This window comes from Hydra viridissima, unplaced genomic scaffold (genome assembly GCF_058129835.1).
Source record: "Hydra viridissima isolate aposymbiotic clone 2 unplaced genomic scaffold, HvirCarnegie_v1 scaffold_2, whole genome shotgun sequence".
Lineage (NCBI taxonomy): Eukaryota > Metazoa > Cnidaria > Hydrozoa > Anthoathecata > Hydridae > Hydra > Hydra viridissima.
Genome location: NW_028324301.1, coordinates 5,442,250 through 5,512,388, shown reverse-complemented (window position 1 = coordinate 5,512,388; position 70,139 = coordinate 5,442,250). Strand labels below are relative to the sequence as shown.

Genomic DNA, 70,139 nt, shown 5'->3' with positions numbered 1-70,139 from the left:
TTTTAAAGGACATTTATCATAGTATAATGAACATACATTTATTAAGTAGACCGTTTTACACTTTTTTAATAACTTTTTTTTCGATAATGATTTCAAAATATTATAAAATTTTGATGATTTGTATAGTATTGTAGCTTCTTAGCAATCTTTTCGTTGACAATTTTCGTTGGCAATTTTCGTTGGCAATTTTAAAACTTTATTCTTCCTTTTGCTCATATCTAAAGTTCAAACATTTTCAAAAGTCTTGGTATAGTGACCTCGGAGATTTAGCAGAGAACTAAATATAAGTTATGCTAAGTATGAGCTCCAAAGGGCACCCAGAAGGTGTTGCTATGTTTTAATAAAAAATTAGCTTATTTCATATCTATTTTATTTCAAAACTCTTCAATTTTAAAAATATTTTAGTAGCATCCACATCTCTTGAAAATGTGTAGATCACACTTAATAAGTACACACTTTCAAGATCTACACACTTTCAAGAGACGTGGATGCTACTAAAATATACAAAAAAAAATTTTTTACACGCAATATAATGCAATACTTAACGAGATTTTTATAAAACACTTATTTTTATCTCTCCATTGTTTTTATCTCTCGAATATTTTATGTTGAACGTTTTTTGCTGTTGATTATTTGATATTCAGTTGATTAATGAAATGTTATTGAACTTGTACAAACAAAATTATTTTACATGCATCCATTATTTTCCTATTATAGATAAATTACTGTTAACATCGCAACTTACATGTACATATTTAATGCAAATAGAATTGTCATTATCAAAACACTAATTTTTGAGTAAATTATAAATATAGTGCATATAAAAAAAAAAGAAACCGGTGTAGCGTTTTTAATTTACTGCCATTAAAATTTTACTGCGCAGCAAAATTCCAACGTAAAAATTTTACTGCGCAGTAAAATTTCAACGTTGGAATTTTACTGCTATCGTTATTTTTTTACTGACTTTTTTAATATACAGTTCCTGGCGTTTATTTTTTTGGTGTTTTCAAGATGTACAAAAATATTAACTTTCATGATATCAGGAAATACTTGAATGACAAAAAGTTTCCTGAAGGTGTAAATGAGAGAGGAAAAAAGGCAAACTTTAAAAGGCAATGTAAAACTTTGCAATTATAGACAACAAATTGTTGTGTTGCAAAAAAAATAAGGGAAAATGCATAGCTTTACATAAAAAAGTGAATCAAAATCTGGCCTGGAAAGTAAATCATCATTTAAGTATGCATTAAATAATAAAAGTTTCATTAAAAGAAAAATTGAAGTACCCTTAGTTTTATAAAACATGTATATTTTTACCCGCCCCTCCCAAAAACTTTAACATCTCTTCTTTTCTTGATGACAGTAAAAAAATAACGAGCGCAGTAAATTTTTAACATTAAAATTTTACTGCGCAGTAAATTTTTAACGTTAAAATTTTACTGCGCAGTAAAATTATAGCGTTAAAAATTTACTGCGCAGTAAAGTTTCAACGGAGTAAAATATTAACATGACACCGGCTTTGGTTAAAATTTGCACATCTAAATCTTAAAACAAATGTCAAATCGAGTTCGGTACTTTTTAACTAACAAAGTAACAAATGAAAACTGTATTCGTTTGTACTTTATTAGTTGAAAAACTTCATAAAACTTTGTGGGACAGTGTAATCAGTTCAGTTTAGTTGTGTCTTTGAATTTGAGATTTATATGAGCTATTCGAATCACGCTCAAATGCAAATTATGCAAATTATGCGAATTATATGAACTGATGTTTTTTTTTAGTAGAGTTATTAAATCAAAAAATCCTTTGATAAAGAAATTATTTTTTAATCGTTCTTAAAAACTGGTGTCTTTCCATCAGTTTGTATTCAACATCTATTTTGATCTTTTTACTCCTCCACATATTTGGCAGATATTTAAATCAAATTAGATCTAAAAACCAAAAAGAAAACAAAAAGAAAAAAAAAAAAGAATACTTTATTTTTACTATTTTAAAGTTTTAAAAAAATCATGTTTTAACCATCTCGCTTCCTTTACTACTTTCATAAAGAAAACGTTTTTTTATCAATAGATGTTTAGGCCATTTTTCTTTTTTTTTTGACAGATGCTTTGACTGAACGTTGCTTTAGACATTATTGTAGACAATATGATGATGTTATAGCCATTTTTGTTGTCGACAAATAGATGATGTTTTACCGTTTTTATAGATATATTGTTTTTAATGCTTTGTTGTTTTGGACATTTCTTTTTTGAAATCGACTGTTATAACCGCGAAGCTCAACTTTGGAAAAACACTTTTAGTGCAATTGAAGGGTCAAAAGGTCTTTCTTAAGAATTAATTGCATGGATCAAACAAATGTAAAAAATTATTTAGCCTGGTGGTTTAAGATATAGTTTCTCCTAATGGTATTTTTCATCAACTCTATGTCCTCGGACATCTTGTCAAAAACTTTAATAACACTAGTAAACGTTTTTTTTTTTTTTTTTTTTGTTTTTTTTCTAAAGCGTTTTTCTTAAGAAACTTTATCGAGAAACATGATATTAAAAGCATTTTAAAGAAAGTTTGTGACATATAATTTTTATATATATATTATTTTTAAATGTATAGTTTTTCTATTTATGGCTTTTTATGCATGATTATTATGGTTCTCTTTAAACTCTTTTTTATTTTGTTTTTGCATTTTTTATTAAAGATTAGTTTTTAAATGTGCTATAAACAAGAAGAGTTGAAAAGAGTGAAGAAGAGTGAAAAAGAGTGAAGAAGAGTGAAGAAGGCTGATTTAAAATTTCTTATAATGAATCTAAGGCAAAACGTTTTCCTTAAGATTGCTGAAACTATTTAAGTCAGGTAAAATTACAAAGCTAAAAAACTACCTATCGATGTTGTAACTACGCTTGCTAAAAATGAGAGTGTAGGGAAATTGTGTTAAAATATTGTACGAAAAGAACATCAGGTGCCTTTAAAACATGTTGAACGATCATAAAAAACATTGTTACGCCATTGGGTACAGATGAGTTCTTACAGGCAAATTTTATGATATTCAAAAGTTTAAGGATTTACTGCTTATTCCCTTTTATTATTGTAACACCAAAAAAAGCATAATGGTTCATCTTGTGGTTCACGCTAGATAATGGCAAAGCTCAAGCCTAATTTGTTTGACGTTTGAACAGCAGATATGAAGGATTCAGTTCTATTCTTACACCGCCTTTTTATAGACAAAAAATATTTTTTTAACTTAACTGGATTAATCATCGACATTGAACTTTAAATCTTTTGTCCTTACACATATTTAAGGAATTCTGGATGGATTTCCTACCTACACCCTCATTTAAAACATCTAACATAGTATACTAGTATAATAGCTATAATTCACTTGACAAAGCAGAACGCAATATCCTTGAGTGCATCTCTGTGAATGTCTGTGTAAGAGTGTGTGTTTATGGATCATTCATATTTTTTATATTGTTAAAGAAGAATTTACTGACTATCAACAATTAGAAAAAAATGATACTTTTGGACCGGTACACAAAACACGGTTCATTATCAAACTATTTCTATATCACAAAATTATGGTTTCTTATTATTTATATAAAAAAATCTTCATATATATATATATATATATATATATATATATATATATATATATATATATATATATATATATATATATATATATATATATATATATATATATAACAACTAAAATAACTTAATCGTTATAGAATCGAGAATCGCAACAAAGGGTTCTTCGTGACCATATAAGGTTGTTAAGATTATTACTATCAGAAAGATTGTAAGCGAGTAAATCCACATCAGAATCCATGTGAAACTCTTTCTGTCTATTTTTATAGTCTAAAAATGCTGAAGAATAATCTGAATTACTTTTTACATTGTCTAAGTTCTTTTTTTCACATTTATGTGAGCTATACCGATTATAAAGCTCCGAAAGTTCAATATTTTCATCATTTTCCATTGGATAGTTTATGTCACTGCAGCATTTATTGTTTAGTTCATAATCCCGAAGCATAAATCGAAAGTCTAAATGCAATTCCCCATATTTAGGATATTCTTGCCCTACTGGTAGTAATCTAGTGGGCGGATTTTGATTACACCAACAGTGGGTGCTTTTATTTAGGGAGTCTGTACTAGAAAGTGCACTAAAATTACATTGAGGTGTTATTTTCATTAAGTGATCATGATTGACCTGAAGATCGTAAGACTTAACATATCTCATGTCGTCGGAAGATATTTCAGAGTTTGAACGAGTATTTGAGTTGTTAAAGGATTGCTTAATAAACTCGTGTTGAGGGAGGTGGCAAAGCTCTCTTTGAGTATTTATTTGTTCTGAGTTTTTAATGTGATTTCCCTTGAACGAGTTGTACAAAGATCCGTTTGTTTTATTAAATACAAAATCTTTGTATTTCTTCTCTAAATGTTCTGCATTCAAGAACTTTTTTTCATTATTTGTACATTTCTCAATCGGTTTATTTTCCTCTCTAGCTTCACATTTTTTATTAGATTCTCGTTTTTTATTGTTTTTCGCTTTTCTATGAAAACATAAGAAAGTTATTAGAAATAACGGAAGCAAAGCAGTAATTGCGATTGGAGTAAAAATTGTATACAAGCTTTCAGAACTTAAAGTTGTTTCATTTTTTGTAAAAATCTTGTTACCGAGTTTTTCAGCTACTCTATTTTTAACATATTCTTTAGTATGAACTCTCCATATCAAGGAATATCCTTTAGGACTCTTGTCCTTGAGTTTAAGATTTATGTTTCCCAATACTACTTTGATCGTTAATCTTGTTTTATTTGAATACATAAATTTAAAATATAGATCATTGCCACATATTTTATCTCCGAAACTAGAGCGTTGTGTGCTATATTTTGAGTGTAGTCCATTAATTGTTATATGATCCGTGCATTCACCGAAAGACTTGTTGGGGAGGTTGAATTCTTCAAAAAATAACTCTATACGATGATCTTTCATTGTGTGAAAAATATAAGTACAAGAGAAATTTGATGGGTAACTTCTCGGAAAGTCGGGACTGGTTATGACCCCGTTACTGTCTTTACCGCGTGACGTAGCGAAAAAATACCTGCGACGTTCGCTACAATTTTCTTCGTCTGAGCCGTCTTCACAATCTTGTTCACAGTTGCACTTTTTGTGTTTTTCAATACAATTACGGCTTTTTCGACAACGAAAAAAGCCCTCTCGGCATTGTGTGATCTGCTCATCTTGGATGCATTTTCCCAAAATATCTATAGGGGGAAACCATTTACCATTTGATCCGCATGTTACATACATCACTGAAGATAATTCATAATGTGAAAAACCATCTTTACATTGAAAATATACTTTGTCATGTTCTTGGTAATCAAAAGAATCAAATATTGCGGAACTCGACGTAACAACTTCAGTTATAATAGCATTTTCTGGAGGCTTGGGTCTAGGACACGTTAAAAAATGTCCATCTTCGACTATTTCATTCATTGCGCAGCGGACTAGCATTACAACGTGCAACATGCTGATTTTCAGGTTGAACATTTTTCTTATATCTTCATTGATGATGGCGGTTATTTTTAACACTATTCGCTTGTTACAGCTGCTATTTTTTATTTTATTTTTTTTAATTTTCTACTCTTTCAATCCTAAACAAAGAAATCACATTTTATTTGGGTTAAACAATTAGAAGAAAAACGAAATATAACTGAAATCTTAACTCCAGGAAAATATAAATATTCATCTCTTCATGCGTCGAGTAAAAATATAGTAAAAAAATCATTCAAATTTAATCACAATCTATTTATATTTTATCAAAAATAAATAGAGAAAAATATATCAATAATGAAACAATAAAACATGCGAAGATGAAAAGCAGAGACACAAACAAATAATTTGTCATTTTTCAAATAGCTTTTCAACTAACAAGCAACAAATATGGTAGCTTATTTTTCGATTTTTATTTTAACCGACTTTAACTTTAGTTGTTGACGTTCAACTATCAAAAATAGTGGGAGGTTATTTTTTGAATTTGATAAACGGCAATTCTATAAAACTTTAGCTGAAAATAAAGGCTGGCACATATTGTTTTGCGCCATTAAAATTTAATCAAACCTCAACACCATAATCGAAATTAAAATCCAGAACAATAGAATATTATAGCGGAGTCGTAATGTTAAATAAACGATGTACACATTTGGGATCTTTAAAAGTCCTATTAAACCCCACCTGAAGAGACATCGAAAAAGGTCATCGAAAGTGGGATTGGCAGTTGATTTTTTTAATTCATTTTTATTAAATATTTTAGTATATTAAACAGCAAAAAAAAAAGAAAAAAAGAAAATTTCTTAATTGCAGTCAAATGAAATTATTTCAGTTCTTTAAAAATCTCCAAACAAATATGAATGTGAAAAATTTATTTTTTTACTAAAAATCAAACATTAAAAACAAATATATGTACGGAGTTAAGCTGAAATGATCCAATCGGCGATATTACGAAAATCACAAAAACTTTACAACATTAAAAAAAAAAAGTTTTTATGTATGTATGTATGTATGTATGTATGTATGTATGTATGTATGTATGTATGTATGTATGTATGTATGTATGTATGTATGTATGTATGTATGTATGTATGTATGTATGTATGTATGTATGTATGTATGTATGTATGTATGTATGTATGTATGTATGTATGTATGTATGTATGTATGTATGTATGTATGTATGTATGTATGTATGTATGTATGTATGTATGTATGCATGTATGTATGTATGTATGTATGTATGTATGTATGTATGTATGTATGTATGTATGTATGTATGTATGTATGTATGTATGTATGTATGTATGTATGTATGTATGTATGTATGTATGTATGTATGTATGTATGTATGTATGTATGTATGTATGTATGTATGTATGCATGAATGCATGTATGTATGCATGCATTCATGCATACATGAATGTGTACGGTTGCATCAAGAAAAACAACAAAAATTACCAACATCAGTTGCAGTGACAAAAGTAGTATTATTATCAATATTACCACCAGAGTTTTTGATTAAAAAGAAAAAATTTTAAAACGCACAATGTAAGATTGAGTTTTATGCTTAAAACAATTACAGCACGTCAATCAAAGTCAAGTGCAGCAAGAATCAGGCCGTGTTATGAAGGTACACAACACAACTAGCAATTAATGTTTTACACAACTTTGTTTCTTATTTTGCATTTGGAAAACTCTGGGGGTTTTTGGGTTTCTGTGACACAAGTGGAAATATAAGACAATGAAAATAGACCAAATTAAATTTTAGTTTTGGTTGGGTCTTTGTTTTAAAGTTCATTTTTTTAATCATCTTTGTATTTTTTTCCGAAAATTAAATTTTGATGTAAAAAAATGTTTTTATATATAAAACGGATTCTATGAAACTAAATATTAATAAATCTTAACATTATTAATAAATCTTAACATTATTAAAACATTTTTAAAAAATCTCGAGACAACGAAATAAACTTTGATTTTCAATAAAATTTGTTTCTGATTGTTTAAATATATTAGTTAAAAACTTCGATTTCGAATTAATTCATAATTTAACTTATTTCAGTTCATAGATAAAAACTCGCAGTCAAAATTATTAAAACGCGTTATAGATAGCGACTCTCACTTAAGCAATATCGAATACTCGTTTACTTATACTTAAAAAGTACTCCTCCATACATATTAAAAAAATTTAATAAATTGGACTTAACTTAAATTTCTCTATGTGTAAGTGTATTTGTGTGTGTTTATGTATGTATAATTGTGTGTGTGTGTGTGTGTGTGTATAAATATATATATATATATATATATATATATATATATATATATATATATATATATATATATATATATATATATATATATATATATATATATATATATATATATATATATATATGCGCATTGCAAATGTTATGCTTATTTCTTATGAAGCGATTATGTAATAGTTTAAAATCTAAAATTTTTTATTAAGATTACATAAAGAAGAAATTAATTATCAATTGCTATAAATCTATAGTTGGTAAACGTTAAAATCTTAAGTATAAAGGGAAAGACATCTGCAAAGGATAACTTAAGCTGAGTCGTTTGCGTATAAAGGGATTTAGCTGGCTAAGTTTATTTCAAAGATTAAAACCAGTGTATATAATATATTTTTTCTCCACCCCTAATTTTTAACAAAAGATTTTCTTACGATGTATGCATTTGTTAACAAAAGAACTAATTGAAAAGATTTTCATGATATGGTGTTGGCGTGAATGAAATAAACTGATGAGCATTTTATCAGGAATTTAAATCAAACATAATAACTGTTTTTTCCGAGCGTAAGAAAATGAGCGTCAGATGAAATATATTCCAGCTCATGAAAATCTTATTTTCGATTGAAGCAAAACTTTATTTGAATATATATATATATTTTACCGTTTTTATGCTAACTTATGTCAGTGATTTTAGAATGCTTGATAAAATATTGGAAGCGTCTTTTATTGTTAAATTAAAAAATATAGAATTTACAACGACAATACCTTTACACCTCGCCAGAAGACTTAATTATCAAATTTCACCTGATGATCTCATTCAAAAGAATTAATCGAAGACCCAGGGTTGTAAAGGGATTTACCAAAGCTTGGAATATCTTATTGAATAAACTTATATACATTCATAAAATACATAAAATTATCCCTTGAATAAATCATCAACACATACTGTCAATGTTAAACTGGCCTTCCTTCAATTTAAAACATGTTGCGATTTTATCAATTGGTCAATTTAATTCTCCAGCTACAAAATTAATAAATAATATCTTGTTGCATGCAGCACATTAAATTTAAAACCCTTTTTAAACATAGTTAAATTTTTGACAGCTAAATTTCACGATTTTAGAGAGCACTCGCTTAAAGTGAATTTGTTTGAATTTAGAACTTAAGTGCCTTCCGGATTAAACTCTGTCCGTTAATAAACCGCTTTCTCATGATAAATATAGTTGTACAACATGTTCAAGATTTGCATTTTAGTTTAACTAGTAGCTATTATCATCATTATTATTATTATTATTATTATTATTATTATTATTATTATTATTATTATTATTATTATTATTATTATTATTATTATTATTATTATTATTATTATTATTATTATTATTATTATTATTATTATTATTATTATTATTATTATTATTATTATTATTATTATTATTATTATTATTATTATTATTATTATTATTATTATTATTATTATTATTATTATTATTATTATTATTATTATTATTATTATTATTATTATTATTATTATTATTATTATTACTTTGTGGCTGGATCCACTTTACATTTTTTACAAATTTTCGACGTGTACCAAAGTATGTGTGGAATGCAGTTATATCCTAGTATATCCTTTAGACTATGAGAAATGTAATGAGAGCAAGGGTTATTCAAACTAGAGACGCAAAACTGTATCAACTGAATTGAGGATAGCTAAAAGTTTTATAATTAAGTAAACAAGAGCATGCATATGACACGAGACACGTTTTGAATAAACGAAAATAAAAGAAATGAACGTTAAAATAAATTTAAAATTGTTTCATATAGGTTAAAGTTCGATAGATTGCATTTTAAAACGATTAAACCTCATAAAAATAAAGTGCGAAAGTTTACCGCGCGTGATTTGATTGCGCTTTAAACAAAAATAACGACTTAAGTTTACAGCTTCGCCGATAATAATTAAAAACAACACACCAATTAAAAGCAAAAAAAAACATCATATATGCATCGAATTATACAGTAAGAACGCAACTTACGTTTTTGTTATAAAACTTGGATTGATTTAAACTCGATGAAACTAATTTGAAACTGACTGCTTGTTGATACACTAAAAGTTATCTGGTTTTAATCAATAGTTAGCGATTAGGTAACTTTTGACAGAGCTCATTGAGAAAGTAAATTGCAAGCGATTAGCAAAACCTTAATAAAATATTGGACCTAAAATAAGACAAAAATATATCGGATCTTAATATCTAATTAATATTGCAACTGATATTGGTATTTTCAACCAACACGCGTTTCTTTAAAGTAAAAATACGTAACGCATTCTGACCTGTTTTAAGAGATAAAATTGATAAAGTTGTTCAGAATTGAAGATGAACTGTTGAACAAAAAAAAAACTCATTGAATTATATTTTTAACATATTTCTGTTAAGTGGTTATATAAAAAAAAATAATTTAATAAAAAACGTAATTAAATTTGACTGGTTTGCATTACAAAAGTTAATCCAAACTTTTATGAACTTTTTAACCTTGATTAACTTGCAAATCTCAATTGATTTTTAAACGCGGGAAAATAGAAACACCAATGTTAATTTAAAGTTTTATATCATTTTAACAACGATTTTTGCGCTAAATAAAGTTCAACCAAAACTTATGGGTTGAGTTACGGAGAAGTCGTTGGTTTTGGATTACGCAACCTGAAACAAAGAAACCTTATTTTAATGTACACAAATATTTCTCTGAAGAAAATAGTTTTGTTCTTGAACGTTGCTTAAACTCTGAAGGATTGTAAACAAACCCTTATAATAATCATTCAATGGATATCTTAAAGGGAGGAGTAACAAATGTTAAAGCATACATGACTGTTTTTTTTGCAGTTTATTTTGTTTCCATAAACATGGATTTATAAAAAGATTATCTCAGCAACTTATGTAGATTTACAAATTTCCTTATTTTAAAAAAAACATCTTTTCTCCTGTAAACTCAAAGTTTATAGATTACACAAATTCGTTTGTGATTACCACTTCAGTTCTTCTAAAAAGATGCAGAAAATTTAAATGTAATGGCAAAAATGGCTTGGAAACGAAAGTGAAAAGATCGCAAAAATATCTTAGCTTTTAAATAATTATTCAATTTGTAATCATAAATTCGATTTTTGAAATCCTGTGACTTAAATAAGTAAGTTTTACAGTAAAATAAGAAATGGATTTTTTCATATCATGCCAAATTTTCATGTAATGCCAAATAAAAATAGAAAAAATTTTTTATCATGCATTATTAAAAGAGAAGGTATATCATAAAATAAAAAGAGAAGCCGTAGAGTAATAGAGAAATAATAGAATATTATACAAATTGAGATAGTAAAAGATATCGAGTAAATGATGATATTAGCAAGAGTGGGATAATCGAGCCCTCAGGCTCTGTTTATTGTAAAAAACCTGAATAATATTAATATTCTTGAATTTTAAATACTTGACTCAGTATTTACAATTAAAAGATGCCAATAACAATTTATAATATATATTGTGCACAAAAATGTTTGGCTAAATATCGTTTATTAATCTCTGATAAGTATTCATACCGAAATAATGCGCGCTTTGGGAGCCGCCTTTTGGAATTTCATCTTTTGAAAAATGCATTACGTATAACTTTAGATAAGACCTTCGTAAACCTAATAAGACCTAAGTTAATTGGTCCCGCTAAATAAACTTTCTTCTGTTCTTTTATATTAAATATTTTTTAATGACGAATTAAAAAAATATTTACTCAAAAAATAAATATAAACTTCAAATTAACCAAAAATAATAACTTAGGCGTTTACGAACTATAAAGCTAAAATTTGTTATAAAATATAAATTATACATCAACCACGACTATCTTTTTGTAATAAGTATATGGATTTATGCTAAACGGCTCTTGTTATTTACTGGATCGATTAACATTAATTCCAATTATGAAGTTTTTGGCACATAACTTGATTAATGTTCGACTTTTAAATTAATCTAAGAACATTAATTTTATTTCAGAGAAATTCTATTGCAAAATAAGTAATGTTTCAAGCTAAAATAAATAGAATGCAAATTCCGCATATATTTCGAATAAGAAACGTGCACCGTGAAAATGTGTTCAATAATGTTTTAATAATATCTGAAGTAATTAATTCATGGAACCAATATCCGAATTTTAAAAGAGTCATTTCAATCGCTTAATGAGTAATTACCCTCCTTTTAATCCAACGGCAGATATTTTAAAAGCCTTGTTTTCGTTGTAAAAATTTTTGTCGCAAAACAACTTTTATTGTTGTTGCTTGAAAATAATTTTCGTCATTATAAGCCACCATCTTTATCATCTAATTGTTTCTTTCACCTAAAATGTTCTTTTTATCGTTTGATTCAATAAAGTATTTTGCTCGACATCTAAATAAATTGCAATTTAAAAACCTGCTAGCAATAGTCTATATTTAACGGAGATCAATATTGTTAACACAGTTTAATTTTCCTGACGATGTTTGGCTCACCAAAGTTTTATTTAATTAACAAGTGCAAAGTATGCTCATTACTTTATCAGAGAAATAAAGTTATTCTAGTGCAAGAGTAAAAAAAAAAGAATATGTATAAATAACTCCTTTGTTTATTTATATCTTCATTTTATTCATCGATTTACCTGGAAAACTTTGATTAGAAAGAACTTTTCTAATTTAAATTGCTCATGCACCAATTATTTGAATTGCTCATGCAACAATTATTTGAATTGCTCATGCACCAATTATTTGAATTGCTCATGCACCAATTATCTAAATTGCTTATGCATCAATTATTTAAAATCAATTCAATTTTAACGTCTAAAGCAATCTTACTAATTGCAATGAAGCTGATAGCAGATGCGAGAGACTAACACATAACAGATCCAACAAATAAATGCTAATTTATTCTAGAGGTAACACTTGGTGTATTTAAATCATGGTAAGACGGATAATATCTTGAAGTTATATAAATATTTAGTAGAAATATATATATATATATTCTTTATACAAAGTAATTGAAGTTAATTGATTATAAATTTATTTTGATTTATTTTATCTAATTTAGGAGAAAAAGATTTCAATAAACAATTATTGTTAATCAAACAATTTGTTTCAAAAGATTACATTAATACAGGTTCGTAAATAGGCGTTATATTTCATTAACAGCCGTTAATACCACTTCTTAAGTCAACAAGGAAATTAATGAGAACAGAAAATGTCAAATAAAATATCCTTGAAATACCAAAATTTAACTAGATTTAAAACAAGTTTCTGTTTATAATAATTTGAAGTTTAGCTTTTTCCCAAGCCCTAAACTTAAAATTGCAAAGAAATCTGTTTTAGCCGCGTATCTGTTATGCTGTGTATCTGTTATGCTGCGTATCAGTTATGCTGCGTATCTGTCATGCAGCGTATCTGTTAGCTGCGTATCTGTTATGCTGCGTACTATTGAGGTGGTTTTACGCTATCAGGAAACATTGTATTGCAAATTAAGTTGTTCAAAAGTCTCTATTCTTGTAACTAATCTTTTAATCGAACCCGCTCCCATACGGACCACCCCCCGAAATTGTTTCCAATATTTGCTTTCTTACCATTTCTTCACCAACTGTTTTACAGTAAGATCAAGATTAAAATTATTTTAACTTGAAAATTGATTTCTCAAATTTCTTTGAAATCTAATAAAATTTCACTGTTCTGACTTCTTCCTTAAAAAACCAGCTGCTTTAATGCGCAAGTTAAGTTAATTCTAATAAGAAACGTCTAACAACTTTATAAGTTTAAGGTTGTTTTTAACATTTTTTAATTGATGTTAATTTTAAATTGATATACTAGTTTAAACAATCAAAAATGAGTTTAGATCATCATATACCGAAAAAAATTCAAACTATCATGCGACTACTACTTTCGTGATTTGCGTGTTGATTATCGATTTGCGTGTTGATTATCGATCTGTGAAAAACTTTGTTACAATAAAATTGTTAGTTAAGCATGAGATTTGAGGGTAAAAATATAAAAAGTTTAAACAAGTTAGTTTAAATTAAAATATTTATATAAAGTTAGAACTGCGAAATGGCTGCTTAAGAGAGATTACAGTCACGCAAGGTTAAAAAATTACAGACTGGTAAGTAAAAGATAAAGCCAAAGGTCACTACAGTTCTGCATTTATAAAATATTTTAGTTATTTGTTTAAAAAAATTTACCCAACTTTTACTTTATAATAGACAAACCATCATAAAGTTTCAATGACAGCAGATGGTAAAGCTCAGTTACAAATGTTGAACAAAAGCAACCTGAAATAATTAACACAATCGTTCGGATTTAACGAGAGAAATTCGAGAAAGGTAAAGTCTGTGTTAGAATCACAAACTTAGTTACATTAAGACTGATATAAAGATGTATTATAACTTATTTTAAAAAAAGAGTCAAAAATCTTAGCCAAATGACATAGCATCTTTATTATGCTTTTTCTTGAAATTTCAATTAAAAATTGCAAAACTAATGTAAATCTGCAGAAATGGAAACAAGTTAGTTCTATAAAAACAGCCAAAGATTTTCCCCATAAAACAAAAATATAACGGCATTGTAAAAAAACTGCTACCAATGGGCAGCTTGTTATCAGGAAATGACAAAAACATGTTCGAAAACCGAGGCAACCATCTGTTTTGATGATGAAATGTGTGATGAAATAAAGATGTTATAGCAGGTTAAATTGGTTAAAACTTCGTGAAAAACACGTGAAAAACACGTAAAAATGTATAAAATACTCATAAATTTCGTGAAAAACTTCAATACTTATCGTTTTAGGTTTTAAGGAAAATTTTAAGCGACTTTCTTCAACATTTTTTTTAAACTTGTTAAAATCGCTTTTTCAAATTTCGAGCTCCATTCACATGAAACTATTAGTCTTAATACCAAAATGCAAAGCTGGAAAAATTAGAGTGAAAAAAGAAAAAGAAACAAAATCTTGAACATCTCAACAACACTACCACAACAATAACACACTAAAAAATTATCTCAGACGAATTACCAGGACAAATCTGAATCAATTTTTCAATTACATACCAATTTGATGATTAACATTTTTCTTACTTTTTACTCTATTTGAAATATGCACCATTTCCCTTGACAATTGTAATTTGACCAGGAAAAAATTCACCTTCATAAGCAAATACAACAAACACCTTTTCCTCTCTTCGCACAGATATCCAGTTTTTTGAAGTTAATTTCTCTTTTTTTCTTTTTGGTGTCTATTTCATTTTTCTATGTTACTGCATGCTTTGGTGTCTATTTCATTTTTCTATGTTACTGCATGCTTTGGTGTCTATTTCATTTTTCTATGTTAAAGCATGCAGTAACATAGAAAAATGAAATAGACACCAAAAAGAAAAAAAGAGAAATTAACTTCAAAAAACTGGATATCTGTGCAAAGAGAGGAAAAGGTGTTTGTTGTATTTGCTTATGGAGGTGAATTTTTTCCTGGTCAAATAACAATTGTCAAGGAAAATAGTGCATATTTCAAATAGAGTAAAAAGTAAGAAAAATATAAATCATCAATCTGTTTCAGCTCAGCACTTCCACCTCAATGATGGAAGTGTAGAGCTAAAACAGATTTCTTTTGCAAAATATTTCAAATAGATTAAAGAGTAAGAAAAATGATATTTAAAAACGAGATAAACATAGTTGACTTTACATAATCGCTCTTACAACTTTAATTTGTAAATTATCATTGGTAAAGAATGCTCAAATAAATGTTGTGAAGTTTAGCTCAGATATTTTGCCATTCTGATAACTTTTCATAATTTTAGGTCATTTAAAACTTGTTGATTATATATATGGCTAAAATTTTCTATTTTGTCTTGTGGCCTCACTCAACCTATGGTAAGAGACTTTTTTACAAACCACTAAAATAAAGAAGGAAGAAGTCACCATCGAATTTCAAAGAGGACAAAAGGTTGACAACAAAAATGTCGGTTGAAGACTTCAAAATGGACCATTCAACCATTGTTCGTCGCCTCTAAAAGCTCAAAAAAGTTGGGAGATTGGCTGGATGGTTCCCCCAACTCTCTTGCATCAATAAAGCCAAACGTGTTGGGATTTTCACCAATTTACTGCAACAAGCTAACTCACTTGCATATGAATCTTGTTACTAGGGATGAATTTAAATTCTCGTGAAGAGAAAGAAGGTTTACATTTCACCAGGTTCCGCTTAAAAGAATACCGATTGCCGTCCACTGTAAGAAGGCAATGTGGTGTATTTGATGGGACAGAAGTGAAATCATCCACTGGGAAATCTCAAACAGGATTTTTTGTTAATGGCCCAGCCGGCACATCTAGTTTCCAACACGTGTTTGGAACTTTTGTTCGTAACGTTTGAGTACGATTGCCAGTTACCCGCCTTCACATGTTTAAGACGTGGTGTATTTTGTACGTATACGTACAGAAGATGTTTTACAGGTTCTTGCAGAAGCCAAAACTTTGGATAAATACAATGTATTTAACACGCGTTTAGAACTACCGATGTATTTTTAAAAGATTTTAATACGTGTTGAAAACGAGTGGTGTTATTTTACAAGTAATGTGCCGTCTAAGGGATTTACATACACGACAAACGACAATTAAATATCGAAAGCAACATCTTTTTGACTTGACCGCATTTACGTTGCAATCGACACAAAAAAAATTGCGCAAAAAGAACCATCTCATTTCCAACACAATAATGCGCGTCCCCATGATAAGTATCGTGTCGTCGAGTTTATTGTCAATATTGGCCGAGAACTGCTTGCTCAGCCGCCATATTCTCTTATTCGCCTATGGATCACATCAATTTATTGCTGAAAAAGTGGCTCGCGTATAAAGTTTCCGACGATTTGGATAACATGGTGGCCGGTTAGTAATTGAGGTAGATGTTGAATAAAATTCTAAAAAAACAATGATTGAAGTATATGATGAATATACTCTGGAATAATCATTAAATACTTTTATTGAATGCTGTTACCGTTTTTTTTTTTAACTAAACTTGATGAAAAAAAGCCTCAAAAATTTTTACTTTATTTTCATAAACAACTTTAAATCATTGACTCGATTTCTTCACCATATTCATACTTAGCATCATTATTGTGAAGCGAGTTTAATTACTTAGTTACGCATTTAAAACTAAAGTCAGTAATCTAAAATGAAATTAGTGATTTAAATGCATGATAGAGTGAATGATAGAATGCATGAAAGAGCGCATGATAGAATGCATGTTAGAGCGCATAATAGAACCACTCTTATGAACTATTGATAAAATTAACACTAAAATGGCTTCATTAGCACTTTAAGGTATTATGATAATTCTTTGAGTAAAAACAATTGAAATTTGATCTAAAGCCAAGTGTTTGTGCCACCAGTAAAAACTGTTTCAAATAAGACAAATCATTTCAAACCGTCTACTTAGAGATTCGTGTCTTGAATGAAAATTACTTTTAAAGTGACGGTTGTGCATTTCAACTTAGATTGAAATGCTTAATAATTTGATAATATTCATAATTATATTCAGGAAAAGTGAAGTACCTTGAAGAGATGCTGAAGAGATCAATATAATGGATGAATTCCACCAGAAATGCAAATAGATTAACACTTGAGTTTCGTCAAACTATTACTTTTTAAGTTTGGTCGGAACATTTTTAAGGAATAAAAAAATTGTATTTAATTTAAAAATATATTTATTCAAAAGTTGATAGAAACAGTTTCTATATATTTTATTAAGTATAATTAAATTTAATCATACCTTTTTATTCCTAAAAAATATTCTTTACTTGCTAACTTGTTAACGGCTATATAAGCATATTTGTTTATAACATTATAACCAGAAGTTATTTGAAAAAAATAAAAAAATTGATTTATTATTTTATAAGTTGTGATTATAACACGATCATTGTTTAGCCCCCTTGTAGTATTAATATCGGCCAGCTGTATTATCGCTTTAGATTTTGATGAATTAATAAAAAAAAGACTTAAGAAAATAAACATATTAGATTTAGATGAACTTGCTAATAAAAAACATCTTGTAACGCTAAAAGTTGTAATTTTATTTTAATTTTGAAAAAAAAAAAAAAAAAACATAATATTGAAGTAGTCAAAGAATTGCTTTAAACCCAATATTTGTTACGTTGTATCATTTTTATTTAGTATCCATAAATTCAATATTCGTAAATTTATAACAAAAAAAAAAAATTATAATAATGTTATTGTTAAGTTAGCAGAAGTTTCGCCATTTGATTATTTATGGATATTTTGCCGAATAATTTTTCTTTGTAAGATTAAGAAAATCTCTAAAATGATCTTTCTAGAAGCTCTAAGATGATCTTTCTAGATGAAAAGTTTAAAAAAATTGCTTTTCCAGAAGCATTTAGAAGAACCAATACAAAATGATTACTAATTTACGCACTGGAAAAAGGATCTTTACCAAAATATCCACAATTTATTGTACTAACTATAAAATTATTAAAATGTCCACGTAGTACATAGCACATTGTCCTTGTAAAACAAATTGTTGTCTGTATAGCTACTGATGGAAATTAAAAAATATCACGTGTTAGAGGAAGTACACTTAGGTCTGAATATTGGATAATAATTCTGAGAGCTGTTAGAATACTTTTGATAAACTCCTTAAGCAAAGTATTTTGAAATTGTATCATTTATATTTAGCCTTTAAACTACTATACGAAGCACAAACCTAAATGAATGATATGAATGAGTTTCGAATCAATTTCATATAACTTTTTTATCAAATGATATAAATCTTACGATCTAAAAGGTATCATTCAATGTTAATGAATGCTGTCATAACATCATAACATCTGTAATGAGCAAATAAGCAAAAACAGTTCAAGTAAAAACTAAAACTCATTTGGTTCAGTTTGATTTAAAAAATACTTCAAAAAATTTTTAACAACAAAAGGACAGTATCCTTTAAGAATCGAAATTTACTTTTTAATGTTTGAGGAAAGGGAAAGGGAAGGAGGGGGGGGGGGGGGGAAGAACTCCATTATAAGAAAAAATAAGAATATCAATATGAAATATTAAATTCTTATTTTGTTTAAACAAAAGCCTCCCAGTTCTCATTTATTTTTAATCAGAATATATATTCAATATATATAACGTAAAAAAAAAAATTAATTAGCTTTTGAAAAAAATTATAGATACCTTTACAGACGTGTATTTTGGATTATTTCATTTTTAACAATAAAAACACTAATAAAATTAAACGAGTTCTTAATATGTTAACACAAGCTTTTTTCTCACAACTTTTGTATACACGGGTAAGAAAAGGCTCAATAATGAACGTGGTGCACCAATAAAACGAAAAATCATGCAACCAAATATATTTTTTTTAACGGGCTTAAAATAAAAAGAAATGAATGCATCGAAGTAATTACGAGTGAGCTGAAACCCATCTAAGAAGGCTTTCCTTTCAAGTAAAGGTCTGAAGCACTTCTGCTTGATAAGAACTTTATACGTCGAAAGATAATGCATTAAAACTGGCCTAAGAAAGTTGCAAAATTCCTAAAGTAAACGATTTACAATAAATTTCATTGATTTCATTCCAAAGAATTGTTTTACTAATTGCATATAGTTATTACATATTACATTTTAAATAAAATACCACAAGTTTTTAACAGAGAAAAGTTAAATTGAGCCGTTTAAGCGAGTGGCGCAAATTTAGCGAGTGGCGCAAGATTTGGCACATAAATAGTAATCGTTGCTGCATGAACGGAAGAGTTTCATCACGTGTTGACAATGAATTTGTTTAGTTTCGCATTCGCTATAGCACCGATCATCAGCCAAATAAGAGTATTCGTCTTTCCCTTCACTCACTTCTCCGTTTTCTTTCGAACAAAAGTACCTGCATGCAAATTTTTTACGAAAACAGTCCCCAACATTCCCTGCACATGTGCTTATAGAAGAGCAATCTTTTTCGCAATCAAATACTGCATTGATGGTTGAAAATGAAAAAGCTATGAATAATATAAAGACAGTTGGTTTCATCTTTTCGTTTTTAAGAAGCTGGTGTTATCAGTAGAATGCGGATTCTGCAGATGATGGAGCTGATTGATCTCACTAACGACAATTTAAATTAAAAACGCAACATAGAAGACTTGTTGAGACACCAAAATCTTGTCACTGGCGTCACTCTTTATTCTAAAACAAAAGTTTTCACAATAAAATAAAACTAATTTTTTGAAATAAATATTAAATGAATGTCGATTTGTGAATTTTACGACAAGTGCAAATATCGTTCCAAATATTTGTGAATTATTTATGGAACGACATATGCGAAGGCGCATCTCGCAGGAGCATTACTATGGATGTATAAACTGTGTTTTTCGTTTACAAAAAGCCATGCCTTTTAAGGATTTCTTTTTTTTTTTCCATTAACGAATTATTTTTTATGGGCTGTGCCTGAAGTTTAATTTTTTTTAATGTAAAGCAGGAATAAGATAAAACTTTTTTGGAGTATAAAAATGTTTGTTAAAAAAAAATCGCGACCTTTTACCACCCATCGAAGATATTTATCTCGCATTTACAGTAGTTTTTTTCATCATCCTTCTGTAGAACTGACGTAAACAACGATTAACAGTCACGCGAAATATTAGAAAACATAAAATACGTAGAAATAATAAAATATGTCTGATTAAATCTGATTAGAAATTTCATCTACTACCATTTAGAAAGCTTAATTTCTTAGACAATCTAATGTGATTTCTAAGAAATTATTAAATATGATTTCTATGAAATTATTAAACGTAAACTTAACTAATAACAGAATAATTATTTACAGTAATTTACTATCACACTGTTCAATAATGAATAAAAAAAAATCGTGTTTAAATGGGTCAACATAAAGACACTGGCTTTATACAAACGCAAACATTAATCGTAGGTAACTTGCATAAATTATTTGAATTACTGCATAAATACAAAAGTTTTATAAAAAATAAAACCGATATTTCTATAGTCTACCAGCTAAAAAATTTATTATTTTCTTCGTCTTTGATAAAATCCTTTAATTTAATTTGCATTTTTTTTTTTAAACAAATGAAGTTTGCTTCTGCTGAAATTTTCTTAGATATCAAGTTTCATTTTCTGTTAGTAAAACTTTTACTTCCTCTCATCCAATGAAACCAATGAGTTACTCTTTTGTGTTTGCTCTTTACTAAATGTCCATCTAGAATAAAATCCTGCGACGTCACCTACAGTTGAGCGCAATCTTACAAGGATCCACATACAATCGAAAACAGCTCCCAACAACAACCATATGGACATTATGACAGACGCGGATTGGGAAATATTTTGCCCTTTTAGAGCGATCACAAGGTTTGGTACCGAGATTGGTAAACAAAAAAACGAAAAAGAAAACAGTAAACCGGAAAACATTGTATACGCCTTTCGAGGGCTTGATACAATACGCAAATTATCACTCTGAAATGAAGGTGAGCTTGACGTTGCCAATGAAATATCATCTCGAAATGTTTGTGTATCCTTAGTGCAAATAAAATTTGCTATAGTCAGCATTCCACTAACTAGCAAACCGATATGAAATACTGCGCGTGTTTGAACTGAACTTGATTTGTATGTAACTCCAGTTATTAACAATGCTACAACCCATTTGATTAAAATCATAATGCCAATATAAGTTTTTGATCGCGAAAGACTAAAAAATCTTTTCACGCTGATGATACAAACAGTTCTTTGAAAGGTAACTCCCATAGCGTGCAATAACATCGAGCAAGTTAGCCAAATTGATCCTAGATGATTCGTTTTAAGAAAGGCATGGTTACTTTTCCCTCCATTAACCATTAATGTTACACATCCTACAGCGTACAATATTCCGACTGTTGAATGTGCTGCTATCTTGCTAATCAGAGTCAGAGTAACAATTCCGAACCCACTCGCAAGGTAGTAGCGTCTAAACTTAAAAACGAGTAATGTGTTTAAAAAGAAAATGACGAATATCTGCAATCCGGAAAACCATGCAAACAACGTCAAATGGTTCATCGCGTTTGACTGTAGTAAAAAATCTTCGAACTGAAAGTCTCCACTCCGCACAAGATTTTAAATTTCTTTTTTTTTTTTTTTTTTTTTTTTTTTTGCGGTTTGGTTAACGAGTTTTGAAAGTAAACAGATTAAAACTTTTGTTATTGTGTATTTTAGAATAATAAAAGGAGAAAAAAAAAAAGATAAACATTTGTTTCTAAAAATATAAACCGAACAACAATGGTATGCAACTAGAAGGCGGTAATTGTAGAAGAAAAAATCATTAATATTATCGACACTCGGTGCGACATTCTTATAAATTTTAATAATAGATCACCACGTGACATTTCTTAAAGTGCTTTTTGAATACAGGGAAAACACCTGAAACTTCTCATAGTATACCTGCATGAAAGTGTACAATAAAGTATTTTTTTAAATAGCGGTAAAAAACTGGGCGTGGTTAACAACAAAAAGAAAATGTTTTTAAATGAAAAATTTAATACCGCAAAAAAAAATAAGAAAAAAGAAGTGAAAATTAATAATTATACATCAAAAATATACATACTCAAAATCCTCTCTTAATTTGCATTATAAATTATCACATTTAGCAGCAATGTTTACAATTTGGGTCATTTATGTTTTTAGCAAGGAACCACGACTTGAAACAACGCACGATCGATGTTGTAACAAATAAAAGCAGACTATTCAGTTAAACATTTTATCGAACTTCGATAAAACATTTTATCTGCCAAAAAAAATAGATCTTCGTGTCTCCAAAAAAAAAGTAAAAAAAAACAATATTTTTTTACTAGGTAAAAATTTAACAAACGCGAAATTCTGAAATTTCTTTTAGAGAACTTTGGGTTATGATCTGTATTACCACAACTTATCGAAAATCCCAGCCTCTCTACATTTTCTTTATTCAATTTATATAGCAACAAACTTCCGAACCGATGTTGGTCAACTTCTTAAAATGGTCATATTTCATAACATAAAGTTTTCAATAATCTTGTCGTACTTATATGTTTAAAACAACAAAAGCTGTTCTAACTTAAAAACCTTTGATTGACAAATAGACAACAATATCTCTACCAGCAGTTGGATTAAGATGGTTGTAGAACAATTGTACGAAAGCCTTTTCCCATCTGCAAGTTGGACAAAATATTATATACTTTTCTTTTTTGTTTTTAGTTGTAGGTTTTTTGGTAGGAAACTGTTGGAGTTAGAAGTGACAAAAAATCACATTCTGTTAAATACAATCACAAGATTGCTAACTAGTGTGACACTTCTTCTAGTATCTTGATTTTCTGGCTGCTTTTTTCAATGAATAAATATTTGCAACATCAGCACGTTTAAGTTAGTTGATCCACTAGCAGGTGGAGACAGTATTAAATTTAGGCATTTTAAGAAGCACATGAGACTAGGATGTATACTTGTCAACAGCTAACAACTTCACTCTGCAACCTTTTCAGTTTCCAGTTGGGACTTTATCAAGGAAGTCTTCACACAGTTTGAAAACTCATCTACTTTTTTTTAAATTATATCTTGTATATATTACTTTTTTTAGGAAACGTTAATCAAAACCTTTCCTGTAAATGTGATGTTGGTCACTTGTACTTGAAATATCAGCGTTGATTTAAGGCTGAATGCTACCAAGATGATTTAAGTTCCATAGTTTCAAAAAAAAAAATTCTATTTTTGCGTCTCATTTTAAAAATTTGAAAAAAGTATTGCATTTAATAATCGTGTATAAAAAAAGCAACTTTTCGAATAATAGCTTTGTCGTGACGTTTGTTTCACGTGGTTTTTATATTTGTTTGTACAACTGCCACTGATTAATTGAAGAAGAGGGTGGGGGAGGGGCTATGAGTAAGTTGTTGTCATGTTGGAAAAATATTAGTTTTTTAAATCATAAGTTCTTATTTCAAGTTTTCCAAGAAATTTGCTCGGTAATTAATTTCGTAGTCTAAGATTCAGTATGTACTTAAAGATTTTTGAGTGAATGATTCGGCATGTTTATAAAATTGTGTAAAAAATTTAGTTCAATGTGGTAACAATCTGTTTCAAAATCGCAACAACAATTTTATTGCTGAAAACAAAACTTTTTTGAATTTTGATATAGAAACTTAATTATAAGGAGATGCTTAGAAAACGCAATGCACAATCGGATAAAATCAATAAGTTTTTTTTTGTGCCCTCCTAGATGGGATGATTTATTTGTATATATTTACCAAAACGAGACATTAAGCTAAAAATTGGAATTCTTCCTCGAAAAAATTTGAACCAATAAAAAAAAAAAAAAAAAAAAATAACTCAAACTTTTTTGATAAAAATCACAAATATATCTCAGCTTTAGATAATTCTTTTATTATTATTATTACTATTACTATTATTATTACAACTATTATTACTATTATTATTACTATTATTATTATTATTATTATTATTATTATTATTATTATTATTATTATTATTATTATTATTATTATTATTATTATTATTATTATTATTATTATTATTATCATTATTATTATTATTATTGTTATTATTATTATTATTATTATTATTATTATTATTATTATTATTATTATTATTATTATTATTATTATTATTATTATTATTATTATTATTATTATTGTTATTATTATTGTTACATTATTATTATTATCATCATCATCATCATTATTATCATCATTATTATTTTTATTATTTTTTTAATTATTTTTGTTTTTATTATTATTTTTATTATTTTTATTTTTATTATTATTTTTATTATTTTTATTTTTATTATTATTTTTATTATTATTTTGACAATCAAGAGCTTTATTATTGTTTTGACATTCAAGAGCTTTATTACTATTATTGATCTTTTTAAATTAAACTAATAAAATATAGATGTTTTTTAATCATTTCAAAATGACTTTCTTTTAGAGAAAATTTTTAATAGATAAGAAATACGAAATTAATTTGTTAAGAATTTTTTCGGAATTCTGATCTCATTGTCTGGATTAGTAATTCTGAGCAAAATTTTAACGAAACATTTTTCGTAAACCTGATGTTTTAAGGCGTTTCGTAGCTGTGAAAAATCGTGAAACTCAGAGTTATGACGCGCCTTTATTATGTCCATGCAAATATTAACGTGTTATTTATCATAAACAGCAAAAAGTGGTTTTAAGTACTCTTTAAGTTCTCCGTGCGTATGCACGATATGAGTATTTAAAGCTCGAAAATTTATTTTTAAACTTCAAATTTGAATGTCTTGACTCCTTAAACCCCTTTATGTCACATACATGCGATTAAAAATTGCTTATCTAACAAGTTTTTCGGGGAAAGGGGTTTGAAATGTTTAATATATGTTTTTTATTAAACCAAATTATTTATTAAAAGAGAGCAACACCTGGTACTCATACAACTCTTTCACACATCACTAATTACAGGGTCTAAAGAGTTCAAGATTTTTATGGTTGGTGCCAAGAAGACTGGTACTCTCTTTAAAAAGATATTTGAATTACTTTTATTCATATAAAATTAGATACAATTATCAGTATAAAGTTTGTTGTCGATAAGCAGGACTCGTGAAGTTTGTCATCATTTTGACATCTCATCTACTCCTAAAGCATCTAAAATAACTTAATAGAATTGGAAAAATCTTCTTTTGGTGATCCCCTCATTGCTAGTTCCAGAACCTAACGACTTTGGTAAAGAAATCTAAATAAACTTAAATAAATTTGAGACCTTGAGGCAGCTAATTTTTCGTTACAGTTTGTTAAATAAATGCCAGACTTAGTTGCGCAATTGAATTCGACGCGCTTAGACACGTTCAGACGCCCTCAAGATTATTTCGGCAATTCTAATTTAAAAATAAGAAATAATCCTTGACTTAAAAATTAAAAAGTTTTTTATGGGACTTAAATTCGGCTCAAACAAAAAAGGTAAAACTCAAACTAAAAATTTGTAAAAATTCAAAATTTCAGAAGATAAATTCACGAAATAGCAGCATTACATCGACTTTCAAGTAGCACCATAAACATTAATCAAGGATTATAACTTCTGTGCATTCTTGGTTACTGGGATATCTATACTGATATAAACTGCATCGAACAGTTAAAAATCTGACATTCGATTTTCTTAGTGTCCCAACCCCTTGTCTCTATACGATTTTCAGCAATAAAAAGTATTTTCGTTAAAACCTCAATAAAACGAACAAAAAACTTACAAAGCTTCATTAACTATTTTTTTCAAAAATTTTCACTTTGTTTCTGTCGTTTAATGTCTTATTTATGACAATTACTTTTATCACTACAAAAAGTTCATTTATATTAGAATGATTACTTCTCAAATGAAATTTTCTTACTTTAAGGTGTGGTTTATAGTTTCAAGTGTTAAAGAAATTTCTTTCTTTCTTTAAAAATAAAAAATATTGCATTTTCCGCAAATTAAAATGCTGTTTATAAATAAAATGCAAACTGAGTTCAAGTGAATAACAACGGCTGGTTTAGAATTTCCAGCGCCTCTCTTCACCTAGCATAAACTTAGGCATGCTTTTATCTTCAAGCTTTCAAACTTCATTGAATTAAACGCGCACTGCTCATTAATAATGCAGCAACGATGTGCACGCTTGACTTGCTCGGAAAAAATAAGTCTTAGCTAGGGTCTCCACTGTTAACTTTTTTTAAAAAAACCTTAAAAAAATATATAGATCAAAAGATTAGTTTAATTGCAATACAGATAGAGAGGAATCTAGCTCTTGTAAGCTAGAAAGCAGGATCTAGGTCAGCTGATTGTGTGCAGAATGATGGAAGAATTTGAATTTGAGCGGTTTGAAAAATCTGAATCTTGTGTAAAAAACGAGAAAACTAAGAAAAAAGACTCTAGCAACTGCGGACTGTTGTCGGTAGTTGGATTGCTGACTTTACTTGCGTGTGCTGGGATTGTATTTATTTTCCACTCCGATCAGAAGGAGGAGAGCTTTGATGATTTAATTACAACCGGAGGAGCTGTAAGGAGGTCTTTAAACCAAACGTTCCCTAAATGCAACACCAATGAGTGCCAAAGAGTGAAAAAGTATGTTCAAGATTCACTATCGATCGAAAAAGTAGATCCTTGCAATAACTTTTACAAATACGCATGCGCTGGATGGATCAAGCGTAATCCCATTCCAGCTACAAGTTCAACATATTCTACATTTACAAAGCTAAACCAAAAAGTAGAAGGAATTCTGCATAAGATATTGACATCCAAAGTAAAAAACGAACGAGAAATGATGAAGAGAACAAAAAAATTCTTTCGGTCGTGCATGGACCAAAGGGGACCTCGTGGTATAAATATGAAAGGGAAAAAACCAATGATTGATTTGATAAAACAAGTTGGTGGTTGGGATATGGCAGGAGATGATACGTGGAACAGCACTTGGAATATAACAGCCACATTGTTGAAAATACACAGAGATTTAACATCGTCGGGTGGACCACTATTTTCTATTCATGTGAGCGATGATCCAAGACATGCAAATGATCACGTATTGGAGGTAACCACTATTATCTCAAAATGGTTATTTGTTTGGATGTTCTTCTGATCTTTAAATAAAGTTACCAAGAAAAAACTTCATGTGAAATGGTTCTCAAAAAGAGCACGCAAGAAAATCATTAAAATTTGCTATCTTCTAATTAAAAATCAAAGAAAGAGTTTTGTGTCAAAAAAAAAATCAACATTTCAAGAAATATTTTTTAAAAATGTTGACGAGATAGAATAGTTTTTAAAAAGATAATAATATTTTAGAATTTTTAAAAACATTCTTTAGATTGATCAAGCAGGGCCAAGCCTCCCAAGAGAGATATATCTGTCAGATGATGCCGAAAAATTAAAGGTAAATTATCAAAGCATTTTGTAATGAACCTGACAGGATCACACATACATAATACATATTTCATTACATTTTAAAACTAGTTGGTTTGAAAAAAGTTATTTAAAGTTTTCTATGCATTTTTGATATATCTTTTCTTAACCTTAGACTTTAAAAGCCTACAAAGAATATTTGATTGACGTGGCCACACTTCTCGGAGCTAAAGGGGACATAAAAAAGAAAGCAGAGGAGACAATAGCTTTTGAAAAAAAACTTGCTGAGGTATGATAGAAAAACTGAAGAACCATGTGATAACACAATCAAAGAGTTTTTTTTTGGAGTTTCTTAAAATTCCAAGAATTTACTTTAATAAAAATTATTAAATGACACTTTTGAACGAAAAATATTTTTAGATAAGCGTCCCTGACGACGTTAAACAAGAAACATGGTTCCATAGAATGACAATGCAAGAACTTGAAAATGAAGTTCCTGATGTAAGAAGAATGCCTTTTATAACCACCTGAAATAAACTTATTTTAATAAGAAAGAAAAAGTCCTATTTTCAAATTATCATCAGTTTTAATGTAAAATTATCAGTATAATTTCCTTACTAGTTTGAATGGCATACATACGTCAATGAAGTTTTCAAAGGACGAAGTTACATTTCGAAAAATGAAAGCATTATTGCGCCGTCGGTAGTTTACTTGAAAAAAATGATGTCAGTTGTAAAATCTGTCGGAGCAGAGTAAGTTTATCATAAAATCTACGATCCTTCTAAAAGTTATTTTCGCAATTTCCTTATAGTTAAAATTTTACAGATATTTTTTTTTTTTTTTTACTTTCAACTTTTAGCGTGCTTTCCAACTACGTTGTATGGAGTGTTATTCAAGACGAGGTTCCTTATCTATCAGAAAAATTTTTAAAAGCTAGGATGCATTATAAAGAAAAAGTTCTTGGCTCAAAAGGACTTAGAAAGCGTTGGAAGACTTGTGTGTCGTACACCAACGAGTATCTTGGTGAAATAATTGCCAGAACATACACAGAAAAACACTTCAAGGAAAGCACTAAAGTCATTGTAAGTTTCTAGTTAAAAACATATTTTAATTAATAAGTAATAAAATAAATAAATACTCCGGTTTTAGCAACTTATCAGAAAATTTATTTTAGGCTGCTAATATGATTACAAACATTCGAGAAGCCTTTAAAGACAACGTAAAAACGTTGCATTGGATGGATGACGTAACAAAACAGAGAGTTGCTGAAAAGGTGAAAAAAAAAGTCCTTTATCCAGTATTTTTTTTAAATAATTCTTTATCAATTCAGTTAATTTGTTTATTTTTTTACAAAAAGTTGCTTAAGAAAGTCAATTCTCACAAGTTTAGTCGCAACTTATGATTTTTATGAGAATTTGAAAAGAATTTAAAGTTGAGATATAAAGAAAGCTGTAGGTGAGACAATTAAGTTGGAGATAATAGGTATGAAAAATGCTAATAAAAAAATTTTAAACTATTGAGAAATGCATCAAAAGTGTTCTGAAAACTCAACGTCATTCTGGGCGCGGAAAGACCCCAAAAAACCACCGAACAGTCTATTGTCAAATTTAACCTAAATCCTAAAAAAGGTTATTGTGAGCGTAATAGAAGTTTTCAAAAAAAAAAAAAAAAAAAAAAAACATTTCTTTATATACAGCTACAAAATATTTTGTTTATGAAAAAGATTGATGTATACGTAGCTTTTAGAAAAACCGCGTTCAGTCTACAAATTTTTTCACGAGATTTTCAGCGACATCACTTTTTACCTTTTTTTATAACTCGTTGCTAAACGAGTACCTACTTTTTCATGGAAATAGTCTACGTACGTTTTTTTTAGGCTGACTCCATGAAAGACCAAGTTGGTTACCCTTCGTACATAAACAACGACACCAGATTCGAAATTAAGTACAAAGACGTAAGTTTCATTGTATATTTTAAAGAATCCAGTTTTCTTTACAAACTTCTTACTTTTTCTATTTTAAGTTTAAACTATTAATAAAAGCAGTAACAATATTATAATAGCTGAAGATAGTGGATGATGATCTTTTTCGTAATCGACTCTCTTTGATTAAATTTGCTCATAATCGGATGTTAAACAAACTACGTAAAAAAGTTGATAAAAGCGAGTAAGTAGAAAAATAAATTAAACAATTATGAAGTTTGCTTTTTTTTTTGAAAAAAAGAAATTCCATTTCGGACTTAATATATTAAAGCAAATTCTTCTGGCTTCAGATGGCCAATGGATCCTCAAACTATTAATGCAATGTACAGTTTCAACCAAAACGGAATGAGTAAGCATTTTATTTACTTAAAACATGTTTACTCCAGATTTTCTTTGCACCTATTTAGTATTAAAGATCTTAAATTCTAATTTACATAACTTGTATAGTTATTCCTGCTGGGATACTTCAGCCGCCATTTTTTCACGGGGTTAACCTATCCATGTAAGTTTAACTTTTGAACAGTACATTTAATTTTTTATTTGTTATGTTGTTATTTCTTTTATTCCAAGAAAAACTTTGAAATTCCAAAATTAATTTTGTTAAATGACTATATTTATTCCACTTGTTAAAATCGTTGTCATAAAAAACAGGGCGATGTTATATGGTGCTATTGGCTCTATATTGGGTCATGAACTTACACACGGTTTTGACAACACTGGTAGAAAATTCAACAAGAAAGGGGAATTGTCAAAACAATGGTGGACTAACCAATCACTTGTTCATTTTAAAAAAAGAGCGCAATGTATTGTTGATCAGTATTCGCAATATAAGATTCGAGGAAAGTATCCAGTATGTTAATAGTTTTTTACTACAAATTTTCAGTAAATTATTGACAATTTTAATTTTTATTCCATTCAATAATAAGATAAAATTTTCTTTACGACAGTGAAAAACTTTAAACCTGTTATATTCGTCGTTCTAGCTCAACGGAAAACTAACCCTGGGTGAAAATATTGCTGACAATGGCGGATTTAAAACAGCGCTCAAGGTAGCATTTACAAAAGGGATAATTTAAAGCACTGTTATCTTGTGCAATTGCAACTTTTACCTATTTGTTATCAACGTGAAATATGTCTCGAAGAAAGTTTGGTTCAAAAGTTCCAAAAATTTATTTTAGGCTTATTATAACTGGTTGAAGACATCTGGAGGAGATAATTTGATTGAAGGTTTAGATTTTACAAACGAACAGCTTTTCCATGTTGCATTTGCTCAGGTGTTTATCTTTGAATTATGAAAATTCAAGAGACTTTTTTTTTGTTATTATTTTCTCATTTAAAACTTTGTCCAATTTTTTAGCTGCAACGTACTGACCTTTAACCAATTGTTTAACATTCTTTTTAAAGGCATACTGCAGCAATAGTCGACCAAGTGAGCAATACTTAGCAACACTCAACGATAGACATTCAGAAGAGGAATTTAGGTAAGCAAGTCAATATACGTATATATTTAACATAACAACTCAATCTTTTTACACTTTCTTTTTTATATACTTTTTACTGTAGGGTTATTGGAACACTTTCCAATTCAAAAGAGTTTGCCAAAGCTTTTAATTGTCCTCTTGGAAGTCGTATGAATCCCAAAAAGAAATGTTCTGTTTGGACTGTAAGTGATTAGTAGTAACAACAATTTGTTATCACAATGTGCAACAATTCTATTTTGGTGAGTTAAATGGGCGTCTGTTGTTTGTGCTGGTTCTCCGATGTGATCCCAAATGTTAGAAGCAAGTCAGAATTTACTCACAGAATACGAGTTTGTTCTTGAAGAAAAATATAACGACGCTATTGCTTACTCTATTGTTGCAAAAGGCTGCAGCCGCATGCAGCATAGACACTGGATTATCCAGCGTAGCGAATATCGAATTAAAATATAAAAAAAAGAGCTGTTCCTTCAGTGGATGTAACATGTTTTAAACATAAAGTTGAAAAAACAAATTAGTCTGAAAATAAAATTATTAAAATTGTATAGCTAGAAAATGTTTTGTTATTTTAGTGCTGTTTACGTTAAAATAAACTTTTTATCGTTTTATTTGTTGGCTATAACTCATAAAACAAAATAGGTTTTTTATTTCTTTACGTCATAATTTTTTCCCTATGAGCTTTCAATCCAAAAAGTTTTTTTTGCTTACTTTGCTTCACTTACTAACCAGTTCTCTAAAACTTAAAGAATAATAAATTCAGGTCAATGTTAAAACTTGCAAAATTGTAAACTTCTTAAAAATAAATACCCTTTTGGGCAAGCAAGGCAATGAATTTTCGCATAACAAAAACCATAACAACAACATAATTAACAACAGATTTAAAATTCATTGAAACTAGAAACTGAACTCCAAGAAATAGACTCTGGTATGGCTGATAGGAATGGACTCTAGTATGGCTGATAAAGTAATAAAAATCTCTAAAATTTATTTAGAATTCCTGCCCACCTTGGGGGTGGTTTCACTTTGATACAAGAAAATATTCATTTTTTTCCAATTCTGCAACTATCTTGCTATTCCAATTCTGTAATTGCAATTGATTTCACACAAAAGTTGAGATCGGAAAATAAGTTCCCACATGCAAACAATGATGTCAAAATGAGATAGGAATTAAGCTCTCCTAATCTTTTGCAGTACTTAATTCTTCTCCCATTTCGACATTATTGAGCAGTTGGCGCTTGCAATTATGGAGAAAGACAAAAGTCTTCCTAAGAAAAAAATTAACCAATAAAGTCCTATTGAAGTACCTCATACACCCTCTTGTATACCTCATACAAGGAAAGCAGTAGCAAAACTGCAGATTTGCAATAAATCGAATCGAATTTCAAAATTCATTCAACATCTGTAGAGATTGTCGGAAAAGTTAATTGGGGAGCTTGAAAAATAATGATTTTCTGTATCAAGGAAAATGAATTAAGTAGTTTGTTTTTTACTGGTAATTTTATTCCTATTAATTAGTTATTTACCATTTTAGATAAATGCCCACACCTGCTATTACCAATAATTCCTAATTTAAATTATTTACTAGTTAAGAACAGGACTGTGGAGCCGGTAAGCCGCTGTTCCGACTCCGACTCCTTGGTTTTATCATGGACAGACTCCGACTCCGACTCTTTCATAAGTAACCAATTTACAACAAATTTACTGTAGTAAAATCGCGAGGTTAGAATTATTTTGTTCTATCTCCAATTTGAAACGTTGAGAGAAAGTTTTTGATTTTATTTTTAAAAGTAAAAATTACTTAAAATTTTAGCTTTAATTTTCGAAAAAATAATAACTTATGCTTTATATAATCAATGCTTAAACAAATTATTTAGAACAAAATTTAAAAAGTAAAGCGTATTTTAAAAGTAATCATTACTTACTAAAATTAATAACTCATTTTCTCCCAACTTTTAAAATGGGAGATAGAACAAAATAATTCTAACCTCGCGAAATGTTAACATTGTAACTTGTAGTTTTGTAACAACTGGAGGACTAGAGTTTGGCACTTGTGACAGAACATAAAATATTTTAATCAGTAACATCTATAAAATCTATATAAAAATTATGAAACTTTGAAAACTTTTTTTAAGCTGGAGTCAGAGTCGGTACAGTTTTTCCGAATCCGACTCCAACTCCAGGCAAAATGAGCTCCGACTCCACTACTCCGACTCCGACTCCGACTCCGACTCCGACTCCGACTCCGACTCCGACTCCGACTCCGACTCCACAGCCCTGGTTAAGAAAGTATTTCTCCGAAAGAAAGCACGATTCGTTCTCTATCATGAGAAGTACTATTTTCTGCTTTGCTCAAAGTAACTGTTTATAAAAAACTTTAAAATAGAAAGTAACGCTAAAACATATAAGGCGAGAATTCCACAATTTAACTAGGGATCGCCGGTTACAGTATACGGTATAGTAACTTTACGGTATACTTTACGGTATACTTGGTATACTAAAATTTAGTATACAGATTAGTATACCTGTTTACTTTTATTTGTGAAATATTTTTGGACTGGCTTTAAAATTATATTTTCTTAATGAATTAAATTACTGCATCATGTCTATTATTTGACTAAACATGATTAAAGTGTTTTTTTTTATTCAATTTTTGTTTCTTAGATTTATTTAATAAAAACTTTAATTTGTTTAGTTGTTATATTTTTATACCAGGCTGTTTGTGCTGCTCTTCACCCTTTTAAGATTTAAGATTGTTTATTCTACAGATTTCTCTAATCTGAAATAAATAGTAATAATAGTAATCGAAAAAAAAAAAAGTAAAAAGTTTTGTTTACGTTAAACTTTACAGTATACTTTACGGTATACTGTACGGTATACTTTACGGTAGACTGTACACTAAATCTTTAGTATACCGTATACTGGCGATCCCTAAATTTAACCTCGCAATCGACTTTTTATTAAAAGTTCAAGAGAAATAATTAATTGTAAAGGGGAGTGCTTATTTCTTAGAGAGTCTTCGATTTATTTTAATCCAACTGAATTCCCTGAGTTTTTATTTCCTTAGGAAGCAAAGTACTTAGTAAAGGCAGTTCTTTACCGAATTAATGGTATTTTAGAAGATATTTTCCCAAATATTAATATAAGCGCTTTAGATATATAAACTTTGAGTTTATTATTTCTGGGCTTCCAAGAAGTGAATGTAAAAGCTAACTTTAAGCATGTTTTTAAATAAGAGCTGTTTAAGGAATTTAACACCAGGTGTTCCTTAAACACTTGACTTGTGCAGCTAATTAAAACTTTACTTCTTAAAACATTGATAATGCTTTCTTAGTTTAAATAAAAGTTGATACTAAATGTTATGTATAGCATGCATTAAAGTTAAAGTTGCAGCTATCTTATGCTATCTAAAATTTTCGAACTTTGCAGGTATCAAAAATTACTAGTTGTTATAATAAATACTTAAAGATAAGTTTTAGTTTTAATCTATAACTCTTTCCTCATTTCAATAACAAATGCTCTTGGCTATATTTTGGCAAATTAAATTTTTTTTTGCAAACTCATGAAGAAAATTTCTCATAGAATATTGCTAACTTAGGACTAGTAAATTAATATAATTTTTTTTTATCATCATTATTATTAGTGTTACTATTATTAATATCATTTTTATTTTTGCTGTTATTATTATTTATAATTACAGTTTATTGTATCTGTAGTAGAAAATATTTATTCTAATGACAAAATGGCTGACAATGGTAACACAAGTAACACCAGTAGTACCAGAAATGGAAGCAATCAGCCACGACAAAGCATTCAAGTAATAAAACTTTCTTTTGTTGATGTTTCTCTTAAGTATCTTAACATATATTAGCAGTATTTTAGCATTGAACTATTTGCATAATTTTACATATTAAATCAGTATATATATATATATATATATATATATATATATATATATATATATATATATATATATATATATATATATATATATATATATATATATTGACACTTTTATAAAAATTTATTTAGGTTTTCTTATTTGCCAATCGAATCGATACTATCCTTTGGCTGATACGCTTATATATTATCTTTAGTTCATTTGCATTTTTTATTCCTTTGTTTGGGTAAGGATCTTTTTTAATGAAAAAATTTTATTTTTTATTTGAATATTTAATGTGATAGTTATAATTGGGTGATATTGAGTGTAAAATGCAATAAAATATCAATGTGTCATATACTATACATGTGTCATATACAATGTGTCTTATACTAATATTCTTGTTGACTATTAATGTATTAGTGTAAGTTAATAGTCACTCAAAGATAATTATAAGAAACCATTTAAAAGCGTTGCAAAAAAATTATTTAAAAAAACAAAAAAATTTATTCTCACAGTGTGAAGTTAATAACAACTTGTAGTTTAGCTCACTACAAACACTAATCACAAAATTGATTTAAAGTCTATAATTGTATAAATGCTATAAAACTTAATATAAATATTCTACAAAAGTATTTTTTTCTTTTAAAAAATTTTTTTTTTAGAGTTTTAGAGTTTTAAATAAGACAGTTGAAGAATATTTAACTCTTTTTGTATTAAAATTTTTAGAAATGACTTTAGTGCTTCTTCCTATAAAAGAGTTTTAATTGGTTCTGCTGCTATATCTGCTCTTCGTTTGCATCAAAGAATCCCAGTATGAGTTTTATTTCAAAAGGGGGCTTTTCTAATTAATAAAAATATTTTGTTAGTTATTTTGATATTGTGTTTAGTTTTACAGGTCAAATTTCAAATTTCATTCAAATTGCAATTTTAATTGTCAATTTATTTATCCAAAAATTAGGCTATTTAATGCTTGTTTAAATGAGCTGATTCTTAGTTAATTTTAAAGTTGGAAAACTTTTGAGCTGTTTAAGCATTAAAGCTGAAATTCTCCTTGAAGGATGCTGTATTTAAAACTTTATTAAAATCTTAAATATTGCTCATAGTCAATTTCAAAATCTTCATTAATTTGATATGGAATCTCTCATTCTTTTAATTACAAGTTGAATATTGTACTTCTTTAAAGTTACATTAAAATATTTCAGAAATATTTCAATGTTTTTTTTATAAGAAATACTTTTTATAGCAGTTATATAAAGAAGCACATTAAAAAATTACCAAGGTAAGAAAATCTAATATAGAGACTATTCCATACTTACTTTCGTATTGTTAAATTTAATAATTTCATTTAATAAGTGATTTTTGCCTGAAACATTAAATGCAGTGATCACTAACATCACATAACATCAAAGTGTGCTTTTACATTTAATTTGAAGTATGGAAATTTTATTGGAAATTTTTTTTAGTAAGTTGACAAAATATTGCAGCTTATGTAATTTTTTTCTGTATTTGCATGTAGAAGTCAAATTTATCTTTTTTTTTTCTAGAGGGTTCAGTTTACAATTCAGTTTGCGAAGGAGCTGCTGCTGCAGGACAGTTTTCACTACTTGATTTATAGTGTTTTATTTTTGATGAGTTATTCAACTTCAAGTAAGTTATTTGTTTATGTTTTCTCTCAAATGAATAGAATAACTGAAATTAGTTATCTGAATAATTGAAGTTAATTAGAAACTAGTTAGGGAGTCTTAAAGAAGTGCAACATAAGTTATCTAATTTAAAAAACTAATTATTAAATGACTATTTGCAAAATAAATGTTAAAATTTTTGTTTTTTCTATTTTTAAAATATATTAAGTTATAAAATGAAATATTGACTTTTTCTTTATTAAATTTATAGTGGTCTTGTTACCTATTGTGATGTTTGCTGTTATGCATGCTACTAATTATACACAAAAAATTCTTAATGTAAGTTTCCTTTTGTTAATAATAATAATTTTTTTTTTATTTTATTTTAATGTATTACCTAAGTTAAATTTCCATTTTACTACTTTTTATTTGACAAGACATTTGGCTAAGTTATTGTTACTTAAATTGTTGTAAATTTTTATTATTTATGTTAATGTTATTACAAATATTGTTATCATATCAACATTACTAGTATTACTGTTATATTATTACAAGAAATAGTATTGTTTTAAATATTATTGTTATTTTATTTATTATGATTACTTAGTTCTATAATGTCATAAATTTAGATCAGTGGTTCTAACAGCTTCTTTGCGGTGAAGTAAGTTTTTTTGTTTTTTGTTTCTTGAAAGTTTGAAAATTTTTAAAACTTAAGCCTTCTTACCTAGAATGCTAACTAGAATTAAATCTCAGTCTTGATACTGCATCTCCTAGATTTTCTTCTAGACTTCGTCAGTTGATAACTAAAATAGATCAACCAGAGAACCAGCAACAGTTACTGCAATTCATAGCTACAATAGAGATCATGATTTTCTTTACTTCTATATTAATGATTTTCAGGTAATTTTTTAAGCGTTTGGAAATGAAAATTTTATTTTATAGAGATTTTGTTGTGAAATTGTAGGCCTGCATTTTTTTTCTCATAGTGGACAAGGAACTTTAATTATCCCATTATTTTATTATCGTTTCTTGCAACTTCGATATGCTTCGAGAAGGAACCCTTACTCAAGGTTTGATTCTATAAACATTATTTGCTGTTTACTTTTTTTTTTTTTATTTACCATTAAAATTTTTACTGTCAATAACATTTTAAAATAAAGTTTCAATGCCAAAAGTTTTTTTTAGGCTTGTATTTGGTCAATTTAGAATGGGAATTGAGAGAATTGCCTGTCATCCAAAGTGTCCTTTTTTTTTACGTCGAATGTTATATTCAATGATTTCATTAGCAGCGAGTCTTTCGCCAACATACACATGAAGTTAATGCTTTAAACAGTGGTGAAGTGGAGTAAATTTTTTTTGCCAACATTTAGATTATTTTTAAATGTTGCTTCAAGCTATAATAACATTTATAGAAAGTATTTCTTGGATTACATTTTATTACTTAAAAAATAATTTTAATCAAATTATCTCTTTATTCATGTAAATGTTTTAGTTACTTACCTTAAAAAAATGGATGAATAGAATGTTAAAGACATTAAAAATGATCCTAATTATTTTAAAATGTTCAAAAAATGAATTAGAAAAAAGGATACCGGTAAATACCAGACAACATCTTTTAAGTTGCTTAAATTGTTAATGTTTTCAGTACGCATAAACATTGACAAGTTTGTATTTTATCAATACTTGATTTGTTTTAGAAAATATTTATTTAGTTAACATACTGAAACAGTTTATACTTGTAACAGTTATGCAGTTTTAAGATGTTTTCTCTACTGTTAAAATTTGAACAGGTTTGTAAAATAAACCCTGTTAAAATATTTAGCACCAGTGATGTATGGTAAATGCACTTTGAAATTATCAAAAAATCTATCAAAGAAAGCAATACTGTAGAGTGAGCAATAGAATTTATTTCATTTAATCGTATGATATCTAATCCCATGATTTTATATCTCAGTTTCCTTTCTATAAATCATTAGATGATAATACATATGATCAGGACTGCAGATTTTGGTATCAAGTTTACTAAGTTTAACTCCAACTTTTCTATCTTTAAATATCAAACTTTTTATATAATTTATATATATATTTTTATCACTTTAATTGCATGCTTCTAATTTTTACTCACAACTCCAAAGCCCTTATTTTATAACTTTAACTTCAATTTATATTGTTTTCCTTTCTCACTGATGTAGGAAGAGTTTTAAGTTGATAATTTTCTATTTATGAAATTTCTTTTATTCAATAAGTTTAATTGAAAACAACATTTTGTTTGATTTAAAAAGTTGAAGAAAATTTTGGAATAGTTTTTAAGGCTAATGGCAAGTCATTTTGTTTACTTGAAAATTTTTTTCTTTGGAATAAATTTGATTACAGATAGCCCAGCAATTTTGAATTGAAATTTTGAATTTCTATTTTTTATATTGAGTTATGTTTTAATAGCTAATCATAGGTACATTTAAAAAAACTATGACCATCTTGCTCCACATTGTGAACCTTATTATATTGACAGCATCCTATCTCAAATCTGCTTCCAGCAATCACTGTTTAAAGCATCCATTGTTTTCTACAAAAACTCCTTATAACTTGGTAGGAAATACTAATACTAATATTCCGATGCCTCAAGGATGCCATGCTATTCAGATCAATATGGTACATCGTCATGGCAACCGATATCCTAGCAAGTCAGACATAGGTTCAATGGTTGATTTATTTAATCTGCTCCAGTTTGTTGACAAGACTTTAGTGCAAAATATATCATTGCCTAAAAAAAATCCTTTTATCATTGAACATGAAAATTTACTAAATGAAGTGGGCGAGAAAGATTTTTATGATATTGGTCAAAGAATTCGCAAGCGCTTACCTCAATTGTTCAATAAAGGTTATTCACCTAGATTGTATAAATTTGTCAGTTCTTGTAAGACACGTTGCTTACAAAGTTCTAGTGCACTTGCATCTGGTTTGTTTGAAGGGACTGGAGCTCTTGGAACATGTCAATTTCAACCTGTTGCAATAGAGTCTCACTCATGTAATAAAGATATGGTTTTAAGATTTTTTGACTTATGTCAAAAATATATTCATAATGTTAAGAAAAGTGTAGCATCACTTGAAGAGATGAATTTATTTAGCAAGCATCCAGAGATTGAAAGGGTTATTAGCAAAGTGGAAAAAAAACTAGGACTTTTCCAAAAGATTAATGGGAAACACTTAGAAATAATGTATTTGTATTGTGCTTATGAAATTGGTGTTTTTAATGGAAAAATTGATACAGGGTTATGTTCACTGTTTGATAAAGAAGATTTGTATGTTTTAGAATATTACTTGGATCTTAAGCATTACTACCGTAGATCTGGAGGTTTTTCAATAAATTTCGAAAGCAGCTGTCCTCTGTTAGTAGATGTCTTAAGCAGTTTAAAGAAAGCTTCTTTAAATCAAACAGATTATCGTGGCATTTTTCGATCTTCTCATGCTGAAACAATTATTCCATTTAATGCTATTCTTGGTATCAACTTGGACAGTAGCAAACTAACTGCTAAAAACTTTGAGAAAATGAAAAACAGGAAGTTTCGTCCTAGCTGTATATCTCCATTTTCAGGAAATATTTATTTTGTATTGTATGACTGCGGTAGCAGGAAACATAAAATTCAACTTTACATCAATGAATGGTTAGTTAAAATACCTTGCTGTGAATCTGAGCATGACTGTGATTTTGATACTTTTCTAAAATGCTATGAAAAGATTGCTAATGAATGTCACTTTAATGATATCTGTAGTTTAGATAAAACAGAGCTCTAGTTGCAGAATACTTCATCTATAAAATGATTGTTTTAGAAATAAATGAAAAAAGTTAATACTGCATTGGTGATAATTTTGAAATGCTCTAATTTTAAAAGCTTTATTGTTAAATATTTAACAAAATTTTTCAAGCATTATTTATTCAATATGTTCAGTTTTAATATTTTTAATAGGCTTAAAAAAATAAATAAACTACTTGTCTTGTTATTTTGTTAAATTTTTTTTAAATGTTACATTTTTTTACTTTATCTGTAGTAACATTCCCATTTTCTTTGCAAATAATTTTAATTTATTTTCATAATTTAAAACTAAGTAGTTGTCCATTTTTAGATTTATAATTTGTCAGTAAATATATGTTAGTAAATATTTAAAAACATACCTATTAGACATTTAATTATAAGTAGATAATTTTAATCTGATTTCTTGATTAACGTTATAATTAACTAATGAAGTGTTATATAGAGTATATACCAGTGTATGAGTCGAGGCTTTAATCTGTTTAGAATGTTAGAAAAAAGTGACCTCATATACACTAAGTTTAAGGTTTACACATTGACATTTTTTAAAATGTTCTTTCAATACCTTTTAGTTCAAGTTTTAAAAATCAAACCAATTAAAGAAGTCTTTTAAATAAACTATTTAGTAAAAAATAGTTTAAGTACAATCACATTTTTCTTGTAAAATGCTTGAAGGTCATTTTGCTATATTCAAAAAAATTTTTAAATTTGCAGTTTAGTGTTGAAAAATATTTTCCACAAAGAAGTCTTTTCTTGATGCCAATTAAATTCTATTTCTGGGTCCATATATTACTCTCCAAATCTTATGTTAAAATCATCATTTCGGTAGCAAAAGTAGTTCCGATAAGATTTTTAATAGCTGGTTAGAAAAAGCAATACGTGAAAAACTTTTATAACTAAATTTCATATTATTAAGTTAAAAAAAAACTATTGTTTTCTTTTTTAAAATGTTTTTCAAATGCACAAGAAGACAAAGGTATATCTCAAATCATACATATTTTCAGTTAAAAATAGGTTGTCAACTTATACACCTGGTTGACATACACACTAGGTTGTCTTACACCAGTTGGGCTTTTACAGCAGTATATACAGTAAATTGTTCAACAGTGCCTCAAATTAAGCATATAAATAAATGCATATTTATGTATGTAAATCTTATTCTGTTAAATTTGTTTTTTAATTCTTCTAAATTGCATAGATTTTTAAAAAAAGGAGTAGACAATCTTCTTTGTTCCATTGTGCATATATATGTTATAAATTTAAAATTTATCATATTGGGATTATATATTTCATTAATAAATTAGTGCATTATGTAAAGAAAAAAAAAATATTATAAAAATAAAAAATCTTATGTTATTCAAAAAATGCTTCTGTTCGTTTTAGGAGATAATTATGATATTACCACTGTTACTGTTTGTTGATTTCATAAAAGCCTCATTTTGTAATGAGTGTTTTAACTACCCATTATTTTCTTCAAAAACCCCATATAAGTTAGTTGGAAATACAAACTCTGATGTTAAGTTTCCTAATGGTTGTAAACCTGTTCAAATAAATTTAGTTCACCGTCATGGTCACCGTTATCCTAGCAGCAAAAATATAATTGAGTTTGATGACATGTTTAATATTCTGAAATCGATTGGTAATATATCTTTGCCAGATAATATTCCTACTAAAAACCCTTTTACTATTGACCAAGATAAACTTTTAAGCAAAGTGGGAGAAGAAGAAATGTACAATATTGCACAGAGAATTCGTAAACGGTTTCCTGAGTTATTTACTGAGCGTTATTCACCAGCATCTTACAAATTTGAAAGCTCTTGTAAATTACGATGCTTGCATAGCTCAAGTGCATTTGCTTATGGCTTGTTTGAAGGTACTGGGGTTCTTGGAGCATGTTCTTTTCAACCTGTAGCTGTAGAGACCAGACCATGTGATATAGATCTGGTATTGCGATTTTTTGATCTGTGTCAAAAGTATATTGTAGAAGTGGAAGATAATAAATCAGTAGGTGATGAGATGAAAAAGTTCGGCAAAAGTGCTGAAGTCAAAGTTGTTATTAACAAGATGAAGAAAAAGCTAGGACTGCCTTCATTAAATCTAGATATAAAGTTATTGAAATCTATGTACTTGCTTTGTGCTTATGAAATTGGTCTCTTCAATGGAAGTATTAATTCAGGTTTGTGTTCATTGTTTGATAAAGAAGATTTGCATGTTATTGAATACTATTTGGATCTCAAACATTATTACCGTAGGTCATCTGCTTTTTCAATAACTTATGAAAGTAGTTGTCCTTTGTTAGCTGATATTGTAGCTAGTTTAAAGATGGCTTCTTTAAATGAAACTGGAATGTTTCGTGGTATTTTTCGATCTTCTCATGCTGAAACAATAATGCCTTTCTTTGCTTTGCTTGGTCTAAATATAGATTCTGTAAGATTAACAGCTAATAATTTTGAGGAGATGAAACACAGAAAGTTTCGTCCAAGCTGCATATCACCATTTTCAGGAAATGCCTATTTTGTATTATATGACTGTGGTAACAAAAAACATAAAATTCAACTTTACATAAATGAATGGTTGGTTAAAATACCTTGCTGTGAATCTGAATATGACTGTGATTTTGATACTTTTTTGAAATGTTATGAGAGCATTGTAGATAAATGTCACTTTAATGAAATTTGTAATTTAAAGAAAACAGAGCTTTAGTTGCAGAGTATTTAAAATTATTGTGTTTGTGTATTTTAAAAACAGTTCATTATTTTTTCAATCTTCTTGTGTTATGAAGATTTTATAATGGTTTTTCTTCAAAAGTTTTTCAGCTTTTTTTCTCAGAAAAATAGAGAAGTTGGGAACAGAGAACTAGAGTAGATTTATTTTATGAAGTTTACAATATTTTAAATTTTTGTATGAAATGTAGTTCAAAGTGCTTAGTTGTAGATAGGATGTTTTTTAGTATTTATTTCCTTTGTTTTAAGAAAATTTTACTCTTGTACTATGTTTAGTTGATTGAGTAAATTAATGCCCATGTTTTTGCTGTAAATATTTAATTGTAATCTGAGTGTTTGAATAATTATACTTAAAATAATTTTCATTGCTCTTATTTTTTAAGCTTACTAAAAATAAGAACTACAAAACTATTTGGTTAATAAATTCTTCATTGTTCTATGTTTTTATTTTTATTTTTTTTAACTTCATATGTTCTATATTTTTTATTAGTTACACATTTTTTTAAATAATTACAGATTTTATAAATGCAAAATAAAAGGAAAAAGAATCCTGGTATTATTGTAAAATAGTAAGTCTTTATCAAAGCTTTTTTAAAATATTGTTCTGTTTATTTTAAAATACTATGATTTAATAAGTATAATTTTTATCTAAGATATTTTTATAGAGCAGATGAAGAAGTTATTTAGTGAACGATGGACTTGAGAGAGGAAAATCTTGAACATGACTTAGATTATGTTATTCATAGTTGGTCTTCTTATTCATCCAATTATCATCCTCGGTATTTCTCTTATGATATGCTTTTCTTTGGGTCATTTGTTCTTTTTTTCAGTTTTATAAAAATTAATTTTAGATTAAAATTTTTTTCAATTTTATGATATTAAGAATTATTTCCAGAAATATTAAAAATGATTATCCTAATGATCAATCATCACGATGGTCTTCCGACAGCAACTATCCTCCCCAGGTAAGGTACATTGTTACTGTATATTTAACAAAGTGGTCATGATTTATAGACTTACAATAACTAAACTTATAATACAAATCCATGTGTACTTTGTGTTATGCTTATAGTATATTATATTGAGACTTCTGCATCCAGCTATTGTTACTACAATCACATTTGGGAAATATGAAAAAACACATGTTTGCAACTTACAAAAATTCACTATAACAGGTGGTGCAAGTCCTGATCATCAAGTACATCTTTTAACAAGGTATATTGCTTAATTTTTATGGTTTGTTACCCTAAAAATTAATGTATTTTTTCTTTTCCATTTAATGCGTACTTATAAATTACTTTATTATTATACAGTGGGTTGAAGAACGACAATAAGAAAGAAACTTTTTCTTTGAAGCACGAGCTCCAAGGAAAGAAATTTGTTTGTGGATACATCAAAGTTGGCAAGAGCTTTTATTTTTCTTTCTATTCACTTTTGCAGCAAATGTTTTAAAAGGTGTTCAGTTATAACAAGGAATTTTGCATGTCTTTCTAATATACTGTGGTTATTTAAACTACAATACTGTTTGAATTCATTAATAAATATTTGAAAAAAAACATTTGTATTTTTAGTACCCGTTGCCTCATGGGGTCCCAGTTTTAATTTTAGTATATGGCATATTAGGCTGTCTGGAATTGATGATCCTAAACTTGTTCAACCTTCTTTAAAGTGGTTTAACAATGTGTGTGACTTCTTTTCTTTTGCTTCATTTAGTTAATGATTTTTTTGATTTACTTTAACAAACTTTTATTGTTTACAGTAAAAGCATGCATATAAGTAAACTTTTACTCATCTATTTGTTGTTTGATTGTTGTGATTTTTGTTTAAAATTTATTAGTATCGGGAACAAGAAGCCATACGTCTTTGTTTAAAATATTTTCGTCAGAAGAACTACACAGAAGCATTTAATGCTTTGAAAAATGAAACAAAAGTATCTTTGGAAAGTCCTGTTCTCACAAACTTACATACCAGTCTGGTATGTATTACTAAACTTCAGTTTTAAAAAACTAACTAAATCTTAATCTGATTTAAAATTTTATTATTTATTTGAACTATTTATCAATTTTTTTTAGGTCAAGGATGGTAATTTTGAGGAAGCTGAAGGAATTATTAAAAAATCTGGTAATTAAAATTTGTTAAACTGAAACCAAAAATTCTTTCTTTTTTTTTCATTCTTGTTTTTTTTTTTTTTTAAAAAAGGGTTTTTTATAAAGTTGAAACAGAACTTAAAATTTTTTATTTTATTAAAATTTTAGCTTTTTTATTCAATGAGTATATTTGTATGCAATCTTATCAGCCAAGATGGACACCATTGAAATCTCTCAATAGAGGTTAGCTATTGTTTAAAAATTCTGAGAAGAAGTGTTGCTTTATATTAGTCTATACGCTATGCATGTTGTATTATGATATAAAGTGCAGTCTATGTTTTGCTGTTTAACATTTTGTTTCAAATATTTCATTGAAGAAAAAATCATTTACACAGCTTTTATAAAGTTTGCTTTAAATTTAAGCATAGTATTTTTAAACCAATACAATGTGTGCTATATATGTTATAACAGTTGTAAATAATTTTCAAAATTTGTAATATTTTTAATTTAAAAGATTTTATTTTGAACTTCTTGTGTTTTAGTAAAACTAACACAGTAAATTATTAATGAAAATGATGAAAATCAATCATTATTTTCAATCAATAATTGATTAGCAAAAGACAGAAGACTTGTTTTGCTGATCATTGTGTAATTTATATCCTAGATTTTTTCTCTTGAAAGGGGGAGGAAAAGCATCACTTTGATCAAAATTAGAGTTAACTTCTAAAACTTAAGTAAATACTGAAGTAAATAAACCACATTTGTTGAAAAACTTTTGCTTAACAGTTTTTCAGAGGATTTCCAGGCCCCATTAGTTCTAGTTATTTACTGTAACTGCACCCCTAGTTTCAAAGTTTATTTAGTTGTTGTGTTTTAAATTGTTCTTTATTTTTTAAAAATGTTTTTATTTTAACTTAAACTTAGATGGCATCGAAGTTTGTGAACAGCCTGGAATGAGAGGTGGACATCAAATGTGTATTGATGAAGAAAAACAGCTCATATTTTTAATAGGAGGCTGGGATGGAACAAAAGATCTTTCAGATTTTTGGGTTTATAATATCAGCAGTAGTCATTGGCATTGTATATCAGAAAATATTGAAGCAGATGTGAGAATTTTTTCCAAAAACAAAGCTTTGTTTATCATACACCATTTGTACATACTGTTTATAAGACTCTGCTACCTAGGTTGTTTGTTACGTAAATGTTATGCATATATATCTACATATATACATAAAATGTTACATATGACAATGTAATTTGGTTACAGATTGTTTGATTTAAAATGATAATTTTATTATGCTACACAAAATCATAAATAGGGAGGTCCTGCTGCCAGATCTTGTCATAAAATTTGTCTTGATACAAAGCGAAGACATCTTTACATACTTGGTCGTTATCTTGATACTCAAGAAAGATCAAAACTTGCTGTTAAGGTTAGGATATTGTATTTGTATACAATTTTGTATATTTTTTTATACTCTTTTGTATTTTTTTTTTATATTCTAAAGGTAAAATTATACATATTTTCCTTTTCAAAATAAATCTCTCAAAAATATTTTGGTAGAGTGATTTCTTCAGATATGGACTGGAAACAGGTATTTGGGAAAATGTTTCATCAGATACATCCTCTGAAGGAGGTCCAAGCCTTATTTTTGATCATCAGGTTTGTAAAAAATGATCATATTATTTGTTTAACTTCAAATGTTTTTTAGTTATGTTCATTTAAATTATTTCTTTTAAACTGATATTTAGATGCAATATGATGCTGTTACAGAAAAGATCTTTGTGTTTGGCGGGAGAATTCTAACAACGTATTCTTTTATTCTGATCTGTTAGTCTTCTTTTGCAGATTTTATTCTAATAAGTTAGTCTTTTAGAGCAGATTTTATTCTTGAGACTAAATTTAACTTTTAAAGCTCTCTCCTTTAAAGGATCTTAAATGATGATCAGTCAACAGAACCGTTATTCAGTGGTCTGTTCGCTTATTATACCCAAACTAATGTTTGGGTGAAGTTGAAGTAAGTAATTTCAGTATGAACTTTAATATATGAAAATTCATTCTTTAATTGAATACAATCTTTTGAAAATTTATTTTCTATTAGGGACGATTGTAATTGCGCTCCATCTAATGATCAAATACTTTCTAGAAGCGGTCATTCTATGCTCATTGATCAGGTTTGTTTTTATGATGAAGAAGGTTATAAAAGAACGTTTGTCTTCATATTGAAGAGGACTGTGAGAGCATTTTAGTTTTTGAAGGCTCGATTTTGATAATTACATTAATTAATGTTTAGGAACTTTTTATGTATATTTTGCACTAACAGGAACTCTGTTCTGTAATTATTTTTCAAATGTGATAATTATATTTAACTGTGATATAAGTCACAATTAATTAGTTATGTAAGAATTATTATACACAATTCACACAACAATTAGCACATTTCATCGTTGATATTGTGATAACATTTCAGAATTTTTTTTTTCACTTTCAAAGTTATGCAAGCAAAATGAAATCCTGTTTCTTTTTATTTTCATAATGGTTTCCAGATAGCAAATGATTAATTTTGTTTAGTAAAGCCTTACAGGCTAATGGATTATTTAACATTCTGGCCTTTCTATAGTTAAAATTTTTAAAATTAGCAAATGGCAAATATTTTTTATGTGTTTAACTTATAGTAATTTATTCTGAGTTTTATTCTAATTTATTCTTTCATGGCGTGGAACAATTTTGGTATTACCAAAAAACTAAATAGTATAGGAAGACTGTACAACTGCATGCATATTTAAACACTTATAAATATTTGTAAATGCATTTTTTGTTAATGTTTGATTGCTTAAAATTATTATATAGTGTTTTAATTTTCAATAGGAAAGGAGATTGTTATATGTATTTGCAGGCCAACGAGGGAGAAACAGGGAAAGTGTTAAGTGAGTAATTCAGGAGTAATAGGAGTAATATAATATAACAGGAAAATAGGAGTAATCAGGGGTAATTAAGTAAATCAAGAGTAATTTTTCAATTATGTTAAAAATTTAAATTTTATTTTTTCATTTAAAACTTACATTTAAAAACAATTTATAGTGAAATTCTATTGTTTAGAGCATTTGTATTTTTTTTTTTCTCAGCGATTTCTTCTCATACAACATTGATACTGGTGAAATTACAGTATTAGTTGCACTGGCAGACAATAAACTCTGTAAGTTTTTTAAATGTTTAAACCATACAGCCTTAATTTCCAAAGAAGAATCTTTGTAATTCTTAGTATGTATTGAAAAACATCAACATGTGCTCAATGCTTATGAGAATCCTTTCCTTTTCTGCTTTTTTTTTTTTTGCATTTTGATATTTGATTGAGCATACAACTTTCAGACATGGGTATCTTGAAAATAGCTTCAAAAAATTACAATAGTTTGATATAAAAGGATTTTTAAAGTCTTTTCAAAATAAGGTTTTTGAACTTTTTACAAGAGTGATTTAATTAAACTTTACATGGATTTTAATCTGAACAACTTTTTTTACACAAAAAAAGTGCTGCCTTTTCATGAAGTTTTTAGCAAGTATGGCTTTTTTCATGAAGTTTTTAGCAAGCATGGCTTTTCATGAAGTTTTTAGCAAGTATGGCTTTTTTTAAGTAGTAAAGTTCTACTAAAAAAATTTTTTTTTTTTTCATCTTTTTTTTAAAACTTCTATTCTTGCTACCTTTTTATTTCTGTGGTATTTAAATTTCTGCGATGTTTAAAATTAATAAAAGAATTCTCTTCAAATGTTCTTTTGTTAAAATTTCTTTTAAGTTTGAGTGTTTATTCATAAGTCATAGCTGCATAATATTATTACAACTATTGCTTTAATAATATTATTTTCATTTAATATTGTATATTATAATTACTATTATTATTCTTTTGTTAACATGGATATTTTTATTATTATATCGTACTCACTTTTGTTTTTTTCTAGTAATTTATATACAAATAGCAATTGACATGCTATTAATATTATAATTGTATAAAAAAAACAATGGTAATAATAGTAGCATATTAATTATTAGTTGTATCTCTAATACCTATCTGTAACTTTGTATCTCTAAATTTCTTTTTTTGCCATTTTGTGTTCAGTTAGAAAATGCAATTTTGTCAAATTCTTTACAAATAAAAATTTGACTTGCTGAAATAAAATCTCCAAATTAATTAATTTCATTTAGTACCATCAGTGGGTTTTACACAACGCTCAAACATTGATTCAAAGTTGGGTGAAATTTATGTTTTATCGGTAGGTGTGACCATAACCAAGTTATGAAGTATATCTTTTATGTGCAATATTTTTTATATAAGCATTTCAGAATTCTATTTCTATGTTAAGTTCATAAACTTTCGTAGTTTAAATTTCTAGGGATCAAATCGTGAGGGTGAAAACAAAGAGGATAGCATTCGGAATTCTTTTTGGGTTTACAATATTAGCCATAAGAAATGGTTTGTTTCAATAAAAATGAAGTTTTCAGAATCTGTTTTAAATTTCTTTAACTTATTCAAACTCTTTGGATTGTAGGACATGTGTATACAAAAATGAAAATATTGACAAGTTGTGCTGGAAAAAGATGACCAAAATCGAACCACGACCACGTTTTGCACATCAACTAGTTTATGATTCCATAAATAAGGCAAGTAATGTATATGCAGTAGCCATGAGATTTGAGCAACAATTAATGAGATTTACATAAAAGAGAAGTTATATTTGGAAAACATCTTTCAAATTTCAAACTCGATAAGAATCGATTATATTTTCCCATCAACTGTTAAATATTTTACAGTTAAAAAGCTAGATTTCATTCCATTAATTTTGTGCAGTTTTGAACTCTTACTGTCAAATATTTAAGAAAAACACCTTGCTTTCTGAAATGTTTTTTTTAATTTAAAAGTCGTGTTTTTTTTTATTACCTTAAGGTCCATTTCCTGTTTGGCGGAAACCCAGGTCACTCCGCATCATTGAAAATGAGATTAGATGATTTTTGGATGTTAAAGGTATGATTTGATTTATTTTTATATGCAAGCTCTATTTTTCATTCAATAACTGTAAATAGTTATTTTTTCTACACCACCAGCTAGAGCGTTCAACAATTGAGGATCTTCTTCGTTACTGCAGCTTCATCATTCGAAAGCTAAGGTATTTTACATTAGTTTCAATTTCAAGGATTTAAAATAATGCAATATAATCTTATATATTTTGAACCTACTTCTTGAATGTTATCGAATTATTTTTTTTTTTCTGAGTTGAAAATTTATCTTTTAGCAGTGTAATATAGGTTTAGTTTGGTCGCAATATATTTTTAAAATAATTTCCACTGTTTGGCCCACTGTTATCATGTAGAAAAATATTATTTAAAAGCTAATACTGCTTTTTGTACCGTATGTGACCGCAAATTTCATAAAAAATTCGGTGATTTGAAAATAAATGTTCCGTTATTGTTTTTGCGTATGTCGTCTGTTATTGTTGATGCAAAAATCTTTTAAAATAAAAGCAGATGAAAAAACAACCCAAAAATGAAGATGAGTAGTAAAAATAAGCCCATTTAATGAACTTGCTATGAATAGCACCACGCCCAAAGTCTCTGAGTGTTGTCTACACTGATTAAAGTTTTCAAATGACTGGTCGTGTTAACAAGAAGTCTGGCAGTGGTTTGAAGAGATCAGTTCGAACTGCTCAGTTGATCAAAGCAGTTGAATTTCTCGGAATCTAATACGTTTAATGAAGAAATGGCCAGAAATTGTTTACTGTTAATTCTGTCTCAAACAGCAGAACCAATCATTTTATTAGTCATCGACCAATCCAGGCAGTCCCAGAGCATGTAAAGTATATATTCAAAATCAAACATCCGGCCTCAGTTATGTTCAGCCTGATTTGTTCTAATGGTCTCAAAATGCCTCCAGTCTTCATCAAATCTGGTCAGAGAGTCAACACCAATGAGTACATTCAAATCCTGGAGAACCATGTCAAGCCCTGGATTGATGTCCACTACTCTCCAGATGACAATTTGTGTTCCAGCAGGATGGAGTACTTCCACATACACCCCAGAAGACACAGAGGTGGCTCTAGTAGAACCTGCCAAACACTGGTCAAAACACTGGTCTTGGATCTCCAGATTTGTTACCTCCTGATTATTCAATCTGGGCGTATGTAGAGTCGAGGGCTCGTCAACGTCCCCACAACAGTGTCAACTCCGTAAAGGCTCCTATCAAGAAGAAGTGGGATAAGGTATTGCAGGTTCAAAGATCGACTTGAAGATGTGATTGAAGGAGAGCATATTGAATAAAAAATATTGGAAGTTCTAAACAATTCTTATTAAATACATTTTTTTGTTTGATTTAAAGTTTTTATTCTACATTAATTTTTGTCAAAAAACGAATAAATATCTAAAGTTTAAAATGAATGAAACGATGGATATAAAAAATGTAGCTGTAGCGAGCTTTTTAAGCTTGCTACAGCTACATTTTTGAATTAGCTACTGCTGCTCTCATTGATACGAATATTATCACAAAAGGGGTTTTATCATTGATCAAAACAAAATTAAGAGAACACAAGAAAAAATTAGAAAAGAGTTGACATAAAAACATGAAAATGAAATTGAGTTGTATTCTTTTTCACGGTAGAAAAGATGAAATTAAAGTCTTTTTCTATGTCTAAGACATGTACCAGAAAAAATCTGCGCGTGTTCTGATGTGGTGTTTACGGAAACCGTGCATCATTTTAAATAGCTCATTGTTTTAAAATGTCATTGTATTAACGTTATTCAAAATTTAAACAACTCTGTTATTAAAACAATTAGTTTTCATTGAAACGTCATCAAATCAAGATAAGAAGCGAGAAAAAACTTAGCATTTTCTTGTTGAAAATCCTGGTGTATCAAACAAAACAATTTCTAAAGAGCTGCAGATTACTTTGAGAACAGTGCAGAGCGTTGTGAAATGATGTAAGGACACAATCAATTAAAAGAAAATCAAGAAGTGGAAGAAAAAAATGTTTTGTTAGACGAGATCTTGGTAAAAAAGTGAAAGATGCCTTAGACAGAAAACCGGAGATTTCTGCTAGAACTTTAGCGAATAAATTTAAGACAAGTGCTTTCACTATACAAAGAGAAAAGAGAAATTGTGGCTATAAATCTTATAAAAAGAAAAAAGTTCCTTGTCGTGAAGAAAACCAAGAAAATGTCACAATTCAATTTTCAAAGCTGTTCTATAAAAAATTATGTGCTAAAAAGTCATGTTTGATTATTGACGATGAAACCTATTGCGCTGCATATTTCCGATCTCTTCCAGGACACCAATATTATTCAGCAATTATTCGCAAGAAACTGAATTCCAATTATAAATGCATTGGATTGCAAAAATTCGCTAAAAAATTCTTAGTTTGGCAAGCAATTTGTGAATGTGGTGAAAGAAGCTCCTGTTTTGTGACTACGGGAAAAATTAACATAAAAATATACATAAAAGAATGCCTTAAGAAACGTCTTTTACCATTTTTAAGAACACACAGGGGTAACCCGTTATTTTGGCCTGATTTAGCATCATGTCACTACTCTGGGACAACTTTAAACTGGCTTAGGGAACATAAAGTAGATTTCGTTGAAAAACACTGCAAAACACCAAATTGCCCAGAACTACGTCCTATCGAAAGATATTGGGCTCTTGTCAAAGGAAAACTAAGGTTCAATGTAAAAGAAGCCAAAAACATTTAAGGCTTCAAAAATAAATGGATTAGAGCTACCAAGAAAGTCCAGCCGAGTGTAAAACGCAAAGTGTGTGTGTTCTCTCGTACAAAACTTCACAGACTTTCTTAAGTGAAATTTAATAATATTAATGTATGTACTTTGAAAATATATAAAACATTCAATATTAAAATACAATAGTTAAATAAATATCCTTTATAATGTCCGCGCAGGTTTTTTCTGGTACATGTCTTATTTGGGTGGAGGGACCTATCAACTTAATCAGATGCAATTAATAAAAAAATAAAACTCAAGAGTTTGTTAACATTACTTTAGCTATTTTTAGAATGGTATAGGGTTGAGCTTTTACTGAGTTTTAAATTTACCGGTAAAGTGGTAAAAAAGTTCATAATTTATCGGTAAACAGTGGTAAAACCGATAAAAAAAAGATAAAAAATGCTTAGAAACAAAAACCCATAAAATACAGTAATATGTAAATCAAACACAACATGTTTAGTTTAGAGATTTACTTTTTAATGAAAAAAATTGAAGAAATAAAGCGTAGTCACAATCTGAATCGAATTTTTGTCATAAATAATCCAGCAACAGAGAAGGCTCGCGCAGACTCTACACTTGTTGGAGGATAGTCTCTAAGCATGGCCTAACTATAGCGACAGGCCGAGTAAACGTACGGCTTTAAAGAAAACTATAGGCAAGTTTTTCTTTTAATAATTTGTAATATGGCGCAATCAAGGAAAAGGACGTGGTCTTTCAATTTGATATGCAATGAATTTCAATTATATTGTATGTGCATTAAATTTACTTTATTTTTAGATCTAAATAGTTAGATTTATAAAATATGGTTTTTAAGTGTTGTATCTCAGGATGCAGAGGTAACTACGATGTTACAAAGTCTGTGAAAGTTTTTCGCCTTCCAAATGAAAAAAATCTGGATGAACAAAAAAGATGGACGAAAAAGTGCTATACTTTGAGATAATATTCCAGATGGCCCATATACTTTTATTTGTGAAGACCATGGCCTAAAAAACTATGAAAAAAAGTTTTTAGTTTACGGAAAGTTAAGACCAAAACATCCACCATCTGTATTTTCTTGTGTTAATTCAAGTCAAATTCCAACTCCACAGGCACCACCAAGACCAACAAGTAAATCATTGCCATCTTTTAGAAGTATTGTGCCTGATGAAATTGAGGGTTTTGTAAAAGCTGACAAAATTTCATCCTTCGATGATTTGTGTAAAAAAATAATGTCTAAACCTATATTTTTTTCTTTTCCAACAGTACCAAATATCTATGAAAACTGTTTACATCTTCAATCTGCTGATACATTAGACAACTTGGGTGTTTCAAAGTTTATTTTAAAGATAAAAAATGATTTATCCTTTGATAGCTACCACTGTATTATTAAGTGCACCATAAAACCTCTTTCTTACAATCATATAAATACTATTGACTGTATTAGTTGTCTCCATGCTGCAATACACTATCTGAATTCTTTACCAATTGATCACAAAAAATGTATTATCATTGAACAGATGTTAAGTCTGAACTCCTTAGTGCTTATTGGTGAAAGAAATATTCTTCTGATATGGTTGCCAGGGCATTTGAGTATTTTTCATTGTCAAGAACTCTTTATTCTTGATTAAGTGATGACTATGAACTACCAAGTATATCACTAATGACAAAATTGACATAGAAAGTTAGAAATGTTGGAGAAGATGATTTTTTAAAGTTATATTCTGACAAATGTTCTATTTCTGATGAAATTTATGTTAAACCACATTTAACATATCAAGGAGGTAACATTTTTGTTAAATCTCTCAACTCCCAAAATGAATTGGCAAAAACAGTTTTGGGTTTAATGATTTGTTCTTTGTTTGATGGAAAACAGTTTTTGTATAAACCATTACCAGTAACAGGTTTAGATGCTAAGTTTCAGTATGATCAAACAATGCAATTAATTGAAACAATAAAAAATTGTGGTGGTTCTGTTGTTGCTATTCTTTGCGACAATAATAAAGTAAATAAAAATATTTTTGGAATGTTTAATCTCCGTAATACTCGGTGCACTAATGATAATATTTTTCTTCTTTATGATTTTATTCATTTAATAAAATCTATTCACAATAATTGGCTCACAGAGAAATGCCAAGAACTATTTTTTACTTATCAATGTGTTTCAAGAACTGCAAAATGATTAGATCTTAAAATTTTTTAATTTGAAAAAGATGCTATTGTAAAACTGTCTAAACTAAAAGAAACTGCAATTTTTCCTAAACCAATCGAACGTCAAAATGCGTCAACTTGTTTAAGAGTATTTTGTGATGAGACTGTAGCTGCTTTAAAAACTCATTCATCCATAAAAAATGTTGATGACACTACAGTTTTTTTATCTATTTTTATCAATTTTTTTAAAATTGTTAAGGTTAAAGGACTTTATGAAAACATTTGTACTAGAGATGGAAATCGTGCTGTTTTTTCATCAAACAATGATGAATGGTTGAACTTTCTTTTAAATGTGGCTGGTATGGTCGAAAAAAGGGCACCTGAAATACAAGATCAAAGAATAAAAAATTTAACCAAAGATACTTCTCGTGCTTTTTACCATATGTGTCATGGATTGCTTGAACTAATGAAACATTTACTAATTACAAGTCATAAGTATGTTTGTCTTGGACATTTTGCTAGTGACCCTATTGAGAAAGCATTTAGAAAACTTTGACAAGAATCAGGTGCCTATTTTATAAATGTTCAACAAATATTGCAAAAAGTTGACATAAAAAAAAAAAAACTTTGCTTAAATATTAGTATCATAGCTAATGATTTAGAAGTTTCATCAAGTCATTTGTGTGACAAATGTAATTACGTAATGCAAGATGATATTTTGTTGAATGTTTTTCATAATCTTCTTGTTATTGAAAGCGATTTGTTTAAAGAAATTAAAATGTCTTTGGTTTATATTGCTCGCTATGTCAGTAGAGAAGATCCTCTAGTTGAAGATACATCATTTTGTTTTGACCAATTTGGAGAATATATCAGAGAGATTAATCATGGCGGGTTAACTTTGCCTGGTGATAACATCTGCCATTAGATATTTTATTTGTATATTTTATTTCACCATCTTTATAAATGTGTCTGTCGTGTTAGCTTATCTAACAGCTTTTTGATTTTTCAAAAAAACATTGCAGAATCCTTGCCAATATATTTTTTAACAATTATTACCATCTTTACTCCCCGTGATCTTCAAAGGAACCCAAAATGAAAATATTAAAACTTAAACGTGATATATATAATATTGTTTATATTGTTATAGGCAAAACTAAAACAACAGAATCAGTTTCTGTTTTTTTTCAATCATTGGTTAATCAAACACTTTTGATATAGCTTAACCAATGATTGAAAAAAAAACAAAAAACAACAGAAACTAACATTTTCAAACATTTTTGAGCATTATTAAAAAAATCAAAATTTTCAGAAATTTGTTGAAATCATTTTACTGGTGAATTGGTAAAACAATTTTACCGATTTACTGGTAATTTTTCTATAAAGCTCAACCTTAGTTTGGTACCCTCACCCAGAGTCTGTTCTGAAAATTATACTCTACAATCAGATTGAAGAGAAAGAAAGAGAAGCCGTTAATAAAATAATTAAATTAAGATGAATATGATCCATTTTAATTTGCTAATTTTTCAAGGTTCAAAAGACTCTCATAACATCATCATGAAAGCAACCTGTTTATCGAAACTTACAGACTAGAGTAATATTGCTGAATCCTCTCTACCATGTTATCTATCTGCTAGGGAATATCATCGGGACCCGAATCCGATTGATGATAGAATCTGTAAATACCCATTAAACTGAGTAACTGAAATCATAACCGATGGAGTTAGGAATAACAGATGAGAAATCGAAACCGAAATATTATCGGTTGCCTGTTCAAGAATTACTTTTTGCAATCCCCGAAAACTCGTTATCCGTTCTGTAACTGGCATCATGACAGTTCGAGTCTCGATAAAAACAACAGTAATGGTATTCAATTATTATAAAAGGGAATAAATATTAATCTTTTTAGAATCATTAAATTCAAGTAAGCTTTTTGGAATCGTTTAATGTTTAAAAAAGTCGCCATTAATCGCAGTAACTATTACGGAATTAAAAACTAGAAAGTTCCAATTTTCAAGCTTTGATACCAAAGTTAAACCTTAGAACTTTACCAGGTAACTCAGTATCTCCATTGAGATTGGATGGAAAATTTCCTAATTTTTGGGCATTTAAACAGAATCAATCCAAATGGTTCATCTAAATTGCATCGCTTGGTGGTATTGTCAAGTGAAATCGCCTAAGCAAACACACTTTTAAAAAGACCTTTTGTTTTCTACATGTATTAGGATTCAAAAGAAAAAAACCGACTTCTAGTCGGTTTTGGAAAACTATTTTCCGAGGCCCGACGCAACTCCCGGTGTTTTCGATTTCGCACCAGTCGATGCATCAGTAGGAAAAAAAATAGAGTTAAAGTTAAAAAACTAGAAGTATGAAAGTCAGCATTTCTATTTTTCATGCTACCATTAGAAACCTTTCTCAAATTTATTATACAACGCTTAATTTTGGAAGACGATGTATATCATGTTAATAGCTGCAAAAATTCCTGTCACTTTAGTTCTTTTATAGATTTCAAGAGATGTCAGAGGAGGACCCATTACAAGCTCTCACTTACTTGCAGGTATTTTCCAAATTTATATAGAGGAAAGTTTAAAAAATTGTTGCTTAAAAATGAACAAAGATGTGTGTTTTTAATAGGAAGAAGTTTCTACAGTGATTGATCACTCAAATGAATGTGAAAGAGAGATGGTTTGCTTTTTTCATTTTCAGAAGTTTTAAAAAACCTTTTTTTTTTTTTTTTTTTTTTTTTAAATATATTTTTTAAAAAGAAAGTGACAAATATTCTTTACTCTAGTTTGAATCGTTAATTTCTGTACTGTTTGCACAAACGTCGTCGCCATCTTCGTGTAACATCAGTTCAGGTTGTCATTATAATTCTTTTACAATTTTTGAAAAGTTCTAAGTTAATTGCATCAGTTACATGTTACTTATGAATTTCTCATTGCTTTAAGACGGTCCTTCACAGATATATCAAGCTAGAACCAAGGTAAAAGGTTATTGACACTAATTGATTCGAATTTTGATTTGTTGCTAAAAAAAATAATACTAATAGTAGAAATATTTGCTGTAACAGGTATTCGATGAATTGACCACATATTTCCCGTCGCACATGACTCAACCTTGTGGTACTATAACCGATTTCATCGTACTTTAAGTTGAATATGGTTTTGAAAAAAATAATTATAACTTTTTGAAACATGTAAAATGGCTTCTACATAACTTTGATCAAGCAAAGCGGTTGCAGCGGCATCTTATAACTTGTTATAAAAAAAGGTTTATGTTGAGAATTTTGTGAGTGCTTTAAATGTAATGCTAGCTATATAAGCATAAAAAAGCTTTCTGGTTGTACCTGTTTATTTATTTGTATAAGTGACAATTTTTTAAACTTTAAAAATGTTATGTAAATTTTACATCATTGCACCTGTGTTTGTAACTAATGAGTTTAGCTTTCGCTTGAAAAAAAATGCATATGGATATCACAAACTGAAAAAAAATGTCCACCAAACTACCAAACTAAATTAAACATTTTGCAAATTCCATTCCTCTTCATTACAATTGTTAAAAAAAGAGTGAGGTAACTTTGACACGTTTTAATAAAAACTCTGAAGTAAATTATTTCCAAATATCACTAACTATTTAGATTACTGTGCACACCTTAGAACTCGATCTCCTACATTATTTATGATATCAGCCTGATTGAATGAAATTCACTTGAATTTGTGTTTATTAACTTGTCAGTGTTATCCCATATGCGGTGTAATGGTGACACATGCTTATTTGCATTTGTAAATAATCTTAATCAAGTGATAATGTCAAATCTGATGTTTAGTAACCACTACATTCATAAGCAAACTTCTAAACAAAATATATACTTAAATATCTAAATAAATCAGTCTTATTTTGTTTTCCTATATAATAAGAACAAGTTTATATATATATATATATATATATATATATATATATATATATATATATATATATATATATTTGCCAAAATAACAGAGCTTAGAGGAACGTTATGCACTTTGTATTCTAATCCTATCCGGCCTAGCAGGTGGCAAAGAGAACCAATCATTCACGAAATATTAACTCAAAAAAGTTAACCTATCATACACGAAACATTGACATAAGTTTTAATCCAAAAAGGTTTCGTCGGTAGTACTAATATTATCAACATCAGTTCAATATATATGGTCATATAAACAACCGTTTTTTGTTGCGGCCATAGCCTATGGTATAGGCTCTGAAGTCGATTATTTCTCTCCACTTACTTTGGTATGGGTAAGTAGGCTTCTAAAGTTGCAAAAACATTTCAGCGTGTGAATAAAAAATTTTTTAACCAATAAAAACATTGAACGTGAAAACGCACTGTTTTCAACACACATCAAGTGGATTTAAAGTACTACTAATGCTTTTCAACAAGCACATCAATTCTATTCTAACTGATAACGTCAGCTTAATTTTTTGAAATGCAGTAATTGTGTCCTTCCATAAAAATAATTCGAACCTTCAAAAAAAACTCTTTTCATTAATTAACTCCTCTAACTATTTAATCAGATAAAGTGGAGGTGTAAAGTGGAGACACAGCACACTAAGTGCTGTCAGTCTAACAACAAACCTTAGTAGACAAGATATAGAGGTAAATGTTAACCAGTTGCTAAGCTGAGCAGATCTTAAAGAGTATTGTGCTTTTTTCGCAAATTGAAACTCAATATTTCAGAAAATAGTGTAAGGTAAAATTTAGAATATGCAAAGTTGTATAGTCATCATGCAACAAAAAGACCACTCATATAGGCAAAGAACCAATAAGCAGATTTAGAGTTCGCAAAGCCTCACTGTTATTAGAGGGAAGAACAGTGGAGGCGAATATTATGGTCGAATGAATTGAAGCTTAACATGAAAGGTTTAGACGGTAAACAAAATGTGAGAAAACCAATTGGCAAAGGTTTGATGGTTTAGGGAGTGCCTTTCAGGATTTTTTTTTGGATTAGGACTACCTTATCACAAGGAAGGTGTAATGGACAAATCATATGTAATTCAATTCCGGAGAATCAAATATTGCCTTTTGTAGGTAAAATATGCCTCTACGTTCCAACAATGATCGCCAAATATGCATCAAAGCTCATTAAATCATGCTTTGATACAAATAAAATCAACTTAATGCAATCGCTTGCACAATCTCCTGACCTAAATCCTATTGAGGATGGAAATGGAAACAACTTGATGATAATGTACGCTTGCATGGTTGGCTCAGAAATATTGAAGAATTATATCAAAAACTTTAAGTTTCCTGGTCACAAATAAAACAAATTTAATAGAGTCTATGTCTCATAGTACCAAGGTTGTTAAGAACAATCGATATGTCGTCAATTACTGATTTGATATGCTTTTGATGATATACTCTTAAAAGTCCCTTTAGTTTTGGAATTGAAAATAATAATATAGATACTTGAAGGGCAAAAGGCCCTAAGTGACAGTTTTTGGTGAGAATGGTGTTTTTTAAAAACTTGTTTGTATTGTTATTTTTTTCCAAAATATGACCCTTCATATATAAGGTTTAGGGTGTTCTAAAAGAAGATTTCAAAAGTCCCTATGTGAATCCCAACAAATAGAGATGTGCAGTTTTTTAGCGATCTTGAAAAAATGTAAAAATGTCACACAGGGCCTTTTGTCTTTCAGGTATCAAAATATTTTTTTTTTCTTTATTTTTTTTTTTTAGAGTGTTTTATCAATGTATATCCTATCTTTCATAGAATAGATGCTTATGCAATATTTTATCTAACTCCATGTTGTTTCTTACAATTTTTTTATTTCATAAATTTATAAAAATATTTTTTTTGGTTTTAGTCAATAATATATGAAGACTCCACGGGAAGAAACGGCAGGGTCACATTTTGAAAATTTTGACATTTTACACATTCTAGCTTTATTAACCACCAAAGCATAGTTTGTATTTGAATTCAAATCAAATAAACAATTTGATGCATATTTAAAGTTTGACGGAATGAAATCTCTTTTCTTCATTATACAAAAAATTACCTCCCCGAAAAACAAATTTTTAAGAATGTGAATAATGTTCGGAACTTTCTAAAAGACATCAACCAAGTTTACCTTCCTTATTTTTTGAATTATCAAGACTGATATTGATAGCTTTAAGTCCTTGTTTTTCAAAATAGTAACAGTTGACTTGGTTGATGTAAGTTTAGTAAAAATGGCGGCCAATCAAAAACCATTAGAAATGCTAAAGAAATCCAAAAAACGAAAAAGTAAGGAAAGATTGCGTGAAAGTAAAAAAAAAACAAAGACTAGCATCACATAAAACAGGACCTGAATGTAATTGTAAAAGGTTGAAATGCTTCGAAATTGTTAAAAGAGAAGATAGAATTTCTTTATTAAGTTATTTTAACTCTCTAGCCAGCAAGGATGCTCAAGATTCGTATCTGGCTAGTTTAATAACTTTAAATAATGTTTCAAGAAGAAGACCACGAAATATCGATTCAAAAGGTTATAATAGCAGTTACAAATATAAACTTTTTATTACAAATCAAGAGGTAATAACAAGTGAGAATTCGTTTGTTCATGTTTGCTTTTCTGCATTTACTTCAATCTTTGGGATAAAGAAGGGAAGATTGGAGACAATAAAAAGAAGTCTTTTAACCACAGGCAAATTATAATTTTTTATTGAATACATTAATAGTTATAAAATCTTTTTTCTTAATGCAAGTTTTCAATAACATTAATCTTATATAAAAATTACGTTTTTTCATTATATAGGTCACTCACCCCACGATCAAAGAGGAAAACACAAAAATCATTATAATAATTTTACTCCTGAACTTAAAAATAAGATATGTGATCACATTTCTTCTTTCAGAGGTCGAGAGTCTCGCTATTCTCAAAATAAAACTAGGCGACTATATCTTCCTGAAGAACTGAATATTACCAAGATGTTTAACCTGTTTAAAATCAAGTATGAAAATGAAAAATTGTCATATGAATCTTATCGCAAAATATTTAACACTAATTTTAACATTTCTTTTGGGTACCCTAGAACTGACACTTGTTCTAAATGTGATGAGTTTAAAATTAAAATCGAATCAATAAAATTTGAACTATCTCTTAATTCAGAGTGCAAAAAGCTTAAACAACAATTAGATGAGATAGAATTACAGAAAGAACAACACCACAAAGATGCCAAAACATTTTATGTTAGAAAACGAAATGCACGGTTTAAAGCACAAAGGGAACAAAGGTTTGAGTCAATTGCTTTTGATTTCCAAAAAAATCTCAATTTACCAAATCTATCAACCAATGACTTTTACTACAAAAGAAAACTGGCATTTTATTCATTTAATATTCACGTGCTTTCAAGTAATGAAGTTTTTTTGTATTGTTATGATGAAACTATTGCTAGAAAAGGGGCTGATGAGGTAACGTCAATGTTATATGATTTTTTTATGAAACATTTAGACAAAGAAATTCGATCTGTAGAGCTGTTTTGTGATTCATGTGCCGGCGAAAACAAAAACTATACTTTAATTCGTGTTATGGATTTCCTTTCTCATGAAAAAAAAGGTTTGACTTCATTAAAGTTATGTTTCCAGAACGCGGACATTCTTATATGGAGTGTGATAAAGATATGGGGTTAATTAATTGCAAAACACCTGCATGTATTCCATCAGATTGGATTAACACATTCAGAAATGCTCGTAAAAGACCCACTCCATTTCAAGTTGTAGAATTGATGCAAGATATGGTAAAAAATATAACTGATTTTTTAAGACCATTTTATAAAAAGAAATGTCCAATTCCAACACGTCCTCTTCGTGAAATTTGTTTTAGAGGAGACTCAACTGGCATTATATTTCATCGTGATTCGTGGAATGGGTTATTATTAAAAAAAAATTAAAAAAATAATAGGAAGATTGCTATAAAAGGTGAGATCCCAATACTATATAATGCAAAACTTTGTATCTCCGAGGCAAAGTACAGAGACCTACAAGTGTTAAAAAAGTTCACATCCAATACAGAGTTTTATGATTCTCTGCCTTACAATCAAGAGCTTGTCGAGGCATTTCATGAAAATATTGACTCTGAAGATGATGAATAAATAGACGCCTTTTTTCATTTGTAGTTTGACCTTTCTTTTTCTTTTTTTGTTAATGTTTCTTGAAAGATTTTAAAAAGTTAATGTTTTTTCTTTCTCTGCATTTAAACTGAATCAATTTATAAAATTAATAATCACAAGATATTGAAATATTGATATTAAGATAAAAATTGAGAATAGACATAAATATTAGTTTTTTAGTTACATTTACCCATAAAAATTTAAAACTCATTTATTATAAGGAAAGACTCCCTGCAATAAATACCTGTTTGTACATATACTTTTGTGAAAGAAAAGTGACATCTGTATGGGCAAAGCTTTAAACCTTAGAATTAAAAAGAAAAATTGCATTTTGTCATCAACAACAAAAAAGTATTTTTAATTCATACTGGCCCCAAGACTGTTTTAAGGTCGATACTAGGTTCCAGTGGTGAAGTCGGTTGATTAAAAAGGCTCCTGCCTGATTTTATTTACAAGCTAATATAAAATAATTAAAACATTAACTTTTCACTTGATCTAAAAACTTAAAAAGACGTTATACCGGGGAAAAAACGGCAGAGTCCAAAAAAAACTTCACTTAAAAAAGAATGTCTAAAATGAAAATTATTGCACTTAAATTGAAAGTATAACTTTAATTGCATACAAAAATGGTTATTTTTGCAATATACTTTAAAAATCCACACATTTTTCCTAAAAATTTAAAACATATACAGGCTTAAAAGGTTAAAAATGAATTATCTCAAAACGAAAAAATGTGACCCTGCCGTTTCTTCCCGTGTAGTCTTCATATTTTTTCTTTCAGTTACATTTTTTAGTTATGTTACTGAATGTTTATCCATCTTGCATAGAATGGATGCCTATTCTAACTTTTATCTAAACCAATATTTTGTTGTATTGAAATCAAAACAGTCGGTGGCATACTATGATGTTTTTACAAATTTTAACGTGTTCCCTTCGTTCTTGTGGCCAGTGTAAATAGTAAAATTTCATATAAGATAGATTATATGAATAAAATTAACATATACATTGGACATTTTGCGTAAAGATCTCCCTTTTATCCCTATAAAAGGAGATAAAGAGATGTTGCAAAGATTGTTTTCCATTTTTTCGGCTTCTCGGCATTATTACACTAGATACCGAAACCGTACATTTATCGAGTTTGTTTCGCAAAGGCCATTTTGGTTTTCTAACGACTATAATATAACGTAAAAAACACTTGTTTAACTTCATCAAAATAAAAATTTATGGAAACTAAAACGTTCTCAGAAAAATTTCAAGAAAATAAATGTGTAATGACGGACATTGCGGATGGTTTTAGTTTTGAAAAAATAGTCCAATATCGCAAATTAGAGGTATGTAAAGTAATGTAAGCGAAGAATTTTAGTTAACAAATTCAGATGTGTTCATGCACTTAGCTTAATCTACCTTAATATAACTTGAATTGGTTATTTATTTGTTTCTGATTTTTTTTCTAACCTTCTGTTTATTGTTAACTATTAGTTTAACATCATTTAATCATTGTGTTCACGTTGTAAGTTGTTTATCAAATAAATTTAAATTAAATGTAATGCTAAGCTGCTCTAATTAGAAGGTCGTAAAAAATAGTAATGTAAAATTACTTTTTATAGATTTTTTTTATTTCGCTCTTTGAACCTTTACTATTTGTACTTTATTAAACATATTTTTATATATTTTTTTTGTTTGTAATATTTTGAAAAAGCTCTTTTATCTTTCTTTAAAGCCTTCATTTGTTTTAGTAGCTCAATTATGATTGAAAACTAATAATTTAATTTAGTTAAATAAAACTTAAGTTTTATTTCAATAAAAATTTGCAAATTAAGTATTGTTTGAATAATCTACACAGAAATTTATATCTTAAGTAGGCCATGTTGTTTAAATTGAGTTAGTTAACTTTGGTGTTCATTCTATTCTTATAGCTCTTAAAAAAGCAGGTTTTTTTTTTAATCAAAATTTTTTTGCCAAGAAAAATATTGTGTAATTTGTAAGTAATTCTGTTGTAGGTAATTTTGTTTTAACAGGAAACATGTTACTGATTATGTTATTTTAATTTACTCTACAATTTGTGAGATCTTGTAAATTTCTATTTTTGGGAACAAGTTTTTATATATCAGTTTAGCATAATCTAAATCAGAGAACAATCAAACAAATTAAAACATTGAGAGCTTATGAGAATTGTTTCATACTTTCAACTGGAAAGAATTTGCATATAATAGAATGATGTGAATGTTTCAATTTTTATCCTGTTTTTATTGCTCTCTGATGAGCAATACATAACTGAGGTTAATATTTACTAACATCGTATTCATGCTAAGAATTGGTTTGATGTTATTATCAAAGGAATTTCCAGTGGGAAAAAGAAGTTGAGAATCAGGCTTCAATGGAAAATGAAATCTAAATTTAATTCAGATTTCTGGTATACATAGGAAGTTTAGAAAAACAAAAAATAATCATGTATCCAGCAAACAATCTTTTAAAATAAATTAACCTTTCATCAGAAAATAAAAAACACAGATCACATCATGCCAAAAAGTGTCTATGCTAATCATGATGAAGATATCAACTATCAGTGTAGCAAATTTCTTACAAAGTCTACAAGCAATTAATTATGGGGGTATTGTAAACAATTAAGATAAGTGGAGCAGAATAGTTAGAAGATCTCATGCTGAAAACATTTACAGTCAGTTACAATTGGTTACAGTTGGTTGCCTGGAAACAACTATTTCATATTTGAAACAGTTTAAGTAGTTTGTTAAAGTAATATCCTTGGTTATGTTTAAGTTTAAAAGTTTATTATCCTTGGTTATGTTTAAGTAATTCTTAATTTTTAAGTCAATAACAAATTGTTGTAAGATATTGAAATTAATAAGAAAGTTCCTTGTTATTGCATACTAAAGATTGTAGAGAGTTGTTCCTTGTAAAGGTGTGTTGTATATACTTTGTATTTTTTTCACTCACCCATAATTTTTATGATGAAATAAAAAATTTAAAATGTATAAAAATTAGAAAAAATATTTAAACACAGTTTAGCTTGCATATTGAATTCTATTGAGGACCATTCTGTAACAATTGCTCACATAATTATTGAAAGATAGCTAAACAATGAGTGTTACCATTACTGCAGCAATGACAAATTAATCTTTGAAACATTTATTACCATGATGCTCGCTAATAGTTTGATTGGTAACCAGAATTCTCTAACATGATTAAACTATAATAATTACTATCAAAACGTACAGTTGTGAAAGCATCCAAAACTCTTACTAAAATTACCCAGACATGTTTATATGATGATTTATAGTTTATTATGCCATGGCAATCAATTAGTATTATATGTTGTATTAGATTGTTTGTATAATTATAATTATTTTCTCTTTGTAGAGTGGCATAGAAGAATATAAATTCAGTTGCATTACTTTTATCTGGCTCCCTGGAGACATTGTTAAGGCACAATACTCAGCTCAATTACAAGAGTTTCAGGTTTTTTCCTTTTTTTTGGAAGAAGCAAGAAGTATGACTGATGACTTGAAAATACAAGTTAGGTTTTTTTTTTTTTTCAAATTAGGTTGTCTTCTCATAAAAGTTTAAAAAATTTAATTTTAGAAATCTCAACAAATAGTCGAAGAAGCAGGTTTGTTATTTTATTTTTTAATTTTTGTTTTACATATATATATATATATATATATATATATATATATATATATATATATATATATATATATATATATATATATATATATATATATATATATATGTATGTATGTATGTATATTTATAGAGAGAGAAAAAGAGAGAGGTTAAAACTGTTTTATATAATCTTTTATAATCTTTTACAGAAAATGCTATTGTTTTAGTTTGTTTATGCTTGGTCTTTTCAAGGAAGTTGTAAAATAGAAGGAGTAACAAAATGTGTAATTGCACGTGAAAATTTCCTGCAAACCTCAGTAAACTAGGTAGTTGTTCTTTGCAAATATTATTTTGACTCAAGGAAATCGTTGAGGTTTTCATTATCTATTCACCGAATAACCTTTTTTCGGTATTTTGTTATTTTTGTCGCAAAACAGAAGTGTAATTTTTAAACTTAAAGCTTGTTTATTTGCTTTTGACGGCTTTTGTTGTCGGCGTTCTCGTAGTTTGTAATTGTTTTAAATTGTCTGAAATTTAATTGGTTTAAATGAGACCGCTTCAAAAGCTACAGAATTTTCCTGCAAGTATAGAACAATAAGACGTCTTGCGTTGTTGTTCCTTCTATTTCAAAGCTCTCTTAGTCTTTAGAGCCAACTAAAAGAATCGCTTTTTTTAAATAGAAAATAAACCTCCACCAAAGAAACGCGGGAGAAAGAAAAAGATCAGAGCTTTAGAAGAGAGCGAGCTATCACCTATAGTCAGTAGTTCTATTAGTCCTGTCGATTCTTTGACAAAACCATGGAGGAGCAAACGTCTAAAAGAGAGTAATGATCGGAACAACACTACAGAGTTCTATTGTAAGTACTGCGAGAAATCCTTTTATACAGAATATATTTTTAAAGAGCATATTCAAGACCACGAGGACGAAGGAATTGATGTAGATAACGATTTTAAAGATGTAGATCTGACAAAAGCGTATACCACAATTGCAAAAGGAAAAAAAGTGGAGTACCAGTGTTGTCAATGTAGTCAGATATTTCGTGAAAAACGTGACGCGAAAACACATCTACGAGTGCACGACGGAACTAATCCGTGGCAGTGTAAAAAGTGCGGCAAACATTTTTTGAGAAAGCACAAGTATGAGCGTCATATGTTGGTCCATGCAGGTACAAAAGATTTTGAATGTGAAAAATGCCTAAAAAAGTTCAGTGGTCAGGAACATTTGCGTAGACATGCAGTGCTGTGTAGTTCCGATAGTCTTCAGTGTCCCACTTGCGATAAATCGTTTTTGGAAAAAAGGTTTCTCACTGCGCATATGTACACTCACGATGATGCCGATGAAATGTATTGTCCTTCATGTGATAAACACTTTATACGCAAATCAGCTTTTGAAAACCATATGGTCTTACACTCTAATAGCAAGCCTTTTATTTGTACTACATGCGTCAAAGACTTTTCAAATAAAGCTGAGTGTAATGAACACATGAAAACCCACACAGAGGATATGTTTAGATGCGACAGTTGCATTGAAGTATTTAGTTTACCAGAAGACCTTGAAATGCATTATAAAATGTCAGAAGATTGCCTTGACTTTGCCTGTGCCGAATGTAATTCTCAGTTTGTTACAGCCGAAGACCTTATGGAACATTTAAAGTCTTATGCTCAATCAAAGGACGATGATTCATTGCACTTATGCCGATTTTGTCAACGCGGTTTTCACACTCCAGATGTTTTATCAGACCATCATAAAACGTGCCATATTGCTGAAAAACCTAAGGTGTGTTTGCAATGCAATGATGTATTCGGAACTGAAGGGCTTCTTGCTAAGCACGTCCTAGGTGTGCATATGTCAAAGGATACAAGCAGTAGTGAAAAACTTTTTCCTTGTGTAGATTGCCCACAAGGGTTTTCAGATGCAATGAGTTTGAAAATGCATATAAAGGAGCAACACGAAGAAAACGACTTCAAATGTTTACCATGCGACAGAAATTTTTGCACAAAAATTGACTTGAACAGGCATTTGAGTACTAAGCAACATTTAAAGGTGGTGGAAAATAAAAACGTTTTGCATAATATTTCTTATGCGAGCAGATGTAATGTTTGCGCAAAAAGTTTTAATAACGTAACTGAACTCAAAAAGCACCAACTGGTGCATCAAAGAGTAGATTTCCGACCAAATCATGAGACTTTCATGCAACACGCTGGAGTAATGAATGAGCCGCCTCTATTTTTAAACGAAGGTTTAGTGAGCATAGATATTGGTGAAGGCCAACAGGTTCTTTTGAGCGAAGAACAAGCAGCGATGATGAATGCGAGGATCAATATTGATGATGCCGGTAACATATCTCTTATTTGCCTACCCAACGATTCTCGAAATAAAGAGGTCATGGAAATAGTCTCTGATCAGTATGATGCTTTTAATGAAGAATCTTCTAATAAACAAGAAAACGGTGCTGATAGATCAAACATACGAGACAACCACGCAATCGTTAATAACTTATCAAACAATAGTCAGTCGGTTCAATTTCTTGTGTACGATGAAAGAAATATGAAGTTGCACACGGCTTTGCAGCAAAATAGTGACATGCTAAATCGCAACCAGCCAATGACATTTAAGCAAACTAGTAATTCTTTAGAAATCGATGTTTTATCTGAAACTCGACTCAATAAGGAAACCGCTCACAATATGAGACCAATAGATGAAAGTATTGAGATTGGTAATGCTAACGATGAGGAAGGCATGGGAATGAGTTTAGATTTTGGACGCGCCCAAACTGTTAGTGAAGAAACATTTTTAGCTTTGACTCAAATGGTTCAGCAGGGACATGTGGATCTGTCAAGTTTCCAAATGTTGCAGAATAATGCTACGGAATAAATGTTAGCGGTTTCTAACAAATTTTCAAGCTGTTTGTAAAATATTTTCAAAAAATTTTTTTTCCAGCTGAGCAAATCCACGTCGCGTATTATTTTTTTCAGTTCAAGAGTTATCATTACCGTTTTTAAGGCGAAAGATTTTAATGCTTGTCAGTTTCATGTTCTTCGTTGGTAAAACTAAACTCAGTTGCATAAAGATGCAATAAGTTGTTGATATAAATGTTTGGTTTTCGTTCTAAAGAATTTCGTTGTGAATTTTTTCTCTACGCTTTTCTATTTCATTTGATTTGTAACCCACATCATCTAAATCAGTGTTTATCAATCTTTTCTTTAACTGGTCCTATAAACAATGATAGTTTGAATACGTTTTAGCCTATTCCACTCT

General features: G+C 28.7%; 8 protein-coding genes, 1 long non-coding RNA gene and 1 pseudogene across 17 annotated transcripts; 8 read left to right on the top strand and 2 right to left on the bottom strand.

The window, feature by feature from the left end:
• Positions 1 to 3,674: 3,674 nt before the first annotated feature.
• LOC145188307 (uncharacterized) lies at positions 3,675 to 9,945 on the bottom strand. Its single transcript, XM_080064894.2, has 2 exons — positions 9,831 to 9,945; positions 3,675 to 5,643 (listed from the first exon to the last, which is right to left on the bottom strand). The coding sequence occupies exon 2, from the start codon at positions 5,537 to 5,539 to the stop codon at positions 3,704 to 3,706; it is 1,836 nt and encodes a 611-aa protein (XP_079921020.2). The 5' UTR covers positions 5,540 to 5,643; positions 9,831 to 9,945; the 3' UTR covers positions 3,675 to 3,703.
• A 2,702-nt stretch (positions 9,946 to 12,647) lies between these two features.
• On the top strand, positions 12,648 to 17,487 carry LOC149891661 (uncharacterized). Of its 3 annotated transcripts, XR_016450304.1 has the most exons (4): positions 12,648 to 12,758; positions 12,885 to 12,953; positions 14,041 to 14,160; positions 17,358 to 17,469. It is a non-coding gene; the product is annotated as an uncharacterized LOC149891661 (long non-coding RNA). The 3 variants fall into 3 exon arrangements; XR_016450303.1 differs by lacking the exon at positions 14,041 to 14,160 and having other exon boundaries at positions 17,358 to 17,487; XR_016450302.1 differs by lacking the exon at positions 17,358 to 17,469 and having other exon boundaries at positions 14,041 to 14,935.
• Positions 17,488 to 19,399: 1,912 nt separating this feature from the next.
• LOC145196860 (uncharacterized) lies at positions 19,400 to 23,691 on the bottom strand. 2 transcript variants are annotated; one of them, XM_090077177.1, is made up of 3 exons: positions 22,404 to 23,691; positions 20,967 to 22,240; positions 19,400 to 20,002 (listed from the first exon to the last, which is right to left on the bottom strand). In XM_090077177.1, exons 2-3 carry the CDS (start codon positions 21,857 to 21,859, stop codon positions 19,933 to 19,935), a joined length of 963 nt encoding a protein of 320 aa, XP_089933303.1. In that variant the 5' UTR covers positions 21,860 to 22,240; positions 22,404 to 23,691; the 3' UTR covers positions 19,400 to 19,932. The 2 variants fall into 2 exon arrangements, 1 of the variants encoding a protein (XP_089933303.1); XR_016449442.1 differs by lacking the exon at positions 22,404 to 23,691 and having other exon boundaries at positions 20,351 to 22,373.
• Positions 23,692 to 26,389: 2,698 nt separating this feature from the next.
• LOC145184324 (endothelin-converting enzyme homolog) lies at positions 26,390 to 31,768 on the top strand. The gene is made up of 16 exons (XM_080059965.2): positions 26,390 to 27,365; positions 27,639 to 27,704; positions 27,849 to 27,962; positions 28,094 to 28,174; positions 28,295 to 28,425; positions 28,533 to 28,755; positions 28,848 to 28,946; positions 29,550 to 29,627; positions 29,735 to 29,838; positions 29,945 to 30,003; positions 30,102 to 30,156; positions 30,306 to 30,504; positions 30,638 to 30,703; positions 30,833 to 30,928; positions 31,059 to 31,135; positions 31,218 to 31,768. The coding sequence occupies exons 1-16, from the start codon at positions 26,631 to 26,633 to the stop codon at positions 31,327 to 31,329; spliced, it is 2,295 nt and encodes a 764-aa protein (XP_079916091.2). The 5' UTR covers positions 26,390 to 26,630; the 3' UTR covers positions 31,330 to 31,768.
• A 2,702-nt stretch (positions 31,769 to 34,470) lies between these two features.
• Positions 34,471 to 38,175, top strand: LOC149891660 (transmembrane protein 33-like). The gene is made up of 10 exons (XM_090077112.1): positions 34,471 to 34,558; positions 34,846 to 34,946; positions 35,162 to 35,256; positions 35,739 to 35,823; positions 36,557 to 36,659; positions 36,906 to 36,973; positions 37,264 to 37,295; positions 37,421 to 37,534; positions 37,621 to 37,704; positions 37,820 to 38,175. Exons 1-10 carry the CDS (start codon positions 34,486 to 34,488, stop codon positions 37,947 to 37,949), a joined length of 885 nt encoding a protein of 294 aa, XP_089933238.1. The 5' UTR covers positions 34,471 to 34,485; the 3' UTR covers positions 37,950 to 38,175.
• A 576-nt stretch (positions 38,176 to 38,751) lies between these two features.
• Positions 38,752 to 40,643, top strand: LOC145183427 (multiple inositol polyphosphate phosphatase 1-like). Its single transcript, XM_080058812.2, has one exon. It carries the CDS (start codon positions 39,101 to 39,103, stop codon positions 40,424 to 40,426), a length of 1,326 nt encoding a protein of 441 aa, XP_079914938.2. The 5' UTR covers positions 38,752 to 39,100; the 3' UTR covers positions 40,427 to 40,643.
• A 1,114-nt stretch (positions 40,644 to 41,757) lies between these two features.
• LOC145190936 (multiple inositol polyphosphate phosphatase 1-like) lies at positions 41,758 to 43,525 on the top strand. Its single transcript, XM_080067845.2, has one exon. It carries the CDS (start codon positions 41,836 to 41,838, stop codon positions 43,144 to 43,146), a length of 1,311 nt encoding a protein of 436 aa, XP_079923971.2. The 5' UTR covers positions 41,758 to 41,835; the 3' UTR covers positions 43,147 to 43,525.
• A 30-nt stretch (positions 43,526 to 43,555) lies between these two features.
• Positions 43,556 to 58,476, top strand: LOC145193246 (muskelin-like). 4 transcript variants are annotated; one of them, XR_016449423.1, is made up of 27 exons: positions 43,556 to 43,735; positions 43,832 to 43,945; positions 44,062 to 44,131; positions 44,239 to 44,381; positions 44,480 to 44,568; positions 44,738 to 44,847; positions 45,004 to 45,141; positions 45,239 to 45,287; positions 45,422 to 45,496; positions 46,178 to 46,359; positions 46,573 to 46,686; positions 46,818 to 46,916; positions 47,006 to 47,084; positions 47,185 to 47,271; positions 47,356 to 47,428; positions 48,123 to 48,181; positions 48,380 to 48,450; positions 49,453 to 49,520; positions 49,641 to 49,720; positions 49,797 to 49,908; positions 50,192 to 50,269; positions 50,350 to 50,411; positions 57,637 to 57,688; positions 57,766 to 57,816; positions 57,923 to 57,989; positions 58,080 to 58,114; positions 58,202 to 58,476. XR_016449423.1 is itself a non-coding variant. In XM_090077110.1 (27 exons), the coding sequence occupies exons 2-27, from the start codon at positions 43,860 to 43,862 to the stop codon at positions 58,280 to 58,282; spliced, it is 2,190 nt and encodes a 729-aa protein (XP_089933236.1). In that variant the 5' UTR covers positions 43,556 to 43,735; positions 43,832 to 43,859; the 3' UTR covers positions 58,283 to 58,476. The 4 variants fall into 4 exon arrangements, 2 of the variants coding, with proteins under 2 accessions (XP_089933236.1, XP_089933237.1); XM_090077110.1 differs by having other exon boundaries at positions 47,006 to 47,064; XR_016449424.1 differs by having other exon boundaries at positions 43,621 to 43,735; positions 43,820 to 43,945.
• A 2,829-nt stretch (positions 58,477 to 61,305) lies between these two features.
• Positions 61,306 to 63,319, top strand: LOC149891659 (uncharacterized; annotated as a pseudogene). Its single transcript, XR_016450110.1, has 2 exons — positions 61,306 to 61,791; positions 61,903 to 63,319. The product of XR_016450110.1 is annotated as an uncharacterized LOC149891659 (transcript).
• A 1,065-nt stretch (positions 63,320 to 64,384) lies between these two features.
• On the top strand, positions 64,385 to 69,834 carry LOC145184622 (uncharacterized). 2 transcript variants are annotated; one of them, XM_080060350.2, is made up of 4 exons: positions 64,385 to 64,587; positions 66,635 to 66,733; positions 66,857 to 66,884; positions 67,561 to 69,834. In XM_080060350.2, the coding sequence occupies exons 1-4, from the start codon at positions 64,480 to 64,482 to the stop codon at positions 69,753 to 69,755; spliced, it is 2,430 nt and encodes an 809-aa protein (XP_079916476.2). In that variant the 5' UTR covers positions 64,385 to 64,479; the 3' UTR covers positions 69,756 to 69,834. The 2 variants fall into 2 exon arrangements, with proteins under 2 accessions (XP_079916476.2, XP_089934930.1); XM_090078804.1 differs by lacking the exons at positions 64,385 to 64,587; positions 66,635 to 66,733; positions 66,857 to 66,884 and adding exons at positions 66,772 to 66,790; positions 67,108 to 67,206.
• The last annotated feature ends 305 nt before the right edge of the window (positions 69,835 to 70,139 follow it).

Bases quoted from the DNA above. Each gene is read 5' to 3' on its own strand.
- LOC145193246 (XM_090077110.1), top strand. From the start codon at position 43,860: ATGGACTTGAGAGAGGAAAATCTTGAACATGACTTAGATTATGTTATT. The intron at 45,497-46,177 runs GTTAGCTATTGT...ACTTAAACTTAG, and splicing joins ATTGAAATCTCTCAATAGAG to ATGGCATCGAAGTTTGTGAA. The intron at 47,065-47,184 runs GTATTCTTTTAT...TCTCCTTTAAAG, and splicing joins GGCGGGAGAATTCTAACAAC to GATCTTAAATGATGATCAGT.
- LOC145184622 (XM_080060350.2), top strand. From the start codon at position 64,480: ATGGAAACTAAAACGTTCTCAGAAAAATTTCAAGAAAATAAATGTGTA. The intron at 64,588-66,634 runs GTATGTAAAGTA...TTCTCTTTGTAG, and splicing joins TCCAATATCGCAAATTAGAG to AGTGGCATAGAAGAATATAA. The intron at 66,885-67,560 runs GTTTGTTATTTT...TTTTTTAAATAG, and splicing joins ACAAATAGTCGAAGAAGCAG to AAAATAAACCTCCACCAAAG.
- LOC149891660 (XM_090077112.1), top strand. From the start codon at position 34,486: ATGTTATGTATAGCATGCATTAAAGTTAAAGTTGCAGCTATCTTATGC. The intron at 34,559-34,845 runs GTATCAAAAATT...TTGTATCTGTAG, and splicing joins AAAATTTTCGAACTTTGCAG to TAGAAAATATTTATTCTAAT. The intron at 35,257-35,738 runs GTAAGGATCTTT...TAAAATTTTTAG, and splicing joins TTTTTTATTCCTTTGTTTGG to AAATGACTTTAGTGCTTCTT.
- LOC145184324 (XM_080059965.2), top strand. From the start codon at position 26,631: ATGATGGAAGAATTTGAATTTGAGCGGTTTGAAAAATCTGAATCTTGT. The intron at 28,426-28,532 runs GTAAGTTTATCA...TTCAACTTTTAG, and splicing joins GTAAAATCTGTCGGAGCAGA to CGTGCTTTCCAACTACGTTG. The intron at 30,505-30,637 runs GTATGTTAATAG...TCGTCGTTCTAG, and splicing joins AGATTCGAGGAAAGTATCCA to CTCAACGGAAAACTAACCCT.
- LOC145190936 (XM_080067845.2), top strand. From the start codon at position 41,836: ATGATATTACCACTGTTACTGTTTGTTGATTTCATAAAAGCCTCATTT.
- LOC145188307 (XM_080064894.2), bottom strand. From the start codon at position 5,539: ATGTTCAACCTGAAAATCAGCATGTTGCACGTTGTAATGCTAGTCCGC.
- LOC145183427 (XM_080058812.2), top strand. From the start codon at position 39,101: ATGACCATCTTGCTCCACATTGTGAACCTTATTATATTGACAGCATCC.
- LOC145196860 (XM_090077177.1), bottom strand. From the start codon at position 21,859: ATGAACCATTTGACGTTGTTTGCATGGTTTTCCGGATTGCAGATATTC. The intron at 20,003-20,966 runs GTAAAAGTTTTA...CTTTTGTTTTAG, and splicing joins GTTTCATTGGATGAGAGGAA to AATAAAGAGTGACGCCAGTG.